General features: G+C 41.3%; 2 protein-coding genes across 9 annotated transcripts; one reads left to right on the forward strand and one right to left on the reverse strand.

Moving 5' to 3' along the window:
* The first annotated feature begins 316 nt into the window (after positions 1-316).
* On the forward strand, positions 317-20,556 carry sec16b (SEC16 homolog B, endoplasmic reticulum export factor). Of its 8 annotated transcripts, XR_007039747.1 has the most exons (27): positions 317-669; positions 876-960; positions 1,050-1,343; positions 1,508-1,656; positions 3,784-3,886; positions 5,231-5,445; positions 5,531-5,682; positions 5,771-5,832; positions 5,943-6,081; positions 6,201-6,428; positions 6,845-6,942; positions 7,787-7,868; positions 7,957-8,074; positions 8,154-8,265; positions 11,756-11,861; positions 11,983-12,120; positions 12,228-12,341; positions 15,462-15,546; positions 16,654-16,813; positions 16,930-17,063; positions 17,168-17,196; positions 17,312-17,407; positions 17,810-17,902; positions 17,989-18,103; positions 19,553-19,594; positions 19,672-19,696; positions 19,804-20,556. XR_007039747.1 is itself a non-coding variant. In XM_047375575.1 (26 exons), the coding sequence occupies exons 3-25, from the start codon at positions 1,072-1,074 to the stop codon at positions 19,567-19,569; spliced, it is 2,802 nt and encodes a 933-aa protein (XP_047231531.1). In that variant the 5' UTR covers positions 317-669; positions 876-960; positions 1,050-1,071; the 3' UTR covers positions 19,570-19,594; positions 19,672-20,556. The 8 variants fall into 8 exon arrangements, 7 of the variants coding, with proteins under 7 accessions (XP_047231531.1, XP_047231530.1, XP_047231528.1 ...); XM_047375575.1 differs by having other exon boundaries at positions 1,508-1,641; positions 19,672-20,556; XM_047375574.1 differs by having other exon boundaries at positions 1,511-1,656; positions 19,672-20,556.
* A 542-nt stretch (positions 20,557-21,098) lies between these two features.
* Positions 21,099-25,923, reverse strand: znf648 (zinc finger protein 648). Its single transcript, XM_047375577.1, has 2 exons — positions 25,001-25,923; positions 21,099-24,820 (listed from the first exon to the last, which is right to left on the reverse strand). Exon 2 carries the CDS (start codon positions 24,818-24,820, stop codon positions 23,375-23,377), a length of 1,446 nt encoding a protein of 481 aa, XP_047231533.1. The 5' UTR covers positions 25,001-25,923; the 3' UTR covers positions 21,099-23,374.
* Between the last annotated feature and the right edge of the window lie 31,540 nt (positions 25,924-57,463).

A 57,463-nucleotide genomic window follows, 5' to 3' on the forward strand; every position in this document is an offset into this window, starting at 1 on the left:
TGGTTCACTGTTGGTTTGCTTCAGTTCTTACTGGCAGCTCCAGAAATGTCACTTCTCTCATGAGATAATGTGCCTAAACAACTGGTCTACTGGCTGTAGTGGAGCAGTTAATATGTTTATGTTTACCTTGTTAACAATTCTGATGACTGTCACTAAAGACAATCCAAGTATTACCACTGATTCCTGCACAGTTTACAGAACCAGGATCTAGTCATATATGGTATATGCAAGTTGAAATATTGCAAATGTGCGCAGAATGATCTCTATGCTCTTTCGCCCTCTAGTGGATGCATTTTTAAGACACTCAAAGCCATACAGCTTTGACGTTTTCAGGACTGTTTTGAAGTCAGTTTCCATTTCTACTTTTTCCCTGAAACTTTTACCATAGCTGATCTGAGATCAGCCTTCCCGAAACCGCTCTGTGACCGTCCCTTGCACAGCCTCCCGACCGACAACGTGGCAAAACACACAGAGCTTACAAAGTTGCCCTTTCCCCCCAAAATGAAACAACTAATACGAGGATCCAGTTTACCCTGCAGATAATGGACAATGTGAGTGATTTAAAAAAAAATAATCAGCCAGAGGATGGATCACAGCTAGATCAGCAGTCAGGGCGTGCTCCACTGTTTACCTTCAGCTTACTGAGAAAACTGATTGGAAACACAGTAGGTATGAAGGGATTTTCACCTCTTTATACTCTGAACATTCGGAATATAATCTGTAATCTTTAAAAAAAGGTATTTTTATAAAATGAAAACTTTTTTCTTTGGTTTTGATCTTGCTTTAGGGTAATTTAGACTGTTTTTGGTGCCACTGATTAGCACTTGCACATTCCTTTGTTGGTTGCAGTGTGATCTTTCTCCTCTCGTTATCAGACTGACTTGTTATCAGCTCATGTGTTTTCCATGAATGATGTGGCAGCCGTGGATGTACTTTGCCTTTATCTGACATGTCTGAGATGTGAGTACCACAGCAAAACATCCAAATTCTTTTTGTGAATTAATGTATAAAACACTGTAAAAATAATTTTTTTCTAATTCTTACTTGAGGTGGTAAAAGCTAGCCTTGGAGATGGATCAACGAAGCCACCAGCTGTCTGAGTCCAGTCGCCGCCCTCACAGAATAAAAGACAAAGAGCATTACTCCAGGTTTGCTCAGCAGGAATGGGACCTGAACTACCCTCCAACGGGCCACAGAGAAAGGGACCAGCACTGGGGTCGTCCTGATGCCCGTTACATGACCCATTTCACCAGCCCACCTGCCAGACCTCAGCTCTTTCCATACAACTCTCAGGAATATGACCATGGGTATGGGTGGCAGGAACATCACAGATCTCAGTCCAGGTCAGTTCTGTCCTAGTTTGGTAAAGGTTACTGCAGGTAACTATTGAAAATATATTAATAAATGTTACGGTTAATGCAGTCAACACTTTGTATCTTGATATGGTGATTCAGCAACATCAGATGGTGCAAACCTACTAAGCAAATTATTCTCTTTATGCCCACAGCAGCATTGCATGTTCTGTAAGACCTGCACAATCTTTTCAATTAAACCAGCATGACTATCCCCCCCACTATCACTGGGATTACCGAGACGGCTATGGCTATCATGGCTACTACAGAGGACAGCGTGCACAGCAAGGTATCGTGACACAAGGTAACTCAAGTGAAATATTTCAGTAGAGATTTACGAGTTGGGATTTTTTGTTACCGATAGCAACCCCAGTGATTTGCGATTATTCAGTACTGACATCCAGTCTGATTCTTTATTAAAAATCATGTCCAGTGGTGGGAAATGTGTTTGACCCCTTACAGATTTCCTCTGATTTAACCTTTTTATCACACTTCATTGTTTCAGATGACCAAACTAATCTTAATATTAGATAAGGATAACTTGAATAAATACAAAATGCAGTTTTTTGATTGATGATTTCATTAATTAAAAAAAATATCTTAACCAACCAGGCCCTATGTGGAAAGGTAATTGCCTCTTAACCTACTATCTGGTTGCGCCAGCCTTGGTAGCAACTTTTGCAATAATTGGTAGTGAGTGTTTTGTGGATTTTGGCCACCTCTTCTTTACAGATGTGTTTTAATTCAGCCACAATTGGGTGTTTTTAAGCATGTTTAAAGCAGCAAACGCCTGTTTTAGGTTATACCACAGCATCTTAATTGGATTTAAGTTCAGACTTTGACTAGACCACTCTAAGATCTTTATTTTGTTGTTTGAGTCATTTAGAAGTGCGCTTGCTGGTGTGCTTTCAATTATCATTTTCTTGCATAACCCAGGTGTACTTGATCTAAAGGTAATAAACTGATGGCCAGACATTATCCTTAATGACTTTCTGCTTGAGAGCTGCTTTCATGGTTTCATCAGTTAGGAGAGGTCGTCCAGGTCATGAAGCAGCAAAGGAGCCCCAGAACATCAAAGTACCACCATTGTGATTGACAAGAAGTGTGAAGTTTTTCTGAGGTGTTAGTTTCACTCCAGATGTAACAGGACACACAGCTTCCAAAATATTACCCTTTTTTCCCCACTCCACAGATGAGTTGCCAAAAGGTCTTGGGTCTTGGGGATCATGAAGATGTTTTTCGTAAATGTCCTTGGTGTCCTTTGTGATTTTTATGACTGTCATGTGGATGCTATTTTTGCCCAGTCTCTCTATTATGGTTAAACTATGAACCCTGATCTTAACCAAACTGTCAGACCTGCAGGGGTTTATATGTTGTTCTGGGTTTTTTGGTGACTTTCTGGATGAGTTGTTGATGCGCTCTTGGAGTAATTGCGAAGCCTTAGAAATGGCTTTGCAACCCTTTACATACTGATACACATCAGTGACTTTCTTTCTTTAGATTTGTTGCTTCTTGAGACCTTTTAGCCTACTTCATGTTGTCAGACAGGTTGTTTTTTAATGATTTTTTGATTATACTGGTCAGGCATTAATTGGGCCTTGGTGGGTGAGATTGAACATAGTTAATTTACTTTTCTTCTATTAACATTTGTTTGATGATTTGAAACATTTAATATATTTGGTCCCATAGAAGTTTCTGTAGGTCAGCCATGTGTTTCTAAAGACATACCTAACACAGCACATACAGTTTTAGTTTACAGTGCAAATATCTTGGTCCTGCTGCTGATGTTTTCATGCAGATCACTTGGCTAAAGTCCTAGGCTAACAGCATAATTACTTTCTGTTTTTATAGAATGTATTTATAATCTGGTTTGTAAGACGTTCCAGTGTGATTCCAGTAATCATGTACAGACAACACATTGTAAAAAAAGTTGTTCTGTCTTTTATGCTTAATGCTTTGGCTTGGACTATGTAAACTTTAATGATCAGTGTTTCAGTTGCTTTCTACAGGCAAAGCTGTCATAGGATGCTGAGCAGGTCACATGACACAGACAGATGGGAAATCTGAGGAGCAAGTACAGTCTTACTGTGAAGCTTTTTATAAAGGCTGAAAAACTAATTGTTAGCTAAAACCCAGATTTGTTAGATCAATAAAAAATTTGCACAGCCTATATTAAGGTTTTGCAAGCTGCGCACATGGAAAAAGGCCATTAATTTTAAATATTAGTCAACCAAGTGACAGATTCACTATTAGCTGGTATCTGGTGACATAAAAATAGACAGTACACCAACAACGGGCATTAGGAGTTAAGTTTAGAGATTAATTATTTGAAAATTCCTTGATTGGGATTCCAATCAGATAAGACATCTGGTAAGATGTGAAATGACATGATATGGTATAAAATGACATGGTATGTTGTTCTGCTATTGAGATGGTGTACGGTGGGATCCCCAAGAATCGTGGAAAACCAATCAGTATCCTGAAAGGACACACGTGAAGGGACATGGAGCAAGCCTTAATCCAGAGGACCACAGGTGAGCTACAGAGCTCCATTTCTCTTTTTTAACTGCATTAACAAGTTTTGGTAAACTAACTTGATTAAACATAGTAAATTATCATACAGTGACCATGTAAAATTCTTTAGACTTAATTAATAAATAGTGTCCAAACCTTTTACACCTTTAATATGACACAGATCCTGTACAGTCCAGCTGAGAACTAAACAAATTTGTCATCATGTAAACAGGCTTTAAAGTGAATTTTATCAACTGAAATACAGTTCAGCTGTTGCAGTAAGATTTTCCTGATATTTGTTCAGTTGCATCTATTAACATCTTTTTACCTCCAAAGCAAACAAGCAGGCCTGGCCAAAATCTACAAATCTATGGTTTGATGAAACTAAACTTGAACCTTTGACCTTATCTCCAAAAGTTAGGTTTGGGGGGGAAACAACACTGCACATCACCATGCCAGCAGTGAAATTCGGTGGTGGCAGTATCATGCTATAGGATGACTTTTACTCAGATGGAGCTGAGGTTTGGATGAAATCCTGAATAATTCCAACTGACAGGCAGTTTTGACTTGAAACCTTCAGGTGTCTTCTAGAAAGCTGATGAAAGAAAATAATTTTTTTTTGAATAACCTAGGCAGAGTTCAAAACTTAAGCTGTTAGAAGATCACATAAAAAGGCTGTGGACAACAGATGTCCTCAGAGTCTGGTGGATTTGGAGGATTTTGAAAGGTTCAGTGAGCAAAAATAGTTAAGGATGTGTGACGTTGACAGCCAGAATATTGGAATTAAGTCAGAAGATGCATAAATAAGGGTTTATATAAAGTTGTGCTAACTTATGCGATCAGATTATTGCAGCTTTTTAAATTATTTACATTTTCTGGATCCACCAGACCTGGTGTGCATTGAGCAGCAGGCAGCAGTCATGTCTCAGGGAGCAATGGCTGACCCATTTTAGTTTGTTCCAATAGTTTAATTACCGAAGCTCAAACTGCTGAACCTTAGTGCTGCTTCTTATGGAAATTAAACAGAATAGATAGCCCACCAGAGCCAAAGGACTGCTACAGTTACCATGGTGACAAGCATCCACTTTGTTTTTTGTGACTAAGTAGTATCGTTCATGATAGTTCGTCCACACCAGACTTTGCATATCCTAGAACTTATAGAATCTGCCACTGATAGCTTAGCATCTGATGGCTTTCTTGATAACAAAGTGAGCCTAATGGAGAGAGTGATCATAATGTTTTGACTGACTGTTGTAGGTCCCCTCTGATACCACATTAGGGTTTTTTGTTGTCCAAACGAAAAATGATTCGTTTCTCCTATTGTTAGTGTTAATCTACAGAAACCTAAGACGATTCTTCTGCAGGTATGACCAGAAGAGGGACAGCTCCCAGTGTTACCTCAGCAATTATGAAGTTAATGCTTCCAGAGAAAATGAGGAGATGTCCTCCTATTACCTCCATACACTAGAGAGTTCCAAAACCTCAGGACTGTCTTCCAGCAGCTATGAGCTGAGTCAGTACATGAACGAATCTGATCTCTCTGATCGGGACATGCCGCCTGTTTTCACTTCTAACGGAGGTGAGTGGAATACTGAAGTTCAGTCTTATAGTCATTTATCTGCATGTTTATCAGCTCTGCTGTGTTCTGCTTTACACCCGTTCAGAACATGCACCCGTGCTTCAGAACACAGTTCCTCTGAAGTATTCAATCCCTCATGTGGTGGTGAGTTTTGGGCCTGCGGGCCAACTCATACGGGTCACTCCGGCCCTGTCACCCCAGGAGAAATTGAGTCAGCTGGAAGTCCACAGTTTAGAAGTAAGTTCAGAATGGATTTGTGTGGGATTTTAGTTTGGATTTTTAAATGGTGATACTAAACAAAACATTTTAATTTCTTTCTACACAGGTTATACTGAGTGAGACGCAGGAACAGCAGGAAATGAGAAACTTTCCAGGACCTTTGACTCGGTACAGTATTGTTAATTGCATACAAAAAGCTACACACTAAATAGCATGTTATCAGCTGGGAGAAATCTGAAATCATAAAGACTCTGTATTTTTTCTGCGTATTTTACTAGGAATGATTTGCATAAAGTAGATGCCATAGACTTTGCTCATCAAAAGGCAGGGGCCTGCATGAGAGAGAGCAAGCAGTCTGATAGGAGCTCTGCTGCCCTCTTGTGGAACCTACTGATACTTATCTGTAGACAGAATGGAGTAAGTGTCTTGTGCAGCTTTATTATTTCACACCGTGATAACAAAATTGCTGTCAATCAAAAGTCAAAGCTGTGATTTAGCACTTAACATCAGATTTTAAGATATTTTCATTTTTCCAGCAAATAGTCGGCTCAGATATTGCTGAGCTCCTGATGCAGGATTCCCATTCAGATGGAAGCTGGAAACCGGATGTTCCCACACTCATTGATTTCGATGAGCACCCAGCAGTCGAAACACCACCTTCTAAAGGAGACGATCTGCTCACAGGAGATCCCAGCAGTTTCAGAGAGAGCCCAGAAAAGGCCCTGCAGAACTACACTCAGCTACTGCTGGCTGGAAGGAAGAAGGTTCAGTCTTTTTCTTACAACCTGTACTCTGATGTTTGGATTTAGATTTTTTTGATGTTTAGATGTTTTTTGATGTTTGATCACCAAAACCTTATGATTTTGTTACTCACACAACAAACATTTTCTCTGCCCTTTTGTTTTAAATAAGCATTAAAACAAATGAATAAACTAAACATTTAAACAGTTTTGAAGTGGGTTTGTCTTTCAAAACTGGAATTATACTTAGATTCAGTGTCAATGCATGATGTACGATACTGCAAGCACCATCTTTTAACACAGGGTGTTCATGTTCATGGTTCTGAATTTTTGCAAAGCATTGTACGTCTTAACACAGTTATCTAAATGACCTTACCACTAGTGTGCATGTTGTGCCGGGCTCTTCGTGTTTCTCTCACTCATTCCCATGTGGTCAGCAGGAGGCTCTGGAGTCTGCCATGACCAGTGGGCTGTGGGGGCATGCACTTTTTCTGGCCAGCAAAATGGGCAGCAGATCCTATACCACAGTATTGAACAGGTGAGAAATTCCAAGACCTTTGAAATGACACAGCTCTTCAAATCAGATCACATTTAAATGCACGTGGTAATTTGTTGAATAAGTCTCCCTCTGCCTCAGCTTTAAAGTTTCTGCTCTGCTTTAAAGTTCCTTTAAAACAACATGAACTGATGTGCATTTTAATCAGCACACTGTCCTGACTTTAATGTAGCAAAACACTGCAGTAGAACTGAATGCAGATAGCTGCTGAGACATTTCATTTACTGTGAGTAAAATCTCAGCAGCCTCTGAAGATTCCTGCTTAAACAGAATTTAGTTTAGCAAGGCACACTGTAGGCTTGAGAGCAGGGTAGTCTTTTTACAGGACACATAAAAGACAATATTTTTTCTGTTCTGCAGAATTATGTGCAGTTGCCTATAATAGGTTCAGTCATGTCTCTATCTCAGCCCAGCCCAACTCTCTGAGAGAGAAAAGCCAAAAGATCATGTTTATTAACAATATGTTTTTAAAATTTTTAATCTGCAGCTAAATATTGATTGCTGAGAACTATTCTTAATATAATTTAGTCTCTTTTTGTCAGACTACTTTTAAAATCAACAGAATATTCCACAGCAGCATGTGTTGGGTTGTCGGAGGAGGATGTGTAGGGACAAGGCTGTCAAATAACCAGCATGATTATGATCTGTGACTGACAAGAGGGACAGAACCCGAGTTGTCAGAGTGAAATGTGTAAATTCTCTAAGGCCAGGCAGAAGGGATGTTTTTTATATAGGTTATTTTCTACTTCAGGCAGTTAAAACTGACACTAGTACTGCTGGTAGCCTTGGTTATGATGTGAAATGAAACAAACTGCTCTGTTGGCAGGTTCACAAACCAGCTAGTAGCAAATGATCCCCTCCAGACTCTCTTCCAGCTTCTGTCTGGGAGAGTCCCATCTGCATCTATGGTAAAATATTGCAATAAAATCACATTTCCCACTTATGAGTACTTTATGAAGCCTAACAAGAGTATCAGTGATGATGTTCTGTGCCCAGTGCTGTGGAAACGGAAAATGGGGCAACTGGAGGCCCCATCTGGCTGTGATGCTCTCGAATGAGACAGGAAATCCTGCTGTACAACAGAAAGCCATCCTCACCATGGGGGACTCACTCGGTATAGATACACTGATTGACTGACAAATAGTCTACACAAACACAAACACTGATGTGTGGCATTGCTCTTCTCCCTGCAGCTTCCAGGGGCCTAATACATGCTGCCCATGTGTGTTACCTGACAGCCGGCACTTCCTTTGGGATCTTTCCACAGAAGGCAGAGAGACTTGTGCTTCTAGGCAGCAGCCACAGGTGAGCTGTGCTTCCAACCGACCGCCACTCATCAGACCAAACTGCCTCCACAGCTTATCTTATTAAGAGACCTTCTGCTTAGAACAAATATGGAGAAAGTTGCTTATGACTGAGAGTCTTATTGTTCCAGGGTACAGAGCCTTGATAAATCAAGATAAAGTACGGCATATTTGTAAAGTAAAAGAGAAATAATACAAGGGTTTAAAATTGTTTGTGAAAAATTAAAAAAGTGTGGCATGTAGTCATTTTTAGGCCCTTTAATCCGATACCACTGAAGACAATGCAGTGCTGCCAAATTGACCTGATTGGTAAAAAAAGTCCAAAAATGTGTGATTTAATGTTAGTATAGATCCAGCTGTTCTGTAAAGGCCTCAGTAAATAGAGAACATTAGAGAACAAACAGCATCACGAAGACCAAGGAACACACCTGACAGGACAGGAAGAAATTTGTGGAGGAGTGTGAGGCAGGGTTAGGTTCTCGTTGAACATCTTATGGAGCTCGGTTCAGTCCATTCATGAGATGCAACAATTGCAAACCTACCACAACTGACAGGGCAGAACTATTCGCAAATCTTGGCCTTGATGGAAGAGAAGCGAGAAGAAAAACATTGTTGAAACACTTAATTTGCAGCTTCTCTCAAATGCTGTAGGGGACACAGCAAAGAAAAGTGCTCTGGTTAAATATGACCAAAACTGAGCTTTTTGGCCAACAAGCTAAACACTATGGACCCGATCTGCAAAAATTCCAAATAAGGGTCAGTAAATTGCTTGTACAAAAAAAAAAAATGCACATAAGTGGATGTGCTGCGTGCAATGGATAACGGGTGCAAAACAAGTCCAGACTGCCCTATTTAAATGAGGATATTACATGTGCTACTGGCTGGCTGCTACTGCCCCCAGTGGAAATAGAGGAAAAGTGTACAAAAGCTGTGTTGCTTGAAACCAGCAGGGGTTCTTGCGCTGCATCGTCATGAATGATCCAGTTTCTGATTCTTTCCTTCTGTTCTGATCTGCTCCTGCTTTCTGGCCTGTTAGAGTTTGTTAACTTTTGTTAAAGTTAACAAACTGTTAACTTTAAAAACTGTTGGTGCATCCTTCACCATTGGTGCGCACACGGGGGCAGCTGGTCAGTGCTACCTCTAGGCTGACAACACCATAAGAGTGCCCACAGCTTGTTAACTGTGTTGCTCGACGTAACTCGCAACAAATTGGCCAATCAATATTTACAATATAAAAGACAAACATGTCTTTCAAATAATTTATTAAAGGTTTGCCGCCTTTTAATTCTTTTCAGAGACTCACCGTGTTCTTTTTTGTTTTTGAGAGTATATGTTTGAAGAGTTCAGAGTTTATCATAAACAGCCACAATATTTAAGCCTGGACATAATATCAGCAACATAAAAATAGATTGTTGTAGGAGTTGGCAATCTGTATGTTATAGCTTTGCTAATTTTAAAACCAACATCACTGTCCTGCAAACAAGCAAACCTCACTTTCCTGCAAAGAATTTAAATCGAATTTGTATATGTAAAAATAAAATGTTTGCCAATGATTTAGCAGAATTTGTTTTGCCAATATTTTAACGATATAAAACCTGTTTGATTATTTAAATAGTTTTTGGTGACACAGAATAATGTTTCCTTATATAAACCCTCCCCTGGCATATGTTCACATTTAAACAACGTAATCAAACTGATCCAGCTCCAACTGCTCTGCAACGATGTCACTGTCAAGAATGCAGTGAGTTTTGTTTGGTGACAAGGTTAAAGGTCTTTTTCACCTCATGGAAGGTGCCCTAAAATTTTAGGTTGCCATAAAATAGTGATTTTTCACCTGTTAAGAAGGGATTTTAGTGATCCAGTTTGCAGATGAAGGATTTAATCTGCCTTAATGATGTCTTTATTTCTTTCCTATTAATTATATTATCAACATCTCAGCACAGTGGGTCCTTTACATGACGAGCAATTACAATAAACAGGCTGTGTGCTCTTGGTTAGTTATGTGCACTTCGCTATGATCAGGTTTGTGCTTCAGCAGCAGATGATCTCACTGCGATGGAGCACTGGAATGATCCAGAGGCAAGAAAAAACAGGATTTCAAGGAGATTTATAATAGGAGAAATGTCATGGCTTCTGTTTGTGATTGGCTCCAAATCAGAGCTTAGATACATAGAATCCTCTATTCTGATCTATTGTAATTATTTTTATTTTTGACCACCCAAATCTGTTTACATGTCCAGATGATTCTCTCTGTTATCTGTCCTTTGCTGTATGCTTCCTCCTCGCCACAGTGACAGCAGACATCTTTGCTCCCAGTTAGTACCTGGATTTCAAACGTGCTAAATCTAGATGCAAAAACAGTACATATCCTCCTACAAATTTGCACGTTTGGGTCATTATCATATCATATCATAAAAACTTTGCGGCCGCTTTTTTACTGATTTTACACACGCAGTCCGATAGGCACCTCATTTGTAGATCAGCTTTGTGGACATAAACAGGTTTGCAAGTGGTTTTGTACATGCAAACCTTTTGAAGATCAGGCCCCATATGTGGTATAACCTTTCATCACTCTGAACATACTCTCCCCGCTGTGGAACATGGTGGTTGCAGCATCATGCTGTGGGAATGTGTTTCTTCAGCATGAACAGGAAAAGTCAAAGTTGAAAGGAAGATGGATGGAGCTAAATACAAGACAATCCTGGAAGAAAACCTGTTAGAGGCTGGAAAAGACTCGAGACGGCAAAACTTATGGTAAAGATCAAAACATATTTGTGTGAGATTGGCCCAGTCAAAGTCCAGACCTGAATCCAACTGAGAATCTGTGGCAAGACTTCAAAATTGTTTTGCACAAGCTCTCCATCCAGTCTGACTGAGCTATATTCAAAGAAGAATGGGGAAAATGGTCTGTGTTCAGATGTGTGCATTCGTTAGACAAAAAAACTTGTTTATGCAATCATTATAAAAGGTGGTCCATGTACTATTCACATTTGTATGTGTAAATAATTTTGAAAAGTAAATCTTCCTCAACTTTGCAATTCTGCATTACTTTCTGTTCGTCTGTCACATAAAATCAAAATACAATATACAGACTTTATGCGGTCATAAGGTCAAAAATATTTGCAAAATTTCAAATTGTATGATACTTAGGCAGAACACTGTACATTCTTCCAGATGCTTGGAGATCCTTTGAGAGACATTGTTTCTGTCCACTCTTCCATAAAATCCAGGGTTTGGAGTGCAGATCTTAACTTGGTTTCACAGACATGCACTCCAAACTTTCCTTGTTTGCTTTGCAGCTTCTTAGGATAAATGTTGGCCTGTTTGTTTCCTCTCTGATAAACGCTTGTGCCGGGACCTTTCAGTACTCTGTTCATTCATTGCAGGTCTACAGTGTTTTTCCTTTTAAAATACTAACTTGATAATTCAAGGGTAATGACTATTTTTCAAGACCCTCCTTGTCATTCACCAGTTCCCTTCCGGTTTTTCAGGCAGTCTTTCGGAAACTTTGCTTCAAATTCTGCCATCCAGTGTACTGAGTTATATGAGTACTGTCAGACGCTTGGAGGAAAATCATTTGCAATCCCATCCTTTCAGGTAGTTCACACCTACTGTAATAGACCTGTCTTCTACCAGAGCTCTAACAAAGAGTAAATATAAAGTCATCTCTAGGTTATTCTACTGTGTTTGATGCTGATGTTCACTGCTCTGTGATCAGGCGTATAAGTACCTGTATGCCAGTCGGCTGTTGGACTGCGGGCTTTCATCCCAAGCCTTCCATTACTGTGAGGTGGTAGGGCAGGCCATTCTCAGGCAGAGGAAGCCTGACTATGTGCTGACAGAGGAGGTTATTAAAGTATGTATGCACACCTGAAACAATATGGCTTCAATGTCTGACCTGTTTTATCAAAGTTTTCAATCTAATTGGGGCTACACATGCTGTGTGTATGTTTTCTCCTGCAGCTGTCAGACAGACTGAGGTTCTCAGAGGGTCAGTACAGTGAAGCAGGGCTTAGTGGAGCAGCACAGGAACCAGAGTGGCTCAAACACCTTCGGACACGACACCAACACTTACAGGTGATTAGCTTTCATCTCGCCTCAATTCTAAATGTCAGAGAATACAGACACTGTGGAAAATATGATATCACAAGTTAAGAGCATTCAGTTCAATTTCTAATCACAACTAGTTGGATCACAGATGTTCTGAATTATTTAGGACGTATCAATGTCCAATAAAAAAGCTTTATTCTTTCTTGTTAATGGTTTAATGGAGCCAGAAGTCTCTAACACAGAGTATTTAACTACAGTGACTTACAGTCATTGTAAAAAGAAAGCACCCCACAGGCAGGCAGGCAGAGACAGCACAGCGAGTTAAAACGTTCAATAAAGATGAAAACCAAAGCCAGCCATGAGAAAACCAGAAGCAGGCACAGACATGAGCGGGCATGGCATGAAATAAGCAGTATTCACCCATGCCTGTCTATATTGCTATTGACAGGTAAAGAAAAGAGAGTGATTGGCATGAAGCAGGTGGACTGAATGAAGTTGATATCTAATGGCAGTGGCTGAGAGTGGACACAAGACAGAATTGGAACTAAACAGACCTACTGGAAATAATCCAAAAGAGAATAACTGAAAGTTCACAGAAAACATAGAATAACTAGAAAACTAAAGACTAATCTAACAAGGAAAACTGCTAAACTTTCGTTTGTGTTCTGTTCTTTTTAACTATAACATTTAGTGTAGACATTCATGATTTCTACATGGTTTGTGACACCAAATAAGAAATATTTTTCAGCTAGTTGACTCCACATATTAAATGGCTTGCCAAGTAATTTTGTTCTGAGATTTTCTGCAGGTCAGGTTGGGATGACTGATGCGCTGACGTTTTTTTTTAGCATCAGATCAAATATACGATCTGACCGCTCACTGTTTTATGATCAGGTGCCTGAAACACCAGTCCAATTTCCATAAATGTTTGTCATGCTAACCTAATGTACTTAATAAGCTAAACAATGTTTGTGGAAAACGTTTTAGAGTTTGTTACCAGGCTAACATTCTTTACAGTGCAGCTTTAAAAAGCTGTTAAGATAGCTATATTAAAGGTTTACTTTCTGTTAGACCCTTAAGATGCGCAACTTTTTATCTGACCCCTTTTTTGTTATCTTTGAAAGCATTATTTCCATTGACTTAATTAGCCAAATAAATATAATAAGAAAGCCCTTTTTTAAGGACAGTGCAACTGAATTGTTTAACCCAGTTTACTCTTCTATTTCCACTTTGTCCAGTAACTCAGTAGATGAGCATTGCATCTTAAAAAACAATAATGCTCATGCCTTGTTTGCTACAGTCGACGGGTTAACAAATGGTCCTGTGTCTGTAGTGTCTGAACTCCACTCTGACAAGGCCTGCAATGAGTTTGCTAACCTCTTTACTGAGAATACTCAGAAGATTAGAAGGATACTCTGTCCATCAATAGAAAGGATGGGCACATCCAATAATGATGTGTCCATCAAAACAAATTTTGACAAAGTGACAAAATTTTACCAAATCAACTACAACTTTGATAGGAAATTACACATCGAGTTACTCCTTCTGCTGTGTTGATTTTCTTTAAGATAGTTTTGTCTGTCATAGGGTCTGATTTGATTCAAATAATAAACTCAGCGATTTTGTCATGTGTTTCCCCCAGGTCTTAAAAACAGCAATTATCAAACCACTGTTAAAAAAGAATCTGGACAAGTTGCTATTGCAGCATTACAGGCCTATCTCCAAATCTTCCATTTATCAGCAAGGTTATTGAAAAAGCTGTTTCAACAGTTAAATAGCTTTTTAACAATGACCAGCCTCTTTGACGTCTTCCAGTCAGGTGTCCTGCAAACCACAGTACCGAGACTGCCCTTATCAAGGTGTTCAGTGACATCCACATAAATGCGGACTGTGGCAGGACCACAGCGCTTGTGCTATTGGACCTCAGCGCAGCATACAACACTGTTTATCACAGTATATTACTAGAGTGACTGGAGAACTCGGTCTGTCTTTTTGGTACAGCACTTGACTGGTTTGAGCCTTACTTGAATGTCAAGGAACTTTTTTCCACCAAAAGGGTTCCTCAAGGTTCCATCCTGGGACTTCTCCTATTTAACATCTACATGCTCCACCTAACTCAGATTAATACAAGATAAGTTACCATAACTATGCAGATGATACAAAGCTCTACATTACAATGCCACCAGGTGAATATGAACCTATTCCAGCTATGCACTAAACAAATTAGTCTGAGGAAGTGCCATTATTTTCTTTAGTTGAATAAAAACAAAATGGAAGTAATTAATTTTGGACCAAAGGACCAAGTTGATGAAGAGTCAGCACACAGCTTCAGTTAATACAGCTAGAAACTACCGATCAGGCCAGAAATCTGGGTGTACAGATGGACTCAGATCTGAAAATCCAGAGGCACATAAAGAAAGGTCACTAAGTCAGCCTTCTATCACCTGAAGAACATTTCCAGAATTAAAGGACCAAAAAAAAAAAAAAAAAAACTCATCCATGCGTTTATCTTTAGTCAGATTGATTACTAAAAGTGCCTTTATAGGTCTGCCTAAAAAGTCGATCAGACAGGTGCAGCCGATCCAGAACGCTGCTGCCTGCGTCCTCACTAGAACTAAGTAGAGCACTTCACCCCACTTCTAAAGTTCGTTCACTGACTCCCTGTATCTCAGAGAATAGACTAAAATACTTTTGTAAGTTTATAAGTCACTGGATGGCTTAGTACCAAAATACATTCAAGATTTATTTCTGTTATATGAACCTTCCAGACCACTCAGTTCCCTGGTTCAAGTCTACTCTGCATACCCAGAATCAAAACCAAACATGGAGAAGCAACATTCAGTTGTTATGCCTCACTAATCTGAAACAACTCCCAGAAAACTGCAAAAATTCTGGATCCCTGAGTTCTTTTAGATCAAAGTTAAAAACCAGTTTGTTCAGAGTTGTCTTTGACTGTTCTATTTAAACGTTTAACTGAAACCTCCATTATTTTAGCCTGTACTCCAACTTTTCTTTATTTTCCTACATCATGCCACTGAAATGTACTTTTTTCATCATGTAAATCATTTTTAATTGTCCCATTGCTAAAATGTAATTTGCAAATAAACTTGCCTTGCCTAGTCTGATGTCTATGTTTCTTGTACTCAGATGGGGAATTATGACTGTACTGATATGAAACAGTTAGCTACCCCAAGTCATGTTTTGGCGCAGAAGGACAGCCAACTGTATCCAGGTAAGTTTTCTTTCAAATGTTGCCAGTGAGGTTTCCTACTGGTGAGCAATTGTATTCAATTGAAACTAAACTGGCTTTTTTCTCACTGTCTGACAATGAATCAGACTGAAGGTTTTCTGTTTTTAGTCAGAATTTATTATATTTGATATATGCCAGAATAATGACAGAATTGATTTACAGTATTTTTGAAAATTTTGCTCAAATTCACAAATGCAAGTACATTTCCTTAACATTTGTTAGAATTGCCTTTTTAACTGTAACAACCACACAACATGATGCTGCCACACCCGTACAATTGGGATGGTGTTCTCTAGAAGTTCCCTCCCTTTTTCCTACCGATATAGCAATGGTTATTATAGTCAAACACTTTGATTTTTGCTTAATCAGACCACAGGACATGCCTTAAATCAAGATATTTGTCCCTGAGTACATTTGCAAACAGTTATGTGGCTTTTTATGATGCTTTTAGAATAATAGCTTCTTCCTCTCTGAGTGGCCTTTAAGTCCAAGGACTTTGGATAATGACACTCTCTCGCATGCTTAGGCCAGCGTCTTTACAAGCTCTTTGGCCATCCTGTTTATAATTTTATATAACAGTTTGAACTTTGCACCTTCAAGCATCTGGACATTGTACCCAAGGTTGAACCAGACCTGTCAAGGTCCACAATTCTCTTCCTGATATTTTGGCAGATTTTTTGAAAATAGTTTTTCCTTGGTCTATCATAAGAAAGCGGTGTGTTTGAGGTGTTGTCTACCTCAATTTTTGTGCCTCAATTTAACTTAGATGCTGTGAATTATTCAATCAGAAGCTTACAAAGTCATGACATCATTATCTTGAGTTTCCCAAATTGTTTAAAGGCAGTGTAATCTCAAATGTGAACTTTAGAATTTGATTTTATTTAAAAGTAAAAGAAATAGCATACAATGATTCCTCTCATTGTTCTGTCTTTTAGGAAATAAACTGACCAACAACAGAAAATATTTTGTCTGATTGAATGTCTTACAGTAAGAAGTAATGACTGTCTCTTTTACTGAGTATTGAAACATCTAGTTTCAAATGTGTTTCTTGCATATTTGACATAAAAATACATTTATCTATCTCTATAGACTCTAATCTGGATGATTTAAGTTCTCATAATCAAGGTCCAGAGCCTGAGGTCCTTTATTTTAGAAGCTCTGAGCACCAAGGCAGCCACATCCATGAGACCAGAGAAGAGACAGGAGAAATGACAGTAATGTCAAACAGTGACACAAAAACACAGCACAGGTACATAAAAGTTAAGAAATATGCAGTTATCAACTTTGTAAATAACAAAGGTTACTTCATAAATTGAAGCCAAGTCCTGACCAGCTCTGTTATGTTCTGCCTGTTGTTCTGTCAAGGCCTCATGCCAATACTCCCTCAATGCCAACAATGGTGGTTCATACTCCCTCTGTGCCTATGAGCCAAAACGTCAGTCATCATTACACAGATGGTGTTGAAGTCAGAAGTTCCATGCCAAATTGTCCAGCTGATGGTGAGGAGCTACTGCCAACCAGCATTCATTCCTGTCTCTGTCCAGATATTTACTACATCCTGTAAGCCCTCAGCTGAACTACTTTGTTTTTATTGCCCCCACAGAGGCAGACACATCTTCTGAGGCTGGGATGGTGAGAGATTTTTTTAAATCATCATCTGTTTAAAATCAGCAAAACGAAAAACTTCCTCATTCATTTTAAAAACAGATGAATTGTTGTTCTTTATGTTCAATTGGAATTAAATAAGCAGATGCTTGAAGTTACCTTCAGTCACAATCAAAACCAGCAGGTCATCACTGGGACTGTGGAGGAGTCTGAGGGGCCCCAAGAGGTTCCTAAACAGGTAGGATGGGGCCTCAGATACACTAAATTGCCAAAGTATTTGTCTGTCTTCTTTCACATGTTCATGAACTTTGATGACACCCTATTCATAGTAACTTTAAATATTCTGTAAACATCTTCCTCAGGGTTTAGGTGTGAGTGTGTTCATAGTTAGATGAGAAAACCAGAATTGCAGCCTCTAAAATGTGTTCAAGAAGGTTGAGGTCAGGACTTTGTGCAGGTCAGTCAGGTTTCTCCGTACCAAACCTTATACACCCGCAGCCATGGAAGTGATTAGAAAACCAGAATTCATTGATTTGGTGGTGTGACCCAATAAGTTTGGCAATGTGGTGTGTGTTTAGAGCTGCAGCATTACAAACTGACAGGTTGTAACATGGATAAAGTCTTTGTTCTGTTTACACAGAGCACAAAAACAGGGTGGTTTGGTGGCTGGTTCAAATCTAAGCCAAAAGATGCCCAAAGGGAAAATATAGAGACTGACGTCCCAGCTCAGACGGTAAGATTTCAACACATAGTAAACAGCACAGATTTCGTCAGTTTTTAATTGGGCTTATGTTAAGGTGTTGTTTTGTAACTTCCCAGAACCAACTCCCACCTATTGGCAGCCATCCACCTCCTCCACCTGCTGTTCTCTCCCCTGGTACATTTCCACCCTCCCCTTCCCCTGCTGGGATAAATCCTTTCTCAAGGAGAGCAGGTGAATCATAAGACAAATTGCAAAACAGTTTCCTCTGTAACTGTGTTGGTCATTTCTCTATGTTATGATTACGGTTTTTTGCAAACGTTTTCACACATTTTGTCACATTACAACCATAAACTTCAATAGATGTTATTGGATCTTATGTGATAGACCAAAATAAAGTAAGGCATACATGATTAGTGGAAGGAAAATATATACATGATTTTTGCATTTCTGTACAAATAAAAATTTGAAAAGTGTGGCATGCATTATAATTTAGCCCCATAGAATCTAGTGCTACTAATTACTGATAACTGTTCTGTAGAGGCCTTAAGAGAACGTTGTGAACAAACAGCCTCCTAATGACCAATGAACACAGTAAATAGGTCAGGAAAAAAGCAGGGTTTAAAATGTATGGCAAAACTACAAACCTTCCAAGACTTGGCTGTTAATCTACACTGACAGACCGGGCAAGGACAGCATTAATCAGAGCTAAAAGGTATAATGTAACTGATGGAGTTGCAGAGATCCGCAGCTCAGGTTGGAGAATCTGTTGACAGGATTTGCCATGCACCCAACAAATCTGTACTTTATGGAAGAGTGGCACAAAGAAAGTATTGTTGAATGAAAGTAATTAAATGAAAGCCATTAGAGGTTCCACAAACCATAAAAGGAACACAACAAAAACGTGGAGAAAGATGCCCTGGTCAGATGAGACCTAAAGTGTTTTTTTGTCTCTGCAAGCAAAATAAACTGTATGTGTTTTAAAACTAACAGTGCACATTATTTGGCAATAGTGGCTCAGGTGGTAGTGGTTTGTCCTGTAACCGGTGGGTTGCCCACTTTGAACCCCTGCTCCATCCATCTCAGTCGTTGTGTCTTTGGGCAAGGAACACTTCACCTGCTTTGCCTGATGATGGTGGTCAAAAGGTAGCCTCGCTTCTGTTAATCTGCCCTTAGGCAGCTGTGGCTACAATGTTGCCTACCACTGTCAGTATGTGAATGTGTGTATAACAGGATGGATAACTGATTGAAGTGTAAAGCACTTTGGAGTCCTGAAAGTGCAAGTGCAGGCCATTCACCATTTGTTGTGAACACACCATACCTGCATGGTGAAACACTATGGTGGCTGCATCATACTGCAGGGAAGTCTACTGCCCCTACTGCCCCTACTGCCCCTACTGCAGTCAGATCACATTGAAATACATTGTTATGAAAGGCACTGTTGGTAAATTTTAAGTGATGCATAGAGCATCCTGATCTCTTCAGAGTATCCTCTCTGCACAGATACCATTTTAATAGCAGGGAACAATAGCGTCTAGTTCCAATCATGATATGCGCACACTGCTGTGTTTTAGCACTGAAATTTAAAACACTGCAGAAGTTTGGTTCTTGTTAATATCATTTAACCCACCTGAATAACCGTGGCATGTTTTGTGTAAATCTTGTTTCATGTTTTTCTCATAGGCCAGCAGCCAAGGTAGTAAAAGCTGCATAGCTCCATAACAGGTAAAATTTTAACACACTTTGCTATACAAACACCATTAAACAGAATCAGCTGTGATTAAATGTTTTTGTGTTTGCAGATTGGTTGATTACACTAAAACCGAAGTAAGGCCTTTCAATTGTTAAAAGTGCACATATTCCTAATGACTGAGCTTAGGGTAGCCTCAGTAAGAACTGCATACTGTTTACTTGCACAGATATTTCTTTTTTAGGGGTGTCCTTTTAAAACCCTATAGTGGACTCACCATCATGTTGCATGCCTGGGGCAGAAATACTAGCAGCTCATATTGCACTGGCCAAAACAGCAGAGGTATGCTTCCTGAAAGCTGATGGTAGGGAAATCATCACCGGCTGCAGGACACACTGGGGGAGCAGGACAGCGTCACTGACCCCAGCGACTGTTCTTACACCGAAGAGGTGACTGGGATCAGTTTTATCAGCAACAAAGAAGCACATTTCATGTGGCAGAGAAAATTGGAGCCAACTTTAACAGCACACTGGCTAATGATTTAAATTGTGCACACAATCAAACTGTACCTGATTATTAGTCTTCTGAATGTATGAAAGAGCTGCAAAATGCACCAACCAAGCTTCCTGAAAGAAATCAAATGGAATAGTGTGTTCCCATGTCATTATGCTGCCAACATCTCTGTCCCCACCGGACAAACATTTACAGAACCAAACTGTTTATGTATTGTTCATGCGAGACAGGACTGCATTACTTATATTCTCTGGTATACGTCTGTATAGCCAAAAAACTCACTAAAATGCCTATCACAGAACTACATTTACTTTTAGGATCACTTGTTTTATAACTTTGTTGTCTTGCAAAACTCTCTTTATTTAGATAAGATGTTTTAAGTCAAGCAATGAGGTTGGGTTTTTAAATTATATTAGCACCTACTGCACATCAGTTACAGGAGAATTATTTGTCTCTCTAATATTAAAAAACTTTAAAAACTGTATTCTCATTCTTAGCCTTTATGAGATTTTTTGTTGTTGTTTTTAATGTCACACCACTGTGGTGAGTAAATGAATAATGCCAAGTGTGCCTTTCAGTTTGCACAGAGCAGGTGCTGTATCCTTTTCCTATTAGTCTGCAGAAGCCAAGTGTGATCGGTCAAGGAATGGAACACACACAAACAGCATGCATGCCACTCGCTGCCAGTAATGTGTCACAGCATAAGCATATCCAGCACTGAATGATTAAGAACATTTCAAAAAGCCTCCAGACACTCCAGAAATCTAATTGGGCAATTAAAGACAAAGATATTTTCCCTTACATAATACTAATACTTATACAGTAATTAAAATATATATATATATTTTGTACTGTTAGGAATATCACCAGTTGTTCTTTGAACTTCACCTTCATATTACATTTGCAATGCTGTGTCTGGTTTGCTTAAAAGAAAACGATACAAGATATGATAGAAGCTAAAGTTTACCACATGATAAAGTATAAACAGCACATATTTAATACATTAAGGCATTCATTCTCAATGGGTGGTGCTGAGCTTTTTATTGTACATTTGCAACATCAACATGGCTGAATTGCAACATTGAGGTTCCCATATTTTATCACTGAATAAATCTTGCTATTTTTATTGCTGCCTGTAAAATGTTTGAAATGTAATTGAGCTGGCAAAAACATCTCTTAATAAAAAAAAGCACAGTAAAATATGTATGAAGTTAAAGTACTAACTTGAAAAATATACACTGACAGATAAATACAAAAATGGATGAACCCTCTTGTCTGTGCCATCTGAACTGGAGTTGTCTGTTAGATGCTTGATGACATTCTACAAACGTTTTTTACAAGGGTATGTAGACCTTTTGCTCATATAGTGGTCCATCCAGCACTGGTATATGTCTCATTGAAGGAGAGGTTTTTAAGCATCATGGCTGATCAGCAATTTTTAAGTAACATTTTATCAGCACTGGTACTTAAACCTGCTGAGCACATTTACTGCAATAGTAATTTGTCCAAATTGCTTTGACATGCCAAAAAACTGGTAAATAATAACAAATGTCACTACAATGCTTTAGAAGCAATGTCTAAAACGTATTTTAAAGTGTTACTGTTCTTGGTATATGGCTAGCTGTGCTGCTCTGCTAATGCTAGCTTTTATTTTATGTTCATTTCTTTCCACCTTCATATTAGGTGAACAGTTAACACCATGTTAGTGTCTCAGCTTATGAAAAATAAACGCAGTGTTCTTTGCTCCTGCTTAATTAGAGTTTCTGGTAAATTGCAGTACCCTCCTACCACAAGAGGGGTTGTATCCCTGAAAGCCCCACACTTCCCAGTAAATGTGAGTAGCTCACTGGTTAAAAACCAAATTATGTTTTTTACCCAGATTTTGAAGTACAGAAATCTAGGTAAAATCTGTATATCTTTAGATACAAGAGGGGGAAATGATACCACGCTCAAGCAAGTACAAATTATTGAAAGCTGGTGCTACTTTATTAGTGAGCCAAAATGCAAAGAGGCAACGTTGTGTGTATTATCAGTTACATTTGGATACACCCTTTAACAGCCTAACAGGTCTGTAACCGGTTTCACATCACTGTGGGCTCTAATATCAAAGCTGTGTTGGTGGACATTTTTAGCCTTCGATATTCTCATGGGAACCCAGCTCCATGGGGAAAGATTGTGTGTGGGTTTAACTTGTAGCTAACTGTAATTATAAATACAAACAGTGTATTCACAAATACAGTGCTGGGAAAAAGTATGTGCCCTTAAATTCTTTTCCAAATGTCAACATAATTGTTTCAGATTATCAAACAAGATTAACCCCAGTAAATACAAAAAGCAGTTTTCAAATGATTTCATTTATTAAGGGAAAAAGGATATCCAAATCACCCTGGTCCTATGTGGAAAACTGATCTTCTTTCTAAAATGGTGAATTAACTGCATTTTCCTTTTATTTCTGTTCCATTTATTTCAGTTGTAAGAGTTGGATGAAAAGAGTTGCTGACTTAAAATGTCCTTCTGACATTTGCCAAAGAACATAATCCCCAAGACCTTTGGAAACATATTCTTTGAACTCTAAAAGACAAAAGTGGAGCTTTATAAGAAGTTCTGCATTTGTGCTTTAGGTCTTAGACAACCTGCTGGAATTGACTGAACCATGAATTTGGCTCTGTACCTAAAAATCCTGAAGGGGAATGTCCAGCCATCAGGTCAGGACCTAAAGTTCTAGTACACTTGGATTTTGAAAGTCCACCACTGAGTTGCTAACAAAATACTAAACAAATGTGGAGAGGTCCAGTCAAAGTCTGGACTTTAATCCAATTAAGATGCTGTGGACATTGCCAGTCCCTTCATAGCAATTCCAGGGCATAGAGTGACATAGTGACATAGACGGCTGTGACTGTGGTAGGAGTTTGTCCTGTAACGGTTGGGTTGTTGGTTTGAAGCCCCTGCTGTGTCCGTCTCAGTCATTGTGTCCTTGGGCAAGATTTTTCACCCTACTTGCCTGCTGATGGTGGTACAATGTAGCTCACCTTTGTCAGTATGTGAATGGGTGGATGACTGATTGTAGTGTAAAGCATTTTGGGGTCTCTGAGGACTTGTTAAAGTGAATTCAGGCCATGGTTGTTTCAGGGCTCTGCAGGAGATAATGTGGTGTCTTCTGCCCATAAGCAGGTCCAGTGTCTACATAGAAGTAAACTTTAAACTAAATAAAATCTTTCAATACTCTACTAAGATTAGCCAGTGCTAAGTAAAGATATCTGACATAGGAGTTAAACATGAAAAATACCATCTGTTCATGAGGGTCACAGTTTTTTCTCTGTGTGTTCCACCACATGCTGTGCAAGTTTTGTGGCACACTGGAAAGATTTGTCACACTCTACACAGACGAAGATCCTCCCGGCACAAGTTTGCTCCTGGTGAAGTTTCAGCTGTGTGACGTGGTTGAAGTTCTTGCTGCAGCCCGTGCAGCTGTATGGCTTCTGGTTGCTGTGAATGAACTGGTGACGAACCAGACGGGAAGCCATGGCAAATGCCACACCGCACTCTCCACATTTATGAGGCCGTACTCCACTGTGAATGGCTTTGTGTTCTGTCAGATTGGAGGATTTTGTGAAACACTTAGAGCACACAGAACAAACAAACGGCCGTACTCCCATGTGGACCTTCTGGTGCTCAGCCATGCGGCTGGCTAGAGAGAATGTTTTCCCACAGTCTGGGCAGGAGAAGGGCCTTTCACCAAGGTGCTTCCGCTCGTGGCGCTTAAGTGAGAGAGGTTTGTTGAAGGTCTTGCCACAATGCGTACATGGGAAAGGCTTGTCGTTGGTGTGCATGTTTCGCTCGTGCTTCCGCAAGTCAGAGGAGCGGATAAAATTCTTGCCGCAGGTTTCACAGACGTATGGCTTCTCGCCTGTGTGTGTGCGGATGTGCTTGCGGTAATCTGAGGACCAGATGTATGTTTTGTCACAGAAGGGACAGTGATGTGGTCTTTCCCCAGTGTGCAGACGCTTGTGCTGCTGCAGCGTGCCCTGATGTGAGTAAGCCTTGCCACATATATCACACACATGTGGCTTGAGACCAGAGTGCGTTTGTAAATGGCTCTGGAGGTTGCAGAGTTTCTTGAAAGCCCAGTGGCAGTGTGTGCATTTAAAGGGACGGTCCTTAGTGTCCACTGCACTCCGTCTTTTCATTGCAGCCAAAAGTCGTAAGCCTTTGTTGTCTTTACATTTTTTAGGTAAATTATTTGCTGAGAGTCTCTCTTTGGTCCATTTTCCATCCTCATTTGGAGAACATTCCTCAGCATTTAGTGCTTCGAGTTTAGCTGTCCTCTGTTGGTCTGAGTCCTGTTTCTGACTCGTCAAGTGTTGGACCGAGTTGATTTCCTTCGCCTTTAAAGCATCTGACGACCCATTATAGTCACACATTTTTTTGGTCTCAGCATGTTTGGAACAAGGTGACATGGCTCCGGTGTGGACTTGCTTCACAGGTATTTCCACCTCTTCTGCTGGTGATAGCTCAGCAAAGCTCTCAACAAGAGACCAGTTTGGTGTTTGAGGATTCAGATAAAGAACTCCATTGTCACTCCTGTCAGCAAACAAGTCTTCACCGACACACACACTGCTAAATGTAGAGAAGGTCTTCACATTGTCAGGGTTACTTGCAATGTGTCCATCAGAGGGACAATGCATTGAACAAAGTCTAACTTGACTTTTCCTTACTCTTCTTTTTCCAGCCTTTGTCCTTTTAGACATCTGTAGGATGAAGGAAGATTTTGTTTTACAACTGATGCCTCGCAGACCATTTTGAACACGCAAATGTGTCCTGGAAGCATCCAACAGTGTCCTTGATCACTTCAGTAGAACAATACCTAAATACCAAAACCTTAACATATGGAATATTTCTGTTAAATGTAAAGGCTGAAGATGTCTTACATTGCGTTCTCACTCCAAGCAGGCCAGGTCCAAGAGATGCCACAGAGACATACTAGCTCAGGGTCTTGAATAACTGGGAAAGACATCCTTACGGGCGGAGTTTGGCACCAGTCATCTGAGGGTCAGCATCTATCCTGCAAGTCAGCAGCAATGATGATAGCTTCACAGCTAGGCTCCCCTTACCTCCCACTGACTTAGTTTACCAGCTGTTTGCAAAGAGCTTGAAGTAAGTTACACACATTCAAAATCAGAGAGGGTGGACATATAGCAAGGCTGAACATTAGGCTCGGTAGAATATGTCTTTTTATGCTGTGGAGTTCAGGGCTCTTACTGAGTTGACCTTTAGGTTTTTCACTTTAGCTGATAAGTTTGTTGTGGTGATTTTACAACTTACACAAATAATAAACTGATGTTCACATTTTGAGAATGCATTTTTTTGTACCATGCTTACCTTCATATTTCAGTTTGGGCCACCATGGCGGTCACATTGGCCCAGTATTCATCAGATAGGTATTCATCAAATTTGGCACCAGTTTGATACTGGTGCCAAAACCAAGTTTTAGTACCCACTTAATCAGCTGATTAAAATTTCTATACGGAAGCCACTACAGATCCACATCAAACCCGCCTGCTAAATTTCAGTTGAGAATCACATGGAAAAATAAATGACAAGGGCTTGGGGATGTCAGGATGGCTTTGGCTTTTTAAACTAATGGTTCGGACAGTTTATTTGACCATGCTGATCTCCACAGCTGCTATGCAAAAGGTATTGGTGCCACTCAATCCAAAATGACAGGGGAGTTATTTTAGATACTCAACAATGTTATGTTTAGCACTTATATATTTATTTAAAAGTAAGGCAAAACATTTTATATTATTATTAAATTCTTATTATTTTTTTACTATATATAAAGTACTTTCATTATTAAAAAATAATAATATTAAATTTTTGTTAAATGATCCAGATCTTTGTGAGTATACAGCTATTTACACGGAGCATGAAATTCTTCACAGTATCACAGCTAAACCTTGTTTCAACTGTTTTAAGATCATGTGTATGTTTGGAGTATGGCCACTAGATGTCACTATGTACTTTTTCTGAGCCAGTCAGTCAGACAGTGGAAAATCACTGGTTCTACAGGACAAAACAAAAGGGAAATGTTAATATTCCTGCCCACAAACACGTCTGATTGTTGACATGTGTGCTGGTTAAGAACAGAATTTTCTCTGTTTTTATAAAGGGAATTTAAAAAAGTTCAACTGTCAATGTATCATTAAAAGATTTATTTCCAAATCTGCGACCTGTTTTGTAGTATGGCTTTTGTTAAAAAAAAACACCATATCGAGCTCTAACATGGTAGAATTTTGTTTTGTTTTTGTCAATAATCAGCACATAGCATGTTGAATCTCACTGTAATTATTGATTTTCGTAGCATGCACGATGTTGCAGGTGGAGATTCTCTGTCATCAAGCTCCAAGCTTTTAAATTGTGTGGGATGTGCTGTTTTGCACATCTAAATTCCAAATGCACAAAAAAACCCCAACTACTCTAAACAGAGGAGGAGGCCTCAGATTTCAAAAACATACAGTTCAGCATTTAGCCTGATGCCCTGTCAGTTTAAAACCAGTCCACACCTCCTTGCATGTAACCAAAACATCTTTCAATGATCCAGGTTAACGACGGCACTAGTGACTAATTTTAGTGGGGCATCAAATATTCATGAGAGTTTAGGTGTGCAGAACGGAACATCTCAAAAAGCTTAAAGGGTTGGAACTTCTCCCTCATTAGCATCAAATTGAGTAATCCCTTCAGATAAAGAGTGAAACATTTTCAACTACAAGAACTGAGGTCCACATTTTTTTCTTTTTAACCTTCTTTGCATGTATGATGTTCATTCACTAACACTGTCAGTGACATATACAATAAGTCTAAAGCACTTATTAGGGCAGGTGGTGTCTTCATCAATTTTGATAACTCACAGTATATACATTGATAATAATGTGGCTCTTCTGATTTGCTGGGAGAATGAGTAGAGCTAAGTGTTCCTGCAGGCTCTACATAAAAAGATTAATTAAATGTACAGAGTTATCTGCAATTAAGTTGCCCAGGATGTTCCCTGCCTACTGCATGATGAGTTCTGAGACAGACTCCAGATACACCTTTCCCAAGAGAGCATGCTGAAACTAGATCTTTGACAAATCCCTTTAAGACTGTTTGGGACTCCCCTGTGCATTGTCTGTTCTGATCTCAGAGGATATTTACCTCTCTCCAGTTTTCACACGTTAACATCATATAAAAAGCTGAAACCACATATTTACATACACAGCATAAAAACCAAAACTACACCCTTCCCTGTTTTAATCAGTTAGGATCAGCTAAACTATTTCGATTTGTTCAGTCCCAGAATAACGAGTTAGAAAGTTTTAGCGTTATCTTACAATTCAGTTTAACATTTACATACACTATGTTTACTGTGCCTCTAAGCCCCAAGGAGATTTCATGAAGTCTGTGCTCGATATAACATGCCGAAATTTAATTAAGTTTTTCTCAGCAATTACAAACTCTAAATAAAAAAAGTTGGCATCAAAGTAAAGCCATCATTTCTTTGGATATAACTTGTTTATATTTTTGCAAAAGATAAGACAGATAACATGTGGCAGATAATATGTGGCTCCACACAGGCCTCTCCGGTCTCTCAGCTCCAGAATATGAGAACATGCTTGTTTCACTCCCTACTGCTTCAACTGTGTGTTTTAATAATTATTGCATGGATTACACATAAGGATATTTATTGTAACTTTTATGGAGTTAACTGTGAGCAGTTACTAAATGTTGCATGGATTACATGGAAAGGTCTCACCTTATTTTGACACCCCCTTCTTGAGATCAGACTGTATCCATGCCTAAAGTCCCAAAAGTGAGAGAAAATCAAGGTCTGTATCATAAACACACAAGGAGAGGACCTCATCTTCCGAGAAGTCTGAGTAATATGGTGATCGGGGGACTTGCGGCAGGGACCAGACGTTGAGAATCTCAAACTCGTCAATGAAGTCAGGATGCATCAAAAGGGGAGATGACACAGGCTCCCTCTGGAGGACAGGTGGTGAGGGAGACTTATCAGCAGCGGATCCACTTTGCCTGTCATGTGAGATGGTGTCAACAGGGCTATGCAGAGGCGAGAGGATTGGGGGTAAGGGCAAATGGGGGGAGAAGGGTTGAGGAGGGATTGCCGACATGACCTCAGCCAGCAAGCCATCAGACAGCTGGGGAGGACCCGTCTCCTCTCGCATGGAATCACCTGTTGGAGAGTTCTGGGAGACTAGCTCCGCCAGCGAGACCAGCTGGTGCTTCTCTTCATCATCACCGGCAGAGGTTTGACAGGTGACGGTCTTGGTGGTGACAGAGGTTTGAGTGCTGCCTTCTGCAGTAGTGATTGACACCTCGCATCCTTTGACGTTGGTGCCCTGAGGAGGGGAATTAGGGGAGCTATGGGCGCCAATAGCAACAACCCTCCCATCGAGTAGATGGAGGGTGGGCAACCAGAATCGATTGTTAGGATCTTCCCAGATGTAACTGATGATGGGGAGATACATTCCCCCTTGCTGTGTCTTTATCCCAAAAGTGTGTGCAGCAGCCCCGAAGGCCGATGTCCAGGTCACCTTGTATCGTGTCTGAAGAGTTTGGCTCATGGTCATGGAGATATAGGGAAGATCTCCAGGACCCTCAATGCAGAAAACACTTGTCACTGTAGCATAGTTGACAGCGATAGACAGTGGCGACACCAGTGCGCCTCAGGCGTAACCCACAGGTATCTGAGCACTGAGGCTGAAATTCCACATCTGGAACAGGAGACTGTGTCCTGGAGAGATATATTGGAGGCCTGTAAGTGGATTTTTCAGGAACATAATGTGGACCCTGGATAATCACCTCCAGGGTTAAAAACTAAACGACGAGATTAACTAATTATAGAAGCATGCATTCTAGACTGTAGGGTGGCATGGTGCTTGGTTCAGACTGTAGTGCTAGACTACTTCTCTGTTCCGTCTCTGGGCGGCCAGCCAAGGGGAGCAAAAAAGTGGAGGTTGAGTGTCACTCGACGAGGCATAGGGGGAAGCAGCGGAGTAATGGAAGAAAGCTGCATAGGTCATAAGCCAAACCATAATGGCTAGACCAAAAGTGAGTTGCAGCCAATAAAGGAGAGAGAGTATTCCCCATCCTAAGCTTCAAGCCCCCAAGCTAGCTAATTTTGCGAGCCAAATCCATCTGCCTTGTCCTTTGAGGGAGAGAGTTAATTGCCCTAAATAGGTGATGACGCCAAAAGCTAAGAGTGCCTCCATTATTGCAGTTACTATCTTAGCAGGTGCGTGACGGGTGGCATGAGGTCCGCTCAGCAGTATCTCAAGCACTAAGGCAATGGTGTCGACACAAAGCCACAGTGCTACCATCAGGCTTCTCTTCCAGTCAATGCTGACCCTTCTCATAAGATAGGACGCAAACAGAGACAATGCCACTTTCCATCTGCGTATCCAGAAGTGGCCAAAGATTAGCTTAGCATATCCTTGGAGCACGATGAGAAACCGTAATGGTTGGCTGACCGACCAGGCTCCGGTGTGGCAATAGCAAAGCCATCCACAGAGAAGCGTATAAAACTCTACTGTACTCACTTGGACAGGCTCGGAAATAGTGGTGGAATTGGTAGTCATGATGATAAGCGACTGCAAAGGCTTAGGCTCAAGCGCTCTCTTCAAACTCGGAACTCAGAGTGACTCAAAACTCCCCAAGCCCTGCGTCTTATATCCGGGGTGGCCCCTCCTTGCGCAAGGACTTTACATATTATGACTACAATAATCACTCCTACAGCAGCAAGCAAATAAGGCCAAAGCATCATAAACAAATTGGCGATCCAACTTTCAACTACTGAACCCCTTCCCCTATAATGTGTCTGGCTTCCTGGGCGACTGCAGAAACCACATTGCTGATGGAGTGTCCTAATGTCTCATACCAACTACAAGCATGCTGATACGCTCCTTCCCCACAATTCTTCCAGCTTTCTTTAGGTGGCTTACATGTGACGTTAGAGTAGAAAAGATTGTATCCTACCCAGTCTAAACCCTTATCTATGCTGCCAGAGCATAAATGCTGTCGGAAAGCATACAAATCGGCTAGAGCAATTACTGAATCAGGAATGAAAGGCACAATAACATCCACGATGCTTTTCCAATGCTTGAGATTGTGTCCCAGTACCGTCTCGGCACAGGTCAAGCCTCCACCGAGAGATCTTCTCCACACTCCTCCAATTTTCTTCCACACCACTTCATGAGCATAGGTGTTGTACTTGTTATCATAATGGGATTGGCATAATTCAGTCCAACCTGTGAGCTCTTGGCAGGGTCTGCGGGCAAGGCCTATGGTGCACTGAGTATGGGCAGTGTTACACTCCATACGCCAGGGTCTTGGGTGAACAAATCTTTCTGGCCAATAGAAGGGTTGCAGCCAAATGTCTCGCTCTTCGGAGTGAATCGTTGCTAGATATTGGTATTTAACCCAGTAGTTATCAGTCTGAGACAAACAGGGAATAACCCACTCTTTGACTTCATACTCCTGCAATCCCCACCAGGTTCGGGACCAATCTCTGCTGTGTCCTTCAGCCCAGGCCTGCAGGAGCATCTTTGCTGTTTTGATTTTATTTAGGACGGAGCAGTCATATCGCCATGTTGACATGACTGAAATGTAAGCTTGCCACAGGTCACATCGGGGGGAAGCTCCATTGCTTGACCACACAAAGTTGTTAAGAGTGTCAAAAACTTGTGCCACACACTGGTCAATTTTGTGAAAATCTCTTGCCGTTACATTCAATAATTCATCTGGCTTAGGTAGTTTTTGGACATACATATCTGCATAATAAGGTCCTTTCAAACCTTCATGTGTTCGGCTTTCACCCTCTGGGAGGTCTCCTTTAAAGTGGGGAACACCAGAAGCTTTCCATACCCAGGGAAACGTCGTGGTTAGCCATTCTTCATGTTCAGTCCAGATGGTTTTCGACCAGGAGGTTATGAAGGAGAGGTAGACTCGATGAGTGTAAAGAGGGGCTAAGGGCAGATAGTTCTGATTGCGGCATTGAGTGAATATGTTCCAAAAACAGCTGGGCAAATGTCTGAGCTTGGTATTAATGAAGGGTCGACAGGCCCAGTCGCAGTGCCACTCCGGGACCCCTCGATCAGAGTGAATCCAATTGCAACGAATTGTACGGTGGATGAGTCGGTGCAGAATTTTCACCCATATTATTACTCCTTCGTCAGTGAGTTCAAGGTTGGAGATAGACCAGGTGTGATTGACAAGTTGTTGGGTCGTGGAGTCGTTTATCCATGTTGGGTTTCTCTGTAGAACCTTCTTCAGTCTGGTGAAATTGGTTGTTTGGCTTTCACGAAAGAACACAGACTGGTTCTTTACGGGAGGGTATTCTGTCCAAGGCAAAAAGGCGTTCAGAGAGGTTGTGCTCCAGCAAGTTTGGTTGGCATATTTTGAAGAACCATGAGCGACCTTAACATGGGTTAAGTTCCATGGTCCCACTCCAGCTTGGTAAAGTATAACTAACAAAAGAATAATGCCGAAAAGCAAAGCAAAAAGCCTATGCAAGTCTTTAAACAAGACACTTTATCCATAATCTTTATCCGTTTCCATAGCATGGGTCGAGTAGAGGGACTTGTGTTGTCAGGGTTGTCGGGAGGCTCTTCATCTTGGGCATTAAAAGTGGCTAAATAACTGAGAGGAATCATGTCTGAATAAGTCTCTGGCATGCTTATCCTTGGGAAAAGCCTGCTAATTCCAGTTGATCTGCTTCTTCAGTTCTGTCCACTCGTCCTTTGAGCAGGGTTTGATAAATAGGTGATGGGTAAGGCAATCCAGGTTCCAACCACTTCCACACCCACGTCCACTGGTAGACTATCCAGTAGTCAGATTATACCTGTGGTCCTGCAAGGGTATATCTGTCTATGGCCCGCCTTTGTCTATAGGTCTCATAAGCCAACCCTGCTTCTGATAGGATACAGATTGACGTGTACAGAGGGTGGCCGTGAATCTTGAGTTTGACCCGACGGCTTGGCCGAGCCGGGGTGGTACAGTGTGGATGTGGAGGGTTAGGGTAGACCATGCTTTCTCTCACTGAAATGGGTAATTGGGTGTTGTTGAAGACATATCTGCCAGGTTGGCACTCTTTTCTCTTGACTTCTTTTGACATAGAAGGTGAGGTGGCCCAAATTACAGCTCCGGCCATTGAAATTTCATAATACATGCCTTGTAATGGTTCTTGATAATGTGGTCCCCATCTGATTCCCAGAAATGCTCCTTTTACTTCAAGGTGGACTGTATTGAATATCCATGGCAGGCTTTCAGGCCCTTCTGGTGAGATTATAACTTGAGTGTCCAGTGGGTGACACCCTTTGATGCCAGGCCAAGACATTGTGCGATATAAGAGGAAAAAGTTACTTATATCCCATGGCAAGGTTTGGCCTTTTCCAGCATGGTCAGGCTTTTGCAGATCTGCTTTCCTCTGATACTCTATATTGGAGACAAAATAACTTTCTGAGGATGGATAGAAAAGGGCAAAATCCGCTCTCGGTGTGTCCAGTAGAACTAATCCTGATGGCAATTTCAAATAGGGGATTCCATGCATCAGGCCATTCCAGGTGTTGGTATAGGAACCCGATGGGGAATAACATTCTTCTTTTTGTGTTTTTCTTTTCCTTTGACGCTTGACAACTTTTGTCCCTTTTCCTTGTCGGTCCATCAATTTTTGTCCTTTCTTGTCCATTTCCACTTCTGTGGCAAAGAGGGCCAAGGCCAGGAATATGAGCGTTTATTCCTGTATGCTGCTGCATGTTCTACTTTTCCAGGGTCTTCTTTTTGCTGTTCTGGAATGACTGTTATTGTTGCTCCGATGGAGTATACACCTCTAAATGGGATTACAACCATTTGCACTGCTAGTTGTACCCTCTGGGTGGAGCTAGGGTCAGTGGATGTGTCTGTCCAATGAGCCACAGTACCTGGAATCTGTAGCACCCTATTGCAATGCCAGTTTTCAGAGGTTACGATGAACTCTCCCACCTTCTGTTTGGGTCTGGCTCCCTTCCTGCCCCAGGCATCTAAACTGGTGGTGTAGTAGTATAGCCCTGTACCCCGAGCACCCCTTTCCTTGGGAGTGTCGAGCAAATCTTCCAGGGGGAGGTCTGGATTTGCAACAACTTCTAATATTAACTGTCCCCAGGTTGTCAACTCCCAGGGCCCAGACCATCCGCTTGGCTACGCCTGTTGTTCTTCATTGTCAGGAGTTTGTTCCAGTGCAGTGCCAACACCCTCTGGAACCCGGTCTCTATACACTCGGAACACCAGGGGATACTGTGTGGTGGTTAAAGGTGGGCGGCTTACCTGGCCAGAGGCTGGATCATATGGCCAGGACTCCCTGATCGATGCTGTCAGCAGATCTGTTGGCCCCCCATCCAGGCCATCATTCAGGTGACCCCATCCTTCGGTTCCACATAACCCTTCATATAGTGGAGGGGCGAATGGTTGAGCTATTAATACCACACTGTCTTGGTCCTGGGTGGCTTGTCTATATGGTACAGGCCTCCCTTCAGCAGGATGCGGTTTAAAGGATCTGAGTGGATCATAAAATCGCTTTACTTGCCACCCGTCTGCTTGAACCACCTGCATCAGCCTTCCTGATCTTGTGTGGGCTCCACAAGAGTCACAGTACTTAAGAAATGAATCATCCCACAGGCAGGTACACTCTGTTGGTCTTTCTTCACGCAGATCCCACTGGGTCCAGAGTCTCTTGCAGTTCTTGTCTGGCCTGAGCAATCTGTTGAAGGATTTCACCCGTCGGCCTTGTGATGTATGGGGTAATAGTTGGTCCTTGGCTGGGTTCAGCTCCTCTTTGGTCTTGCTCTTGTTCTGACTCGTCGCCCTCTCCTTCACTCTCTGTTTCTTTCGTTAAATCATAAGTTGGTATCTCTGAGTCAGCTCTGTGGTCTTTTCTATGATGTGGTCTGTCATACTCATTACACTCCTCAAGCAAACTCTCTTTGTCTTCATCTTTTCTTTGAACTGGGTCATCTTTCTGGACTCTATTTCATACTCTTTCAACATTGGCTCTAGTGTTGGGGTTTGTGAGGAACCCGTTCAGTCCAGATTCACTGGAAACCATCTTTACGATCGGGTCATATTTTTCGGATGGACTGTGCAGTGACATCAGTTTCCCCAGTCCCCATAGTTCAATGAACCCTGTCCACCATCCATTAATGTCTTCCTTCCTCTGGACTGCTCTGGGGCATGGTATCACGACCAGTCTAAATCCATGTTTTATCTCTGAACAATAGTATGCTTCATCTCTTTGGAGGTGGTATGCTAGCTGACTCTCTAGTACTTCTTTTGATTGCTCTTTGTTGAAACTGAAGAACATTTTCTTTACTGATGAAGCCCATGTTGAATATCCATCCCCATCTAACAGCAACTCGGTAGGTAAGCGGTGTAGCTCTAACGGTGTTGATGTCGGTTGTTCTGTTGACGGGAGTGGTCCTTCAGCTCCCCGCTCCGTCCATTCCTGCGTTCCACTCTCTTCGTCCAATGCTATGTCTTTGTCATCTCGAGTTGTCCGTTTCCAAAGCCTCTCGAGGATCCTTTGAGTAGGGATGGATTAAGACTATTTGGCTACTAGCTTTACTGTCTGGGTCTGGTCAGTCTATCCACAATAAAGCCCTATCCTCACCTGCACGCTATGCAGTTACTGCGAGGGTTGTGACTGACGGCCTTATCAGTCACAGACAACCTTACTCCCTTTCAGGCGTTGGTCCGGGGTACTCAGGCAGAGACGTCCTTCTGCTGAGCATCCTTCTACTGGGACCCCTTTATCTCTGTCAGGGTCCCTGTTCGGGCGCCACCTTTCGTTGTCCGATGAACTAACCCCTCCCTCCTACTTCCTTATGTCTAAAGGGATTGCTCAAACCAGCTCTCCATCCAACGGGTCCGGACTTCCCCAAACCTGAAAGGTCTTACTAAGCAGGTTTAATGAAAGTTCTGTTTAAGCTGGTGTTGGGAAATGACTCGCCTAGCCTCTGACAGCACTTCATACAAAAGTCTCGCCCTTCTTCAACTGGTGGTCTGGACAACTGAGTAGCCTATCGCAGTCATCCATACTTTCAAGAGTCACTTTTGTTCACGGCTGCTCATTATCTAATTTTACAACTGGCTCTTGGTATATGGGCTAAGTTAATTTTAGTAGCTCAGCACGAGCCCCAAGGGCGCTGTTTTAACAAAAAATACAGTGACTCAAATAATTGAATGTCCACGATTTAACTAGAATTTTATATGCTTTCTTTAATTAGTAACGCTTTTGCAGGGGTCAGGAACAGCTTAAATTCAGCAACACAAAATAATTTCAATAATAGAAATGAATCAATCAACTCAACCTGTCTTTCCCTGATGCTGAAATTGGTGAGTTTGGAGAGGCTTTGAAGACGGAGGCTCATCCATGCATCTGATGGAGAAGATTCTTCTGGTAACGAGTGGTTTCTTGAAGGAAATACGACTTAATCTTCAATTTTCTTCCTTTAAGTGGCAGACACTGATGCTCCAGGCTTTAATGGTTAAACAGGATCTTTGTTGTTATATGTCTCCGAAGACAGTAATATCCAGAGGCTGAAGAGTTGAAGGAAACCCGGAGACATAAATTAAGTTGATTCAGGACTTCCAGAAGCCTGAAACTTAGAGCAATCAGCTGTTCACTGATCAAGTTCACTTCTGTTGTCTGGATAAAAAGGCTTTAGATTAAATCAAATTCTTAATCTTGAGGCACAGTCCTTTCTGGGGACACGGGTTGATCCTCTTTTTTAATGCAGTCGATCAGTGGGGCTGTGTCTCTGTTCCTTTTCCATCCAAGCTTATTTTCTCCGTCCAATCTTGTTCGCTGGTCTTCTGCGAGGAAACAATCCCGTTCCCTCCTTCAGCATTGCTTTTATGGTGCTTGATGCATTCACCAGTCAGCCCCTTATTAGGCTTTTCAGTTATTGCGCAACCTATTCAGCTCAGCTTCTTGATTATTGCTCAATACTTTAGTCATGGTCACTGTGACCTACTGATTCTGCTTCTCAGCCTTGGAGATGCCAATAATAGCCACGCTGGTCTGTAGTCGCATCCTCCCGTCGCTGTCAGCATGCAGCTGGCTCTCGTCACTCCTAGTCATCCTACAGTTCTTTCCCTAATCTGCTCAGTTTTAAACTATACACAGTATTACATATTCCATTCTTCAGCTTTCAGCATTTACTTTAAAACACAGTTGCAAAACCATCACTTCATTCTTTTTATCCATGCTTTACAAATGATTAACGTTATATCTCTTTCATATATAGCTGATTGAGAATGTCAAACCTTAATGTTTTTTTTTTTCCTCTAATTCTCAGTTCTTACCCACATTTCAATCATACATCTTTTAACTTGTTAATCAAAGGTTACTAATTTCATTTAATACATGTGAAAGAATATAAAATCATCATACATCATTTCTTTGGATATAACTTGTTTATATTTTTGCAAAAGATAAGACAGATAACATGTGGCAGATACTATGTGGCTCCACACAGGCCTCTCCAGTCTCTCAGCTCCAGAATATGAGAACATGCTTGTTTCACTCCCTACTGCTTCAGCTGTGTGTTTTAATAATTATTGCATGGATTACACATAAGGATATTTATTGTAACTTTTATGGAGTTAACTGTGAGCAGTTACTAAATGTTGCATGGATTACATGGAAAGATCTCACCTTATTTTGACAGAGAGGACATTATCTTTACCTTGAGTCAACTGGAAGCTGTCAGTAAAAAGCTGGATGTTACATAAGTGCCTCAGAATGACGTTAAATGTTGAACTTAGCTGACGAAGCTGTAAAAACAGCTGGCTCCAGGGGCATCACCCAGGAATTCCCCGTTGGGATGACAAAGATTTGTTTGAAGTAGTTATGTTTCTCCTAGACCATAAGTAAGGAATCTTTTCCAGTCATGTCAGAGAAAACACCCAAAATCAAAAACCTGTAAAAGGTATTTCTATTCTACTCTGTAATGTACGTAAAATCACAGTACATGCATTGCTCTAAAGTTGGAAGAGAATGAATATTTATTTTATTTACTGGTAACCGGCTCAAACTGAGAAAGTGCTGAGTCACTCCATGGTTTCTACGATTTCATGGAGGGGTAGACAGCTTAATTGAGAACATACCAGATTTAGGAATTTTCCACCGGCCTTCTCTTTCTCTTTGACAGAAGTCCTTGGATTTGCTTTTCATTTATCATATTGCTTAACTTATACCCTTAAGGGCTTCTACCCATACTATATATGTTGTGACAGATTCCAAAACATTTTCCAACATGACTTTTTTTCTTCTGCAACTTATTTTTGGTAATATTTTTAACAGAAACAGATTTTATTTGCTCTGTGTTTTTTTATTTGCATCAAGGCTGCCATGTTGACCAGGACTTTGTAGAAGCAGATGAATCTTCCTACACAAATAACATAAGAAAATGCACAAAATGGATTCATTTATTTGGATCTAAATACTGAAATGTTCAATATCAAGTGAATACTGATTGCAGCCCAAATCTGCTCTATTCGAATGAATATCATCTGTCATCAGCACAATGCTGACAAGTTTCATTTAAATCTAAATATTACCCCAATCTTCTTCTACCCCCCTTTTCTTTTTCCTTGGTATGGAAAACAGAAGTTCTCTTGGTCTTTAGTGCACAACAAAGGTTTTTAATTCGAATTTGTAAAAAGTAATGGGTTCAATCTTCAACTAACCACCTCTCTCTGTGAGTGCAAAACATAGATGAAACCTATTTTAAAATATGCTGATATTTAAATGGGTCATGATTGTGAAAAAAAAAAAACTGCTGAATCAGGTAAACCTTACCTTTCTGCTCGTTGTCCTTCATAAAAGTTCTGTTGTGTTTGATTTAACAACTTCACACCTGTAGTGGCTTGTCTGACACAGGTTTTGATTCTGTATGTCAGCAGCAAACACATCTCGAGATTATTACGCAATAAGACTAAAGTTAATCAAGTTCACATTTCTTTTCATTTTACTTTGCCAGTGCTGACAATTTCATTTCAAATTATCCTAAGGTGACAGCATTTCAGATGGGAGGCTAAGGAATTATTAAAGGCTTAAGAACAGTTGTTTTTCTTCTCTGCATAGGGATTGCTATTTGTATTTTATTTGCTGCACTCTTAAAGGCAACCTTTGTTCAGTCACATGAAGGTTTTCCAGGCTTCTGTCCCTTGATACTCAATACATCTGATAGGCAAGTTTTACAATATGATACTGTACCTTCCAAACATGTTCATATCCCTGAACCTTTGCTCATTTTGCCAAGTTACAGACACAACCTTCAGTGGATTTTATTGTGATTTTGCATCATAGACCAACACAAAGTAGTGCCTAACACTAAATTAGGAGGAAAATGGTCAGAAGCTTTTAGGATTGTTTTTACTGGAATGGGGGGTTTTCATTGACGTCACTGAAGTTGCAGCCTCACTTCCGGTCCGCCATCTTGAGTGTCTCCATATCACTATTTTACAACATTGCAACACTGCATACTTTTTAACCATGGATAAGTATCCAGAGTCATTACAGCCTTCTCATAAGGCCATGTACCTCAAGAAAATTGTAGTCATCAGCAAGGTGGATCCATATTTACTGCCTGTTGGTTTGTTTAGCGCAAATCTGGACGAATGGCCACACAACTATTTTTTCATAGCCACAACATTGGCAGAAATCCATAGTAAGTTCGATATTGCCTTTTATAGAATAATTACATAATAGTTATATTACCAAATAATACATTTACAGTATAACAGTAAAGGTAAATTGCAACCTACATCTAGCTGGTCAAGGCGTGAGAGCGCAGCTTACTGAAGTAGATCCCTGCGCAGAGTGCTGCCACCCAGCTCAGAATCAACTGATCAGCTCACGGCCTTGGCAGGCTACTTTCCAGAATTTTATTACAATAAATGTAGATGAACATTATTTATTTACGTGTCACAAAATGTGCACTGCACACTGGGGCGTGAGTGAGGTTCAAGCCGTCCAAATCTGCCCTGGATATCTGATTCAGCCACAGTAGTCAACGTTGTGTATTCAGTGTTTTTCTTTTCGCACACTGATTTTCTATTACAGCTGGCAGGCCGAGTATGGAATCAACGTTGGTCTTGACCACTATTGACAACCCACAATTAAGTTTTCCCAATAGTTAAATTGAATGGTCTGGAGATTTGCTTCACTGATCACGCTGACACAACAAAAACAGGCTGCAGCTGCCACTCAAGATAGCGATGGCAAAGTGCGGTCACGTAACCTCAACATCATTTGAAAACCCCCCATTACAGTCTTTCAGGATATGTCTCTACCAGTGTGCATATCTTGGAACTGAATTTTTGTAGATTCTTCTTTGAAAAATAGCTGTAACAGGTTTTCTTGCAGAACTGACCTGTATTTAGCTCTATCATTTTTCCATTAACTCTGATCAGCTTCTCATATTCCTCTGAAGAAAGGGATTTCCACAGCTTAATACCACCAGTGTTTTGTTACACGGTGTGTTCAGCGTGATGTGCAGCACAAGTTTTCCACCAAACAAAGCATTTTGAATGTAGGCCAAGCTACCCCTCAAGGAGAGTTAAATGGAGAGTTCAAGTGTTGCTTGAATATGTGTTTTTGATCCTTTTTTTATTCGGCCAAAAAGCCAGTAAAGAAATGCTAACTAGTGCCTTTTTAGATCCATTAGAAAGGGTGTCACCGGCATTTAGTAATGTAGGTTAGTTAAGCAATATGACAAAGAAACCAGATAGGCTAATCAGAGGAAATGAGTTGAAGCTGAGATGGAGAGACAGACAGAGAAACAGAGGGGAGGAGAATAATTAACACAGAGGAGCTGAATGGAGAAGCAGAGGAAACCTAGGGGATATACCTAACAGAGATCTTACAGAAACAATTTTAAATGAACAAAGAACACGTGAATAGACTAATAAACTAATATACAAAGGGATGAACTAATATGGCAACAACTAGAGAACATAAACAACTGGGAAAAGAAGAAAACACAGACATGAAAGAAAACCAAAACTCAAACACCTAAGGATCATACCAGTCGGACTATTCAGGCTGTAAGGAGTTAACTGTTTTCATCAGAGAGACAGCCTTGGGGGAAGAAACTGTCTCTATTTTCATAGTGAAACAGAATTAGTCTATGAATCAACCCATGTGAAGCTTTCTACACTTTCTAATTTAATGCAACCCATTGAGCAACTTAAAAATCTACTTCTTACATATAAAGCTTTTAAAAATCAGGCTCTATCAGATATTAGACATTTGATTGGTCCATCATTTACATGTGGTTCCTAGAGTTTCTAAAAGTAGAATGTCTACTTATGAGACTAGGTTTAAAACGTTCCTTTTCTGCAAGGCTGATAGTTTGAAATGATTAGGTTATTCTTTGCTATCTCTGTAGTTATGTTGCTGTAGCCTCAGGGTGCTACTTTTCCTTACTACTCTCCATTTATGCATTATGTGTGTCACGGTTCTGTCACGGTTTACTTGGAATTGGACACCAGAATGCAGACAAGCAGGCAACGTGATTTTAAGTGAAAAAAAAAAGGTTTAATTACAAAAACTCACACTTAGCAGGAGGCAGGAACAAAACAAACGGGCAGGCAAGACAGGCATGGCAAGATCAAAAAGACAAGACTTGGTTTTAGAACAAGAGATGAGCATGAGAATGTGTGAATATATGGCGTGAAAACCAGGTGGAGTAAGGATACACATTAACTTGAAGCAGGTGAACTGAATAAACTTAATTAACAGAACAAAACGTGACTGGAGCAAAACAGAGACTCTTGAACACAAACTAGAAAAACATGAAGCAATAGCATAACCAGATCCGAAAACCAACCTTGACAAAACATGAACAAGACGACAAAACAAAGCATGACCAGGAAAATAAACAGAAACATGATTCAAAACTTGAACAGTGAAAAACATAAGGGAAAACCCCGAAACCAAGTACCAAACAACCCTACATCATGACAATGTGTGGTTATTGCAGACATTAACTGTATGCTCGCTCTGCATTTTTTTCGTCTATAAAAAGTACAGCTGACAAAGTGTTTATGTTTAGCTGAGAGATCTTGCTGTATCTTCATGTCCCCCTACTATAAAGCAGGTGATTAAATTTGCTTACAATTTATGGGCAAAATAATTGGCACTTTATGCCTCCAAGTTTTTAGCTGGGACTCTGAGCAGCTCTAATTTCTAACAGTAAAATGTAATGAGCACTATAACTTGATTAACAATTTCAACTTAAACTTGACTTATTAAATTACCTTTTATGTCTAAAAATGCTTTACACACAAGAATAAACAAAATAAATAAACCAAGCTTAAAGTGCAGCAAGACACAAGTTGGGACAGTGGAACAGCATTGAAACATTCCGCCTTGAAAACACAGAAAAGTAGTATGTGTATGAAAGACTAAATGTGACATAAATAACAAAGAACTGTTAAAAACACTCAAAGTGAGAACGTTTTACTACTATTGATGCGAGTAGCAGCCATCTTGAGTGCTCCGACTTTCCAACTCGTAATTCCGATTTTCGTTCCAGTTTTCGAGTTGGAAAATTCCAACTTCTGAGTACAAATAGAAAGCACCATTAGAAATAAGAGAGATGGTAGTGTTTTATCCTGGCTGCTATCGCTAAAACTCAACAAAATTCAACAGGTCACCCTGATGGATGATAAGCACAATAACAACATTAAGAGTTAATTGTCCATTAATATTTTACTTTCCCTTTTGCTTTGCATTGTGGACTAGCTTTCGGAACACAAATCAACACTAAACTGTCATTACAGAATTTTTATTTGGTTAGTTATTAGTGTGTTCGTTTTGTTCTTGCCCCTTTTTGCTAATATTAGTCTTTAGTTCTACGTGTTTAGTAGTTTTTTATTATTAATTTGCTTAGTAGTTTAGTAAATGTTACCAGTCTAATTATATAGTTTGTTGACAGACGTATTTTAGCTGGAAATTGATCTGTTTTGTTAATTCTTGTTTTTTGTAGAGAAGTTGTTGTGTGTTTATTTTATAAATGTGTGCGGGGCTTGCTGTTTTAGAATGCCAGTGAGCAAATCCATTCATCTATTGTTGTATAATACCACACCTCACCAGGCATGTCAATCACAAACTTTATTAATAATTGCCCTTATTAACTTAATAGTTATTTAAAGCCAAACCAACTATTATTACACAGCACACAGCAACATCAGAACCACTAAGGTAAGACTCACAGATAATAAGAAATACAATAGTGTGGAAAATTCACCTGTCTATCAATGAGATGCCTATACCTTGTATTCTATAAAATTAGCTCCTAAAAACCCTGTAACGTATCTAAGTATTTTTTTTATTAAACAGTAGCAAACATTCTTATTTAGAAAATTGTTTTGTAAATGTGTTCTAACTTGAACCCCAACAATGATGATCAGCAACTGGCTTTACTTTTTACCAATTGGCATAATGAACTGAACATGACGACATTGTATTATTGATTGGATAAAATTTGAGTGAATTGAATTTGATTCTGAATATATAATTGTCTAGGTTAAATATTTCTTTTGGCAGATTGGGTCTGTTTGTCCAATAACTGAATGGTGTCCTTTTCATTGGTTTTTTGCTGTTTGATGAGACAACACTACTAGATGGACAGTGATTCAAGATTTTTGTTAGCACCAAAGAACCCAACCAGTACACCCTGCAGTACATATGAATGAGAGCCATTTAAATCTTTGACCTTTTCGCCGAGGCAAAGAGGCATCACTACCAGCTCAGGGAATCCCTACCTGTGTAAACAAGACGCTTTAGGAGACATCTGTTGCTGTCAGCATATAACATTACAAACCCCCAAAGGTCTGTGGATCAACTCCTTAATGCACTGTTTAGTAGTAAATTACCAGCTTGTGTCCACATTTTTACCACATTTTTACAGCACCACACCCACACCTTACGGGTCATGAAATAGGGCATTGTAAATGGTAGAGAGGCTTTTACACAGAGGGGGAAGGAGAAACATGAAGTGAAGAGCAGGGAGTCAGACAGCAAGTCGAAGTAAAAGAGCCAACTCAAAAAAAAACCACTTTTATTTACTGTGTCAATTCTTTAAAACTGGTGAAAATCAGTTTTTTGTTTCTACACTAGGGAGCATTACTCTTTTCCTTTTTACTCAAAGAACAAAAAAAAAATCACAATCACAATAGGAAACACAAACATACAAAAATACTAGAACATTTTGTCCCAGACGTGGATTAGTAACTTGACACCAGTGACAGACAAAGAGGATCAGAGGGAAAACCCTTTCAGAAAAAAGCTGTTCAGTCTGGTCTTGTTACCGAACATAGAGAATCAGGTGAAAAAAACCCTAGCAATAAATGCTGTGAGTCAGCCTACTGTTCTGTGTTGATGAAACAATAGATTTGTTCTCTTCCCTTCTCCCTGAAAGGTCTTAAATACAATTATTTCTCTATAACAAACAATCAAACAAATATTTGAAGTCTCCATTCTTTTCTTTTTTTTAACTAGCGAAGTAAAAATAGATACGTTAAAGAATTGCTAATTTTTTGTTGTACCCTCCTTCACCTCTAAATTGGGTCAGTTTAGCGCTCCCTATGTACCAGAGTCTTTAGAAAGAAAACTAGGTCCAACAGCCATCGGGAGGAAAAGTATAGGAATCCCTACTTGTGTTTTAAATGGGACATTGTCATTTTGGTATAGATCTGACCCACATACAGAGAACACTCAGAAGAGAAAGCTATTATGGATTTTATTCTCAGCAAAGTAATCTGGGGAGGACTGGAAACACCAACTGTACGGGAAGGAATAATAATGGATTGGTGAATAAACGATTGATATGAAGTAACTGATTACTTAGATCTGAGAAATGGCTTACTAAATTGTTGTAGCTTGAACCACCAGGGAGAGAGAGATTCAGTCTTAACTTGCGAGGGAAGATTGTTCAGTTGTCTTCTTCATTGTGATCTTGATGCCAGCCAAAGGGAGCTCAGGTGCCGATGTTTGAGATGGAGGAAGGAACAGGGTATGCTGATGCCTGGGTCCAGAAGTTGGAGAAAACGGGTAGCCGCCAGCTTGGTCCGTGTCCGAGAGGTACAGACGGTAGAGAGGAAAAAATCCACAACAAGATAGATCCTTAACTCAGTAGTTGAGAATCCAGATGCTCAGAGAAACTCAGGAACGAAGTCGGAACTCAGCAAGGTAAACAAAGCCTCAAGTAAAAGCCTGCATGGAAACAAAATACAAAGTTACTTGAAGTTCATGAACGAAGCAAAAAATCAGTAAAGGCTGAGCCTGTTACCACTAAGGCAAACATTCTGGCATCGAAGGGCTGGCAGCCTCCCGCTTAAGTACTCCTCCAAGCAATCAGCAGATAGGAAACATCTGTCATCCAGCACACCTGAGAACTCCGGTACCAACTGTGAAACACTGAATGGGTATGAAGACAAGAGCACCAAACACACACACACACACACACACACACACACACACACACACACACACACACAGACTCTGACAGACATATCATGGTTTTAAAACCTTCCTTGTCCTTTTAAAATCATTCAGATGTGTTCTGTATAAAGTGAAACCCCAAAGCTTTGGTTTGAATTCGTCGTTATTGTAGCTCCTCAGGTGTTTATTTTACTCATTTTTTAAGCCTCCTTTTTGACCATCTCGTTTTGCTGCGGTCTCTTTAAATGCAAATGAGGCACTTTACAGCTCGCCCCCCTCCAACTGTGAAACACTGAATGGGTATGAAGACAAGAGCACCAAACACACACACACACACACACACACACACACACACACTGTGACATCATCCCCCCCTCAACGGCCGCTGCCTGGCAGCCCAGAAGAAGTGGAAGGCAAGGAAGCACGGTAGTCATCAATGAGGGTTTGGTCACAGATGAATGACCGAGGCACCCAAGAGCGGTCCTCCGGACCGTAACCCTCCCAGGCGACAAGGAAATGCCAACCACGGCAGAGGCATAAATCCAAAAGGCAAGGCAAGGTCAAGAACAATGATCAGACAGGAAGGAACGCTGGATATCTACTCACACGAATGGCTTTCAAAAATCTGGCACCGTCTGCTTGTCAGAGTCAGTATATATCAGGGAAGACACAGGTGCTTGGCATTCCACAGATTGCACTACACTGCAGCAGCCACCAGGTGCATCTAATCTGCTGATTGCAGCCAGGGAGACAGGGTAGAGCAGACGTGCCAGAATCATAACAGTACCCCCCCTCTAAGGTCTGGCTCCTGACACACCACGAGGCTGATCACGATGGAGACGATGAAACTCACGAATTAGGTCCTTATCAATGATGAACCTCGTAGGAATCCAAGTCCGTTCCTTGGGCCCATAGCCCTCCCAGTCAACCAGGTATTGCATTCCACGTCCTCTTCGCCTGGACCTGAGAATGCGCCGGACCGAGAACACTGGACCACCATCCAAGTCGGGGCTCCACGAAGGGCTTGACCTGAGAAACGTGGAACGTGGGGTTAATCCTCATGGAGTTGGGTAATCTCAGTCGTACAGCGACATGGTTGATGATCTTGGAGATTGGGAAAGGTCCAACAAATCAGGGTGTCAATTTCCGGTCCTTGGCGGAGAGCCAAACTTTCTGCCTCACCTGGTACTTAGCGGCAGGGATCCATCTCCGGTTGGCCGTTCTTGATTGAACCAGTGACATTCTGATCATCGATCTCCTGGCCTTTCTCCATATTCTTTGGCACCTTAGGGGAGCCGCTTGGGCGGACGGAACATTAGCTTCTCTCTCCTAAACTGAAAACATGGGTGGCTGGAAACCAAACACAACATGAAAAGGGGACAAACCAGTGGCACTTGATTGCATAGAGTTCATGGCGTATTCAACCCAGGGCAAATTTTGTGACCACTTGGTCGGGTCAGACTCACATAATTTACGAAGTTTGGTTTCAGCTTCTTGATTGGCTCTCTCGGTTTGGCCATCAGACTGAGGATGAAACCCTGAGGAAAGACGAACAGAAATTCCCAACAACGAACAAAACTCCTTCCAGAAACTTGACACAAATTGGGGTCCTCTATCGGAAACAATGTCATTTGGAATTCCATGGAGCCTGAAAACTTCTCGGGTCAATATCTCACCCATCTTCTTAGCAGACGGAAGCTTCCCCAAGGGCACCAGATGAACCCTTTTTGAAAATCTGTCAATTATGGTTAGTAGTACAGAGTGACCATTAGAAACCGGTAGACCTGTCACAAAATCCATTGCAATATGTGACCATGGGCGAGGGGGAATTGGCAAAGGGTGCAACAACCCCGCAGGGGGGCGACGAGAAGGCTTGGCTCGACAACATTGAGTGCATTCAGCAACAAAGTCTTTGACATTCTTGACCAGCAATGGCCACCAAAACTGAGTTCGAACTGTCTGAATGGTTCTGCTGATTCCTGGATGACAAACTAAATGAGAGCAATGACAAGACTCCAGTACCTTAGGCAAAAGGCGTTCAGGGACAAAACAGCGGTCAGGTGGACATGATGGTGGGATAGGCAGATCTCTAATGGCTTCCTGGACCACCCTTTCCACCTCCACTCGGGACACAGACAACCTGACGGTTTCAGGAAGGATAAACTCCTCTTCACCGCAGACTGAGATTCTTCAGGCTCTTGAATCCGGGATAGGGCGTTAGGTTTGCCATTTTTACTCCCTGGCCTGTAAGATAGGGAGAAATTAAAACGACCAAAAAACAAAGCCCACCTAGCCTGTCTGGGGTTTAGTCGTTTTGCTGATTTCAGGTACTCCAAGTTCTTATGGTCAGTCTACACCATAAATGGCTCCTTAGTCCCCTCCAGCCAATGTCTCCACTCTGTCAACGCCAACTTGACAGCCAATAACTCTCTGTCTCCCACGTCGTAATTCCGCTCAGCCTGTGACAGAGTCCTTGAAAAGAAGGCACATGGGTGAACACAATCATCCTCACCTCTTTGGCTTAATACAGCTCCGACCCCAGTGCTTGAGGCATCCACCTCCATGATAAACTGTCTCTCTGGGTCAGGAGACCGTAACACTGGAGCTGACGTGAAGAGTTCCTTTAACCTATTGAAGGCCTTCTCTGCATCCTTATTCCACACAAATTTCACCTTGGAAGAGGTAAGAGCGTTTAGGGGAGTAGCAACCAGGCTGTAATTTCTAATAAACCTCCTATAGAAGTTTGCGAAGCCCAGAAATCTTTGAAGCTGCTTGCGATCAGTTGGAACAGGCCATTCCAATACGGCCTTAACCTTGGAGGGGTCGACAAGCACTTGATCTGGGGAAATGATGAAGCCCAAAAAGGAAGTGGTAGTTATGTGGAACTCACATTTCTCTGCCTTGACGAACAACTGGTTTTGGAGAAGACGCAGGAGAACAGCTCTGACATGTTTTCTGTGGGTTTCCAAATCTTGAGAATAAATCAGTATGTCATCAAGATAAACAAATACGAATTGACCCACCATGTCTCTTAGAATGTCATTGACCAATGACTGAAAAACTGCAGGAGCGTTAGTAAGTCCAAATGGCATGACCTTGTATTCATAATGGCCCGTAGGCGTGTTGAAAGCCGTTTTCCACTCATCTCCTTCTCTGATTCGGACCAGATGATATGCATTCCTTAGATCCAGCTTAGAAAATATCTTGGCTCCCTGGATCTGATCAAAAGCTGTGTTCATGAGTGGTAAGGGATGTCTATTTTTAACTGTTATCTCATTAAGGCCTCTATAATCAATGCATGGTCTCAATGAACCATCCTTCTTCCCAACAAAAAAGAAACCAGCACCTGCAGGAGAGGAAGAGGGTTGAATGTGCCCTGCCTTTAATGCCTCATCAACATAACTCTTCGTGGCCCTGAGCTCTGGACCAGACAATGAATAGGTTCTGCCTTTAGGGGTTGATGTGCCAGGAAGCAAATCAATAGCACAATCATAAGGTCTATGGGGTGGCAGAGCTGTGGCCTTGATTTTATTAAAAACCTCCTTTAAATCATGGTATTCTTGCAGTACCTTGGATAAATCCGGATAGGTCTCCTCAACCTCCTTCTCCACACTGACCTCCGTAGCAGCAGACAAAAGACAGTCAGCGGAACATGACTCAGACCAACCCAAAACTTATTTTTTCTTCCAGTCGATGTGAGGGTTGTGTTTCTGCAACCAGGAGGCCCCTAGGACTACAGGAAGTTCAGGTGAATTAATGATCATGAAAGTAACTTTTTCTTGATGGTTGCCTCCAACTGTTAAGGTAATCTCCTCCGTCCTGAGATGTGAATTGTTCATGCTGTGACCATCCAAAGCTAGCACGTTTCTTGTGTCAGCTGACGGAATAAGTTTTATGCCGTTCTTATTTGCAAATGTTTCGTCCATGAATTCAGTATCTGCTCCTGAATCAATAAACACGGCCCCCTGGAGAGACAAAGAAGAAGTTTGAAAATGGGCAGGAAACAAGAAGATAGTTGACTTCGGCTCAGTAGAGACCTCCCTTCCTCTGCTGAGCCTGTCCTTTTAGTGGACACCTGAGTGCTAAATGTCCCTTCTTTCCACAATAAAAACAGAGCTTGAATCTTCTCCGACAATCTTTCTCCTCAGGGGTAATCTTGGTTCTGCCCAATTGCATGGGCTCACAATTATCATTTTCCTCAGTGAGAGGTGACCGACTCCTTCTTTCATACCGGTGTGCAGTAACCTGAGTTAATGATGAGCGACCCTTCTCATGGCGCTTCTCCTTCCTTCTCTCTGCCAGCCGAATATCAATGCGAGCAGCCAAATCCTCGAGTTGTTTCAGGGAAGAAGGATAGTCACGGGTCGCTAGCTCATCCTTGATGTCTTCGTTTAATCCTTTCATGAATGCATCCATTTGTGCTGCCTCATTCCAACGGCTCTCTGCAGTCAACAAATGAAAGTCAATTATATAGGTCGAGACAGGTTGATCACCCTGTTTGAGGGACAATAATCCTCTTGCGGCCTCACGACTTGGAATGACCGGGTCAAAAACTCGAATGAGTTCCTTGGAAAAGGTTTCATAAAGATCACAAGATGCAGACCTGTTATGCCATTCAGCAGTTCCCCACTGTTTTGCCTTTCCTGCCAGCAGAGATATAACAAACGGCACCTTGGAACGTTCAGTGGGAAAGGATGACGGCTGAAGCTCAAAATGAATTTCACACTGAGTTAGAAAAGCTTGACATTGGTCTGAGTCTCCCCTGAACATCTCAGGCGGAGAGAGGCGTGGCTCCCTTACTTCTGCTGTAGTCCGTGTTACTTGGGCGTGGTTTCTTTGTGACGGTGGCGGCTCGGAGACAAGATTGCCAGAACGTAATGTGGAAATGATTTCCTCCATGCCGGAACCCAACCAGGAAAGGGTCTCATCAACGTGGGTACGCCACTGTTGTGCTGGTGATGGGTCCATTTTTGGCCAGATTTTTCTGCTATGAATCAGAAAAAGGCGGACCCAAGATTCAGCCAGACACAGTACTGAAAGTTTAAAAGGTTTATTCAGCCACAGGAAAACGTCACACAGGTAACACTCCTCACAGCTTCCAGGAATCACTGAGGCAGAAAGAGGGATTAGTGACTTGTAGTCTCTCCAGATTTTGCAGGGATCAGAAAAGCCACTTACCTGCTATTGTCTTGAGTGGAACTTGAAACCCAGAGGGGAAACCTCAGTGGGCGGCAGGCGGTGATCTCCACAGCACAGGTAAGAAGTGACTCCAGGCTGAATAATCCGAGGGCTAGGCTGGCTCAATAATCCAAGGACAGAAACAGGGTCAACGATCGGAACAAGAGGCGTCAGGCAAGGGGCAGGCAGAGGCATAAACCAGATGCAGGAAACAAGGTCGACAACCAAAATCCAAATAGTCCGACAGGGAGTAGGCAGAGGCATAAATCCAAAAGGCAAGGCAAGGTCAAGAACAATGATCAGACAGGAAGGAACGCTGGATATCTACTCACACGAATGGCTTTCAAAAATCTGGCACCGTCTGCTTGTCAGTGTCAGCATATATCAGGGAAGACACAGGTGCTTGGCATTCCACAGATTGCACTACACTGCAGCAGCCACCAGTTGCATCTAATCTGCTGATTGCAGCCAGGGAGATGGGGTAGAGCAGACGTGCCAGAATCATAACAGAGAGATGTATTGCGAACCCCAGTCAGACAGGATGTCATGTGGTATTCCATGCAATTGAAAAACGTGTTAGGTGAGGAGTTTAGCTGTTTGCAGTGCTGATGGAAGTTCCGTGAGCGGGATGAGATGGCAAGTTTTAGAGAAATGGTCAACGATTGTGAGAATGGTAGTCATACCTGAGGATAGGTGTAGACCGGTAATAAAGTCCAAAGCGATATGCAACAAGGGACGGCTAGGAATGTTAAGTGGCTGAAGGAGACCTACGGGTAGTTGATTGCTGGTTTTATTTCAGGCACACGTGGAAGCAAGCCTGAACAAAGTCTTTAACGTTTTTGTGAACTGAAGGCCACCAAAACCTTCTCTGTATGAGAGCTATTGTCCTGCTGACTCCGGGATGAGCTGAAAACTTGGCTGTGTGCAACCAATCAATGAGTCTATGACGAAGTTGTAGCGGGACATAGATGCGATTGGGTGGACCTGTGCCAGGATCAGGTTCCTGTTCTTGTGCTCTGTGGATTATGTCTTCTATCTCCCACCTGAGTGCTCCAACCGTCCAGCTGGGCGGTAGAATGGGAGCTGGCTCCTTTACAGAATCATCTGAAGCAAACTGTCTGGAAAGTGCATCAGGCTTTGTGTTCTTAGGTCCAGGTCTGAAAGAAATACAAAAGGTCTAAACGTGATAAGAACAGGGACCACTGGGACTGATGTGGGTTCAATCTTTTAGCAGACTGTATGTAAGCCAAGTTCTTATGATCCGTCCAGACTTGGACAGGATGTTCTCTGATGTCATAGTTTCTCTCTGCATTGTTCAGTCTGCGTGAAAAGAAGGCACAAGGATCTCCCATCCTCAGAGTTCTGTGATAATACTGCCCCAACCCCAATATCAGAGACATCAACATCTAAAATAAACTGTTTCGAAAAGTCAGGGTGAATAAAGATGGGGGCTTGAGAGAACTTCCTTTTTAGTTCCTGGAATGCTTCTTCAGCCTTGGGTGGCCATTAAAATGAAACCCTAGAAGAGGTTAAGGCAGTAAGTGGTACGGCTGTCTGACTGTAATTTCTTATGAAGCGTCTGTAAAAGTTTGCAAATCCGAGGAATCTCTGTAATGCTTTGCGGGTGTCTGGTACAGGTCACTCCAGGACTGCCTTAATCTTCTCGAGGTCAGATCGTACTTGTCCACTCTCGAGAATGTATCCCAAAAAAGTGACAGAGGTTTGGTGAAATTCACATTTTTCACCCTTCACAAAAAGACAGTTATCCAAAACATGTTGGAGTACTTGACGAACATGACGACAATGCTCCTCAATGTCCTTAGAAAAAATCAGAATGTCGTCTAGATACACAAAAACAAAAATGTTCAAAAAATATCTAAGCACATTGTTAACCAGGGCCTGAAATACAGCAGGAGCATTGCATAGACAAAAAGGCATGACCAGATATTCAAAGTGGCCGAGTGGAGTCTTGAAGGCCGTCTTCCACTCATCCCCCTGGCAGATCCTAACAAGATGGTAAGCATTTCTCAGATCTAGCTTAGAAAATACTGTAGCACCATGAACCGGTTCGAAAGCTGATGAATGTAGTGGAAGAGGGTACTTGTTTTTGACAGTGATCTGATTAAGACCCCTATAGTCAATACATGGTCTTAATGAACCATTTTTTTCCCTACAAAGACAAATCCGGCCCCAAGAGGTGAAGAAGAGGGTCGGATTATTCCTGCAGCTAAGGAATCATTAATATAATTCTCCATCGACTTCTGTTCGAGACGAGAGATATTATATAATCTGCTAGAGGGTAAGGGAGCGCCTGGGAGAAGGTCGATAGCGGAGTCTAAGGCCTATGAGCTGGTAAGGACAAAGCCTTGCTTTTACTAAAAACACATTTGAGGTCATGATATTCTGGGGGTACATGTGATAGATCAATGTCCTCGTTCTCCTCACTACTCTGTTCAGAAAGGGTTGGTGAGAACGCTGACTGGAGGCAAGATGGTGGCAACTAATGGACCGAGATTCAACACGACCTTTCGACCAATCAAGATGAGGATTATGTTTCCGCAACCAGGGGTAACCTTAGACCAAAGAACCCTGTGATACTGGAAATACAAAGAAAGATATATTCTCTCTATGATTCCCTGATAGTAAAAGGTCAATGGGTTTTGTCTGATGAGTAATTCGCTGTAAGGCCTGTCCATCAAGGGCTAATACAGATCGAGGGGAAGCAAGAGGTTCGACCTCAATTCCGGCTTGGCTTACTAATCCTGAATCAATCAAATTCTGTTCACTTCCGGAATCGACCAAAGCGAGCATAGTCAAAGTCTGTTGGTTAACTGTGATAGTAACTAGCAAGCTGAATCTAGGGGCTTCACTCTCTAAAGAATGGTCCGCCAATCCCCCCTTCCTGGTTAGCGGACCCTGTCTCTTTGGCTGCCCGGGACAGACAGGACAGTTAGCTACAAAATGGTCAGGAGAACCACAGTAAGAGCAATGTTTGGCTTGTCTACGTCTCTGTCTCTCTTCCGTAGTTAATCGGGTGCGTCCTATTAAACATAGGTTCTGACCCAGTAGCTAAGGGCTGAGTGGATTTAGTAATGGATGAAAAGTTAACCCGTGATCTAACACTTGATCCGTCTGTTCTGGTTCTCCTTCTCTCCCTTATTCTGTTATACACTCTTGTGGCCAAATAAATTACTCCATCTAATGTGGTAGGTTCATCAAGCAGAGCTAACTCGTCCTTTAGATCCTCATCTAAGGCATGAAAAAATGCAGACTTTAAGGCACAGTCATTCCAATCGGAAGTTGCTGTCAAAGTATGAAATTCTATTGAAAACTCAGTGAGGGGTCTATGACGTTGCTTTAATGCCTGCAGCTGCCGTCCAGTGTCCGACTTATCTAATTCTGAGGAAAATGTCTGCTTAAAGTCTGAAATAAATTCTTCAAAGGTACAACCAAAATTACAAGAAGCTGAAAATCGGGCCTCAGGCCCATTGCAAAGCCTTGCCGGTCAATAAACCAATAATGTATGAAATTTAACATCATCATGTGGGATGGAACTTGGAGAGCAGTTGAAAACTAGGGTACATTGGAGTAAAAACCCTTTACAATTACCCACTTCACCAGAAAACTTATCAGGGTTAGGGGAAATGACGTCACTAGAGTGAAGCGGCTGTGAAGTTGCCGGGGATGCAGCAGTGCCATTTACCTGTAAGGTGGAGTGGATATTGATGGTCTGCTGTAGCATGGAGTTGATCTGCACTAACTGCTAGTTAGCTTGATGCTGCTGCTCTGTAAGAAAATGGAGAGATTAATCATGAGAATGAAGCTGATTTGCATGTTCTGAAAGACAAGGAGTGTTTCTGCAGGGTCTTGTTGGCCAGAGTGTTCTGTCATTTTCGGTATAGATCTGACCCACATACAGAGAACACTCACAAGAGAAAGTTTTACGGATTTTATTGTCAGCAAAGTAATCTGGGGAGTACTGGAAACACCAACTGTACGGGAAGGAAGAATAATGGATTGATGAATAAACAATTGATATGAAGTAACTGATTACTTAGATCTGAGAAATGGTTTACTAAATTGTTGTAGCTTGAACCACCAGGGAGAGAGAGATTCAGAGTCTTAACTTGCGAGGAAAGATCGTTCAGTTGTCTTCATTGTGATCTTGATGCCAGCCAAAGGGAGCTCAGGTGTCGATGTTTGAGATGGAGGAAGGAACAGGATATGCTGATGCCTGGGTCCAGAAGTTGGAGAAAACGGGAAGCCGCCAGCTTGGTCCGTGTCCGAGAGGTACAGACGGTAGAGAGGAAAAAATCCACAATAAGATAGATCCTTAACTCAGTAGTTGAGAATCCAGATGCTCAGAGAAACTCAGGTACGAAGTCGGAACTCAGTAAGGTAAACAAAGCCTCAAGTAAAAGCCTGCATGTAAACAAAATACAAAGTTACTTGAAGTTCATGAACGAAGCAAAAAATCAGTAAAGGCTGAGCCTGTTACCACTAAGGCAAACATTCTGGCGTCAAAGTGCTGGCAGCCTCCTGCTAGAGTACTCCTCCAAGCAATCAGCAGATAGGAAACACCTGTCATCCAGCGCACCTGAGAACTCCTGTACCAACTGTGAAACACTGAATGGGTATGAAGACAAGAGCACCAAACACACACACACACACACACACACACACACACACACACACACACACACACACACACACAGACTCTGACAGACATATCATGGTTTTAAAACCTTCCTTGTCCTTTTAAAATCATTCAGATGTGTTCTGTATAAAGTGAAACCCCAAAGCTTTGGTTTGAATTCGTCGTTATTGTAGCTCCTCAGGTGTTTATTTTACTCATTTTTTAAGCCTCCTTTTTGACCATCTCGTTTTGCTGCGGTCTCTTTAAATGCAAATGAGGCACTTTACAGCTCGCCCCCCTCCAGGCTGTGGAGTCATACTGTACAAGATTCCAAGATTCCATTACTTTCCTTGCCCTGCATAAATATCAACAAATGTCTAAAAAACAAGAAGTATAAACAAAATCATTGCACCAACAATATGCTATGTTTATTAATGTATGAGAACAACAGTACTAAAACTAATACTGTAGCTGTAAGCTATCAAATCCAACAAACAGTAGCGATGGTTAATTAACAGGTTTTTGTTGAACTGCCATCATCTAAATCAGATGTGTTAAAGCAGGGAAACATCAGGACCTTGCAAGGACTGACTTTGAACACCCCTGCCCTAGTAGGATACATGAAAAATGTAAATTCTTAAACAATAGCAGAGAAAGGTTAAGGAACTCACAGTAGTGACAAAAGCAATAATCCCATTACTAATGCTACTGACAATATTTTTACACAAACTACAGGTAAGATACCTTTTAAAATGTTAACGTTACCACAAATTGAATGAACACAACTTTTACACAAGACCCCAACATAGTTAAAGAGTTAGCTAACGCTAGCATCAAGAACATCACTGAATGCATTTGGATCATGTGTTTCCCAAGGTAAAAAGAGCAACCAAACAGATTGCAAAACTTTTTGTTTAATACTGGGTTTCTATTTGCTCTCTCAGTCGCTTCCATAGACAGAAGGAACTGAACCCCCTTTCGGCTAATCCTCCTGCATATTGGCCGAGGTTGCTGAAATACTCCACCCTGAAGTGCTTTGTGCAAACGAAGAGGACTTTCCCCAATAATGTCGACACGTTTCCATGAAAAATAAAATTTAACCAGGCACTCTGAAGAGGTTCTGATCCTGGGGGACGGTGTAATGGCTGGTGTTGGTTAATACACCCGACAGAAGAACATTTAGATTTTTCCGATCGCTGCTTCAGCATCCTTCAACTTGAACTACAAGAATACCACGAGAAAAAAAATGGCGTATTCACTGGATTGGTTAGCCTGAAGTCCATTAATTGTAACAACAGAGCTGCCTGTCTATAATTATGGTGTAATGTGCTGCAGCAACATGTAGACAGCCCAGTGTCATGGAGTCTGCTGCAATGAATCTTCTATTTGTAGAAACAAAATTCCAGTAAATATTATCTCGCCAAACCTAACCGTAAACTCTTTAAGAAGGTTTATTAATTCAGAATATATTTGGGCAAGATTTGTCTTTGCCTTTCTTTCTGAGCTTCTGTAGAAAAGGAATGAGCCAGAGGTTCCCCCAGAAGAGACGGTGTCTCTGATCACGTCAAGTGAAGCGGCTTCCCCGAAGCAGCATCAAAACCTGCAGCTCTGACTGCCGTCCTGCGTGCCAGTCTGGAAAAGCAAAAGCTACCCCTTAGCTACAACTGAGAGGAGTCTTCTTTGTTCACCTTCGCTACTCAACTCAAAGCCCTTTGGACCTTCTTCACTATTGTTCATCAGAATGGTTCAAGTAAGAGGTAGTGTCTGGGCAGAGAACATTAGTAGAGGCTTTAAAAACCTAAATGTTGTATATTTCATTAAAGGCTATCTAGTGACCTAATGCGAACAGGCCTCTAAGACTTTAGGCTAGTCCATTTGTTCTGTGTTGTGGTTTAAAGTAAAGGCAAACTTTATTTCAATGAGTGGTTTAAACACTGATTTGCCATAACTTGCCACCAGTGCACATTAACATATATATTAATGGTATTTCAAGCAAACAGAGAAACACGTGGCTAATAAATTCTTATATTTTAAGAATTGTGTGAATTTATTCTGTGTTTGCAGAGTTTTGCTGTTCAGTAATTCCAGAGCTCATTGCACCCTTTTCTATAGTGTCCTAATTGGGCTAGTATTCACAGGACAACACTTAATAGACCAAAATATTATTTATTTAATTAAATAAATAAAGTAATATAATCATAATAATAAATACAGCACCACTAACTGCTAATGTTAGTGTCACAAAGGTTCAATATCTACAGGTCCTTCTCAAAATATTAGCATATTGTGATAAAGTTCATTATTTTCCATAATGTCATGATGAAAATTTAACATTCATATATTTTAGATTCATTGCACACTAACTGAAATATTTCAGGTCTTCTATTGTCTTAATATGGATGATTTTGGCATACAGCTCATGAAAACCCAAAATTCCTATCTCACAAAATTAACATATCATTAAAAGGGTCTCTAAACGAGCTATGAACCTAATCATCTGAATCAACAAGTTAACTCTAAACACCTGCAAAAGATTCCTAAGGCCTTTAAAACTCCCAGCCTGGTTCATCACTCAAAACCCCAATCATGGGTAAGACTGCCGACCTGACTGCTGTCCAGAAGGCCACTATTGACACCCTCAAGCAAGAGGGTAAGACACAGAAAGAAATTTCTGAACGAATAGGCTGTTCCCAGAGTGCTGTATCAAGGCACTTCAGTGGGAAGTCTGTGGGAAGGAAAAAGTGTGGCAGAAAACGCTGCAAAACGAGAAGAGGTGACCGGACCCTGAGGAAGATTGTGGAGAAGGGCCGATTCCAGACCTTGGGGGACCTCTGGAAGCAGTGGACTGAGTCTGGAGTAGAAACATCCAGAGCCACCGTGCACAGGCGTATGCAGGAAATGGGCTACAGGTGCCGCATTCCCCAGGTCAAGCCACTTTTGAACCAGAAACAGTGGCAGAAGCGCCTGACCTGGGCTACAGAGAAGCAGCACTGGACTGTTGCTCAGTGGTCCAAAGTACTTTTTTCGGATGAAAGCAAA

Source organism: Girardinichthys multiradiatus, chromosome 9 (assembly GCF_021462225.1).
Source record: "Girardinichthys multiradiatus isolate DD_20200921_A chromosome 9, DD_fGirMul_XY1, whole genome shotgun sequence".
NCBI classification, from domain to species: domain Eukaryota; kingdom Metazoa; phylum Chordata; class Actinopteri; order Cyprinodontiformes; family Goodeidae; genus Girardinichthys; species Girardinichthys multiradiatus.

Bases quoted from the DNA above. Each gene is read 5' to 3' on its own strand.
- sec16b (XM_047375572.1), top strand. From the start codon at position 1,072: ATGGATCAACGAAGCCACCAGCTGTCTGAGTCCAGTCGCCGCCCTCAC. The intron at 5,683-5,770 runs GTAAGTTCAGAA...CTTTCTACACAG, and splicing joins TGGAAGTCCACAGTTTAGAA to GTTATACTGAGTGAGACGCA. The intron at 6,082-6,200 runs GTAAGTGTCTTG...TCATTTTTCCAG, and splicing joins TTATCTGTAGACAGAATGGA to CAAATAGTCGGCTCAGATAT.
- znf648 (XM_047375577.1), bottom strand. From the start codon at position 24,820: ATGTCTAAAAGGACAAAGGCTGGAAAAAGAAGAGTAAGGAAAAGTCAA.